This window comes from Schistocerca piceifrons, chromosome 8 (genome assembly GCF_021461385.2).
Source record: "Schistocerca piceifrons isolate TAMUIC-IGC-003096 chromosome 8, iqSchPice1.1, whole genome shotgun sequence".
NCBI lineage: Eukaryota > Metazoa > Arthropoda > Insecta > Orthoptera > Acrididae > Schistocerca > Schistocerca piceifrons.
In genome coordinates, this window is record NC_060145.1 from 294,995,598 (window position 1) to 295,067,686 (window position 72,089).

A 72,089-nucleotide genomic window follows, 5' to 3' on the forward strand; every position below is an offset into this window, starting at 1 on the left:
AAGCACTGAGGAACATGTTTCAGACACCAGTGCATTGTTATTACAGTTAATGCAACAAATGGGACAAAGGCTACAAAAGTTAGACACAATGCTTGAACAAAATCAGAAACAAATGGGACAAAATCTTCAAAAGTTAGACACAATGGAACAAAATCTTCAAAAGTTAGACACAATGGAACAGCACCAGAGACAAACACAGCAACAGTTAGACGCAATTGAAAAAAAGCTTCAAAAGTTACACTCAGTGGAACATACACTTGAACAAGCACGTGAAGATTTAACACCTGAGTTACATAAAATCGAATCGAAATGTCAAAAAGTCTGTAATGACGTAAAAACACAAATTTGTGAGCATTTCCAACCTATTTTTTCGCGGCATGAAAATACATTACAGAATCACGGAGCAGCCATAAAGGAACTGCAAACTATTGTTCATGAAAATCATGAGACCTTGCAAGCTAAAATTGACTCAGTTGCATCTACCAATTAGGTTACGCAACTTGCAAAAACTCAGGAAAACTTAAAGGACACAGTAGATAAGATTTCAACACAAATGGACACTTTGAAACTTGGTTCAGAGAAACACACTGAGGAAATAAGTACACTATCGGAGAAAGTAGCTGAACTTTCGGATCAGTTCACTAACTTATCTGCAAAGGTAGATGATGATCTGAATGACACAAGACCTGTATCCATCACTGACACAGAAGAGTATGAACAAGTTAAGAAATTCAAACAAAATCAGAGTCAAATTAATACGCAACACAAAAGAGAAATCCGGGAAGTACAAGATTAGTTGGCACAAGTAATACAAAAATTGCATATTTCAGAGGACACTCGCTCTCCAACACGGGAAGAGGGACTTAGAAATACGGAAAAGCCACAAAATAATAACACAGGGCATTTCGGATATTATGAAAGAAATTGGGAAGGTGCACCGAATTTTGAGATGGAACGGCCGACACGACGTAACAATGACCGATATGCTACTCGCCGACATGATGATTTTGACTATAAGCTGTTCATTACTACACGTAAATTCAAAACATTTAAGAATTCTGGCAACGACGTTCACCACAAGCGTGGCTCCATCAATTCTCTCATTGTTTTCCTCCCAACTGGTCATTAGAGCACAGATTAGAATTTATGTGTGGCTACTTAGAGAATGAACCAGCTGTAAGAATGCGATCGGTCATTCACGATTGCTACAGTGAAGGAGAATTTTATCATGCCTTCCTCTCAGCATATTGGCCTCAAGCTACACAAGACCGAGTAAAACATAACATCATAATGATGAAACATTTCGAACAATCTGAATTTTCCAGTCTTGTGAAATATTTTGAAGACATGTTGCACAAGAATCAGTACCTGTCAAACCCATACAGCCCCTCAGAACTCATCCGCATCTGCTTAATCAAATTACCTGAATATTTACGACATATTATTTTGGCAGGATGTTGCAAAGATGATATTGAAGCTTTTCAGGGACTCTTCCAACAACTGGAAATTGACACTAACAATCGTGGAACGCGAAAACAGGAGCACAACATTTAGATTAGATTAGATTAGATTAGATTAATACTAGTTCCATGGATCATGAATATGATATTTCGTAATGATGTGGAACGAGTCGAATTTTCCAATACATGACATAATTAGGTTAATTTAACAACATACTTAAGTTAATATGACAACTTTATTTTTTTGTGTTTTTTGTTTTCCTTTATTTTTTATTTTTTTAATTTTTTTAATTTTTGTTCTTAATTTATATCTAAAAATTCCTCTATGGAGTAGAAGGAGTTGTCATTAAGAAATTCTTTTAATTTCTTCTTAAATACTTGTTGGTTATCTGTCAGACTTTTGATACTATTTGGTAAGTGACCAAAGACTTTAGTGCCAGTATAATTCACCCCTTTCTGTGCCAAAGTTAGATTTAATCTTGAATAGTGAAGATCATCCTTTCTCCTAGTATTGTAGTTATGCACACTGCTATTACTTTGAATTGGGTTTGGTTGTTAATAACAAATTTCATAAGAGAGTATATATACTGAGAAGCTACTGTGAATGTCCCTAGATCCTTAAATAAATGTCTGCAGGATGATCTTGGGTGGACTCCAGCTATTATTCTGATTACACGCTTTTGTGCAATAAATACTTTATTCCTCAGTGATGAATTACCCCAAAATATGATGTCATATGAAAGCAATGAGTGAAAATAGGCGTAGTAAGCTAATTTACGAAGATGTTTATCACCAAAATTTGCAATGACCCTTATTGCATAAGTAGCTGAACTCAAACGTTTCAGCAGATCATCAATGTGTTTCTTCCAATTTAATCTCTCATCAATGGACACACCTAAAAATTTGGAATATTCTACCTTAGCTACATGCTTCTGATTAAGGTCTATATTTATTAATGGCGTCATACCATTCACTGTACAGAACTGTATGTACTGTGTCTTATCAAAATTCAGTGAGAGTCCATTTACAAGGAACCACTTAGTAATTTTCTGAAAGACAGTATTGACAATTTCATCAGTTAATTCTTGTTTGTCAGGTGTGATTACTATACTTGTATCATCAGCAAAGAGAACTAACTTTGCCTCTTCATGAATATAGAATGGCAAGTCATTAATATATAATAAGAACAACAAAGGACCCAAGACTGACCCTTGTGGAACCCCATTCTTGATAGTTCCCCAGTTTGAGGAATGTGCTGATCTTTGCATGTTACGAGAACTACTTATTTCAACTTTCTGCACACTTCCAGTTAGGTACGAATTAAACCATTTGTGCACTGTCCCACTCATGCCATAATACTTGAGCTTGTCTAGCAGAATTTCATGATTTACACAATCAAAAGCCTTTGAGAGATCACAAAAAATCCCAATGGGTGGTGTTCATTTATTCAGATCATTCAAAATTTGACTGGTGAAAGCATATACGGCATTTTCTGTTGAAAAACCTTTCTGGAAGCCAAACTGACATTTTGTTAGTACTTCATTTTTACAGATATGTGAAGCTACTCTTGAATACAATACTTTCTAAAAAATTTTGGATAAAGCTGTTAGAAGGGAGATTGGACGGTAATTGTTGACATCAGATCTATCCCCCTTTTTATGCAAAGGTATAACAATAGCATATTTCAGTCTATCAGGGAAAATGCCCTGCCCCAGAGAGCTATTACACAGGTGGCTGAGGATTTTACTTATCTGTTGAGAGCAAGCTTTTAGTATTTTGCTGGAAATGCCATCAATTCCATGTGAGTTTTTGCTTTTAAGCAAGTTTATTATTTTCCTAATTTCAGAGGGAGCAGTGGGTGAGATTTCAATTGTATCAAATTGCATAGGTATGGCCTCTTCCATTAACAGCCTAGCATCTTCTAATGAACACCTGAATCCTACTATATCCACAACATTTAGAAAATGATTATTAAAAATATTTTCAACTTCTGACTTTTTGTTCGTAAAGTTTTCATTCAATTTGATGGTAATACTGTCTTCTTCTGCTCTTGGTTGACCTGTTTCTCTTTTAATAATATTCCAAATTGTTTTAATTTTATTATCAGAGTTGCTGATTTCAGACATGATACACATACTCCTGGATTTTTTAATAACTTTTCTTAATATAACACAGTAGTTTTTATAATTTTTGATAGTTTCTGGGTCACTACTCTTTCTTGCTGTCAGATACATTTCCCTTTTCTGGTTACAAGATATTTTTATACCCTTAGTAAGCCATGGTTTGTTGCAAGGTTTCTTACGAGTATATTTAACTATTTTCTTGGGGAAGCAGTTTTCAAATGCATTTACAAAAATGTCATGAAATAAATTATATTTTAAATTCGCATCAGGTTCACGGTACATCTCCTCCCAGTCTAACTGCTGTAGGCTTTCCCTGAAATTTGCAGTTGTTAAATCGTTGACTGAACGTACTACTTTGGAGGACTGTTTAGTATTGCTGAATGGAGCTATGTCACATATTGTAACTAGCTGTGCACCATGATCAGAAAGACCATTCTCAACAGGCTGAGCATTTATCTGGTTAAACTTATCTTGGTCTATAAAGAAGTTATCTATCAGTGAGCTGCTATCCTTTACCACCCGAGTAGGAAAATCAATAACGGGTGTCAAATTGAAAGAACCGAGTAATACTTCAAGGTCATTTTTACTATTACCCTCTTTCAGAGAATCTACATTGAAGTCCCCACAAATAATAATTTGCTTACCCCTGTCTGACAGATAGCACAACAAGGAGTCCAATTTTTTAAGAAATAGATGAAAATTTCCTGATGGGGACCTATATACAGTTACAATTATAAATGTGCCTTTATTTAATTTAACCTCACAGGCACATGCTTTTATATGTTTCTCTACACAAAACTTTTTTGTTTCTATACTTTTTGCACAATGATAACTTTTGACATATATGGCAACTCCTCCTTTCTCCATATTTTCTCTCATTACATGTACAGAGAGCTTATATCCACTTACATTTACCTTATCCATATCAGTAACAATGTGATGCTCAGACAGGCATAGTATATCCATTTCATTCTCAGCTTCTAAATCTTCTAAACAAACCAGAAGCTCATCTACTTTATTCTTTAAACTCCCAATATTTTGATGAAATATACTTACATTATTTTTAATTATACTTTTATGAGAACCTTTCCTTATTCTAACATTTGCAGTACTCTCCTGTCTGAGTTTCTCATGGTTTCTCATGGTGTTCAGACAGGCAGATTATGTCAACTGGGTTGGGTGACTTTAATTCATCAATGCAATAACCTAGGACTGAGATACAACTTGGTGGAGATAAAATTTCTGGTGATTGGTGAACATTTATAATTGATAGCTGTGATTGGTGATCCAATGTGCTAGAATTGTGCTGTTTAATTTCTTTCCTAAACTGAAGATTTGTTTCAATCCTGACCTCTCGTAGAACTTGACATCTTTCTGTCTTACCTATCCTAAAAAAGGTGCTGCTCCAACACCTGTAACCACTGGTATTTTACCATTCATGACAGTGCCTCCCCCCCTTAAATTTCCTGCTATTACCCCAGCCAGTTTCCCCTTCCCTTTCCTGTTGAGGTGTAGGCCGTGCCTGGTATAGTCCCACCTACTGAGATAAACAACAGGAACCACACCAATATGAGCCCCTGCACCCGACCCAAGCAGCCGTTCCAACTCCAAATTAACTCTCCCAACAGAAGAGTTCAAATGAGGCCGGTCATGGCGTCTCAGGACAGATACAAACTCAACATTGGTGTATCTCAATGCCGACGCAATCTTTAGCAGGTCACACTCTATACTGTACCCAGGATTTCTGTCGATGCTGTTCCCTGGCCCTCCCACAATAACCACGGTGTCTTCCCTGGTAAATCCTTTACAGAGTGAACCTAAATCCTCTGTCACCTGATCCAGACTAACACTTGGTTTGAAAAAATTTGTGACCTGGTATTCTGGTCCTAATTCCTCCTGCAGAAGTTGGCCTACACCTCTGGCATGAGAACTGCCTAACAACAAAACTTTCTTCCTTTTCGATGACTTTCCTACATTCTTTTTCAATTTCCTATTGAAAGGTTGTTGTGTCCTGTCTACACCTACCTCTGCTTGAGGCTCATCAGTTTCTAACTGAAGCAACAGGTCAAACTTATTTTTGACATTCACCACAAAACTGTCAGACTTAGTTCTAGGCCTGTTCCTTCTGCTACCTGTTGCCACTTCCCACCTCTCTTTGCCCTTCTCCCTCCTTAACCTGTCCAGATCTTCCCTAGCCTGATCTAGCTCAGCCTGAAGGGCAGCAATTTTCCCCTCCTGTTCCCTTATCTTCCTATCCCCTATATCCATCACAATTCCGCGATGAAAGAAGTAATAAGTGGACACGACAAGGCTATTCTTACAACACAAATCTTGAACAAAACAAACACCACCCATATGACAACCACTGGCAGAGTTATAGTTACAGAGAACGATCGCATTTCCGTAGTAATGAATATGAAAGTGACAATCATAGAAACAAACAATATGGCAACCAGAACTATTATTATCACGTGAGACAGAATAACTTCAGACGCAACGGTCCACCGTGCAGTGATAATTCTGGGAGAAATTCTCCACCACTTAACCGACAAGAAAGAAACTACAGGAACTACCGACATGTAGACAGACAATATAATCATAACGACAGACCTGAATTTCATCAGAACTAGCGGGATTCAAACAGGGCAGGGCCCTCTCGGCAAGGAGAATTTGTAGAAGTTAGACCTCCAAACCCCAGTAACGACGTGCGCCAACATAGACAGACAATGACAGACAATGGTTCGCACCACAGGCAGCCACGTGCGCCGGCTGGCTCAGAGAAAAATAACATAGACGCTAACCTTGAGAAAAATTTGAGCATTCTTTGCCGATGTACCATATATCACATGATAATTCCGTTGAAGCTGGAGCTCTGCATAGTAGGAAGAGTAAAGGCTTGCACCTCATTTCACATGTAAAATCGTATATTGAAAGATAATCTGCTTTTTAACTTAGTCTTTGCCATAAAATTTTTCACTTCACGCTGCTAGTACAATTTGTCACACTGAGAAACTGTTAACATGCAACAATGTTTTGAAGTTAACTATCCAGTCTAGAACGTAGGGAACATATTTAGACAGTATTTACGAGTGCATTGTTATATTGAACAGACGACACAGCGTTGTTATTTGTACATTCTTGCTTGTTAGTTGCACGATCACGTAACGACTATAAGTCTCACATACTTAGAACATATACCGGCACTGCTAATGAGATTTTCATGCAACATTTTGGTTTACTTGAAAAGACATTCTTTATTTGAAGTACTATCTGTGAGATTAAAGATGATGTAGTATTTGGTTTCTTTGACAGCTACACGATTATATCACGACGCTACTAAAGTGTGACACAATTTACATTGCTGTTTTTGCGGTGTATCTGTTTTATATCTGCACAGTTTTTATGTATTATTCTGGAAAGTAAAATATGTTTTAGTAGTAACTTTTGTGGTATAGCTACAATTAGGCAGCCTTTTCCGTAGCACAACAATATGTTACATTATAGTACTTCCTTGATTATGGTAAGGTACGTAATAACTATGATATCTATACGCAAAGAATTTCACTTTCGTTTATGATGGGGAAGTACATTGACTTCAGCAGAACTTTGCTTACAGAGGACGATAACTACGACACTCCCACAGAATTATCTTACAGCAAGACGCACATTTAGCGCTACAGATAATCTGTAACACCTGAGGGTATAATTGCATTAATCCTCAAGGGGGTACACGCTTACTTTGTGTACCATGTGTTTGGCAAGCACAAGGAGCCCTAGCTAATATGGTATTTGCTTATACAACATTACACATCGGTGCCACATTTCTCTACAACATAAATTACACAGCTATCTGATCATTTAACTGAGAGAGACAAACATTTTTTTTTTACTATGTCAGTGAAAGTTGTTTACGTAATTACACCGTTGGGTAACTTCACACTTGTGAAATTGTATTTTGTTTGTACTTTGTGAACTGTTCATATTTTTTCGGAACCATTGTGATACTATGTGAGCTTTGAATGTCATATTTGGTATGGGATCATGATTTTTAAAGTACGTTTGAGGTAGATGACACTTCTGAAATGAGCAGAGAATTTTTTTTAGGTTTTAAAGTATTCAGAAAGCTACGACGATTTTGAGATGCGATTGATCTGTTATGATGTTATTATTATGATGACGATGTGTATTGTGATGTTGAGGTATGTTTATGATCAATAATCTGATGCTATATGAGGAATTTGGTTATGCTATGTATTTATTATGATGAAATATTGAAGTGTCGCAGCAAGACTGACGTGTCGACGAATATGTATATGTGTAATAAGGTAAGGAATAAGGAGTAGTGGTTAGGGACTCTGACTTGTGAAAAAGTATGATGGAAACCAAGAATCATACTTTAAGAATTATGAAATGTGTGTTCATGCGTGAATGTATTACAATGCTGTCGAAAATTTTTTGGACACTGTTATATTTATAGGACTTTATTTTCTACACATTTGTAACGCAAATTCTCAACCTGTGAAAATATTTTTAAATGAGACTGTCACTGTAGCGGAAACTGCTGTCGTAAATATTGCAGTAAGAAAGGTAAGTGGCCTTGACATAATGTGGTTTGGGCGCCCAGCTGAGAGATAGTCATCTGACAAAAGAAAGGCATTAGGTGGAGAAAAAAAAGAGGCCATTATCCTCGCTATTGACATTTCTTTGTCGAAAGCATCGCAAATACGACACACACAAACTTGAAAACATATGATTACACTGTGGAGCTCTTAATTTATGATATTTACTAAAATGCCTAATGAAATGATGAGAAACATTTTACATCTATTGAATTTGCAGTTGAGACATTGCTCATTTTGTTTAATATCTAGTTTCTAGCTGCACTGCAGCATTGGTTAAAATATCATTTTATAGATGTACTAATATAAATATTTTATGCCTACAGATCCAGTAAACAATAACTTTATAATCTACTTAAAAAAATGAGGGAGCACAAAAAGACATTTCCCTCCCCAGGAATTGCATATATATTTTTTGTCAATGACTGGGTAACTTATTTAGTAGTGTAAGTTAAGGTGATGCGTCACCCTAGTGTTAAGATGTGACATAGGTATTAAAGATGGCCATTTTTACTGTAATATTTTTTCTGCTTGAGCTTTGTCATGTTTAGATATAAGTTATTGCATTTGCTGCTGCTGTTTGCCAGGCATAATGGTACTGAATTTGACTTTGTATTACTCTGTTAAGCCAGTTTTACTAAAGGTTTATTTTTCTTGTTTGCTGCGCATTGCCTTATATTAGTTGTAATATTGCATTTGCTTTGCTAATTTATGCTGCTTGCTTTGCCAATTTGCATTTTTTATCATTGCTGTTTGTGTTAATTGTTTTACGCTGCTGCATTACCTCGTCTCTTAGTTTAGCAACTGAGCTCAGTAGATTGAAGTTAGCTTAAGATGGGGTAGGCTATGTAAGAGAACGAGTTCTGATGAATGGAAAGACATGCATTGAGAAGCTATAAGAAAATGGTTTGGCCAAAAAAGTATTTAAAAGAGGATATGAACAAAAAAAGAGGGTTTAGGGACAACAGGTTTAGGTAGGATTTTCTTGGAAAGAAATGATGAGGTAAGATAATGGAAAATAAATAATGAGGTAAGAAATATGTGAACATATAAATACAGAAAGCATGCTCAGATAGGATTTTTTTGATGGAAACAAATGTTGAAATAAGACGAAAGATCTATGGAATGAAGTTTTGGGTTGGACTGCAGTAACAAATGCTACACTGAAACCAATCTCTGTTCTGTATTTTTGTGTTATTACACTATGTGAATTTGTGTTTTTCCTGTCTGCATGTGTCTAGCTAATAAGATTTATGTTGTAGAATTTTTCTGATAATATGTTTTTTGCCTTGTAAATATGCTTAGACATTATTTATTATGTTTTGTTTTAATGCTCATGCGTAAAGTTGATGTTTCAAAAGCTATTCTGATCTTTCATGTATTTACTTATGTCATAATTCCTGTAACACTGATGTATATGTTCGATTCTTTTGTAAAGCCCATATTACTACAAATGTTATCTGTATTGTTATGTTCTTTAATGATATATTTTGTACCTTTGTTATTGTATTCTTATGTTATAAAATTGTAATTGGCACCAGTTCATCAAAATAAGTAACTTGTAAGTTACATTTCACCGCACACGTTTCTGTTGGTCATAGAATATGCACAATGTTGTTGTTGTTGTGGTCTTCAGTCCTGAGACTGGTTTGATGCAGCTCTCCATGCTACTCTATCCTGTGCAAGCTTTTTCATCTCCCAGTACCTACTGCAACCTACATCCTTCTGAATCTGCTTAGTGTATTCATCTCTTGGTCTCCCGCTACGATTTTTACCCTCCACGCTGCCCTCCAATACTAAATTGGTGATCCCTTGATGCCTCAGAATATGTCCTACCAACCAATCCCTTCTTCTGGTCAATATGTGCCACAAACTTCTCTTCTCCCCAATCCTATTCAATTCTTCCTCATTAGTTATGTGATCTACCCATCTAATCTTCAGCATTCTTCTGTAGCACCACATTTCGAAAGCTTCTATTCTCTTCTTATCCAAACTATTTATCATCCATGTTTCACTTCCATACATGGCTACACTCCATACAAATTCTTTCAGAAACGACTTCCTGACACTTAAATCTATACTCGATGTTAACAAATTTCTCTTCGTCAGAAACGCTTTCCTTGCCATTGCCAGTCTACATTTTATATCTTCTCTACTTCGACCATCATCAGTTATTTTGCTCCCCAAATAGCAAAACTCCTTTACTACTTTAAGTGTCTCATTTCCTAATCTAATTCCCTCAGCATCACCCAACTTAATTAGACTGCATTCCATTATCCTTGTTTTGCTTTTGTTGATGTTCATCTTATATCCTCCATTCAAGACACTGTCCATTCCATTCAACTGCTCTTCCAAGTCCTTTGCTGTCTCTGACAGAATTACAATGTCATCGGCGAACCTCAAAGTTTTTATTTCTTCTCCATGAATTTTAATACCTACTCCGAATTTTTCTTTTGTTTCCTTTACTGCTTGCTCAATATACAGATTGAATAACATCGGGGAGATGCTGCAACCCTGTCTCACTCCTTTCCCATCCACTGCTTCCCTTTCATGCCCCTCGACTCTTATAACGGCCATCTGATTTCTGTACAAATTGTAAATAGCCTTTCGCTCCCTGTATTTTACCCCTGCCACCTTTAGAATTTGAAAGAGAGTATTCCAGTCAACATTGTCAAAAGCTTTCTCTAAGTCTACAAATGCTAGAAACGTAGGTTTGCCTTTCCTTAATCTTTCTTCTAAGATAAGTCATAAGGTCAGTATTGCCTCACGTGTTCCAGTGTTTCTACAGAATCGAAACTGATCTTCCCTGAGGTTGGCTTCTACTAGTTTTTCCATTCGTCTGTAAAGAATTCGTGTTAGTATTTTGCAGCTGTGACTTATTAAACTGATAGTTCGGTAATTTTCACATCTGTCAACACCTGCTTTCTTTGGGATTGGAATTATTATATTCTTCTTGAAGTCTGAGGGTATTTCGCCTGTTTCATACATCTTTCTCACCAGATGGTAGAGTTTTGTCAAGACTGGCTCTCCCAAGACCGTCAGTAGTTCCAATGGAATGTTGTCTAGTCCGGGGGCCATGTTTCGACTCAGGTCTTTCAGTGCTCTGTCAAACTCTTCACGCAGTATCATATCTCCCATTTCATCTTCACCTACATCCTCTTCCATTTCCATAATATTGTCCTCAAGTACATCGCCCTTTTATAGATCCTCTATATACTCCTTCCACCTTCCTGCTTTCCCTTCTTTGCTTAGAACTGGGTTTCCATCTGAGCTCTTGATATTCATACAAGTCATTCTCTTATCTCCAAAGGTCTCTTTAATTTTCCTGTAGGCAGTATCTATCTAACCCCTAGTGAGATAGGCCTCTACATTCTTACATTTGTCCTCTAGCCATCTCTGCTTAGCCATTTTGCACTTCCTGTCGATCTCATTTTTGAGACGTTTGTATTCCTTTTTGCCTGCTTTATTTACTGCATTTTTATATTTTCTTCTTTCATCAATTAAATTCAATATTTTTTCTGTTACCCAAGGATTTCTACTAGCCCTCGTCTTTTTACCTACTTTATTCTCTGCTGCCTTCGCTACTTCATCCCTCAAAGCTACCCATTCTTCTTCTACTGTATTTCTTTCCCCCATTCCTGTCAATTGTTCCCTTATGCTTTCCCTGAAACTCTGTACAACCTCTGGTTCTTTCAGTTTATCCAGGTCCCATCTCCTTAAATTCCCACCTTTTTGCAGTTTCTTCAGTTTTAATCTACAGGTCATAACCAATAGATTGTGGTCAGAGTCCACATCTGCCCCTGGAAATGTCTTACAATTTAAAACCTTTTTTCTAAATCTCTGTCTTACCATTATATAAGCTATCTGATACATTTTAGTATCTCCAGGGTTCTTCCATGTATACAATCTTCTTTCATGATTCTTAAACCAAGTGTTAGCTATGATTATGTTGTGTTCTGTGCAAAATTCTACCAGGCGGCTTCCTCTTTCATTTCTTAGCCCCAATCCATATTTACCTACTATGTTTCCTTCTCTCCCTTTTCCTACACTCGAATTCCAGTCACCCATGACAACTAAATTTTCGTCTCCCTTCACAATCTGAATAATTTCTTTTATTTCATCATACATTTCTTCAATTTCTTCATCATCTGCAGAGCTAGTTGGCATATAAACTTGTACTACTGTAGTAGGTGTGGGCTTCGTATCTATCTTGGCCACAATAATGCGTTCACTATGCTGTTTGTAGTGGCTTACCCGCATTCCTATTTTTCTATTCATTATTAAACCTACTCCTGCATTACCCCTATTTGAATTTGTATTTATAACCCTGTAGTCACCTGACCAGAAGTCTTGTTCCTCCTGCCACCGAACTTCACAAATTCCCACTATATCTAACTTCAACCTATCCACTTCCCTTTTTAAATTTTCTAACCTACCTGCCCGATTAAGGGATCTGACATTCCACGCTCCGATCCGTAGAACGCCAGTTTTCTTTCTCCTGATAACAACATCCTCTTGATGCATATGCACAATATGTCAAAAAAAGAGTACTATTAGTACTCGCACATGTGTTAATAATTCAGCAAGGGAGTGGTTAACAGCATTGCTGGTTCTAAGGACAATTCCAAAAACTTTGTGAGTGCACAAGTGGTGGTTTATGGACTTACTATATTCTCCACAAGACTCTTCGATGGTGATTGTGCACCTGCACAGTCGCAACAGATCGCTGCTAGCCATCTCTACAAGGACTACAGTGGGTCTACACCTTTGATGACTCACCAATACCATTATTTCTACAAGAACTGCAGTGGGTCTGCACCTCTGGTGGCCCACCAATACCTTACTCTTTACCAGGGCTACAGTGGGTCTTCTCTGTGATGACCTACCTACCAATATTCTTCAAAACTTCGACTGACTCTGCTGTGGGTTTGCTCTGTTGTGGCCCATTACCTGTCTGCATGTCAAGAGTCAGCACTGTCTTTCTGTTGGAAGGATAACACTACTTCTTTAAGACTGCATGGAAATCCACTACTTCTGCGTGCATTTTCTTTTACTGTTTAGACTTTGAGAAAAAAATGCAATTTTACTGTGATGAATGATCAGGACTGTCTTTATGGACTGTGAGAAAACTTTAGCTTTTGACCAACATTGTATCAATAAGTGTGTGCATTTGATATCTTTGTTACTGTAATTATGAAAATTTTTTTCAAATCTGTATTGGCCACTGCCCAAAACAATTTGTAAAATTTTTTGTGGGGAGCATGGGGGCTATGTAAGTAGACTGTTTAGGTTTTCTTAGTGGTAACGCCACGTAGCGCTCTGTATGAAAATCACTGGCTGTGCTGTGGGTAGTCTGTGGCTGGGTGGCATTGTTGTAATATTCGCTATTGTAGTGTTGGGCAGTTGGCTGTTAACAGCGCGTAGTGTTGCGCAGTTGGAGGTGAGCCGCCAGCAGTGGTGGATGTGGGGAGTGAGATGGTGGAGTTTTGAGAGCGGATGATCTGGACAGAGACAGTAAATTTGTAAGACTATTAATGTAAATACATTGTTTGTTCTCTATCAAAATTTTTCTTTTGCTAACTATGCCTATAAATAGTTAGTGCCTTCAGTAGTTTGAATCTTTTATTTAGCTGGCAGTAGTGGCGCTAGCTGTATTGCAGTAGTTCGAGTAACGAAGATTTTTGTGAGGTAAGTGATTTGTGAAACATATAGGTTAATTTAGTCAGGATTATTCTCTTGTAGGGATTATTGAAAGTCAGATTGCGTTGCGCTAAAAAGTATTGTGTGTCAGTTTAAGCACAGTCATGTATAAATTTTTCAAAGGGAACGTTTCAAATGCTCTAGAAATATTTTCACTAGTGTATTGTATGATGCGCTATAGTTACCCAGAACGGTTCCTGTCTTCCACCGACACACTACAAGCTCTAATTTTTCTCAAATCTTCTTTCTGCTTCCTCACGTCAGTCCGACTTTGATATTTTCCTGTGGGAAACAGCACTGCCATTGAATAATCTTAGTGTTCGTTCCCATACAGGCAAATATGAAGACGAACACAGCAAAATTCGACATATCACTCTTTGTGATGCAATGAAAATGTATATTGACATTATGTACAGGATATCCAGCTTGCACAGAAAGTCCTTGGAAAAATTCAAAAACTTATTTTCTGGCAGGGAGTTACAAACATTGAATGGACCCTCTGTGCCTCTCCATTCAGGACTTTAAAGATATGAGTAGACTAAAGGAAGTCGTTCAGAGACATATAAGTACTGATTCTTCAGTGAATCAACAGGAATGCCGTCTGAATACATGATACAATAGGAAGTATAAATATATGCCGATGAAATTCTTCTGTGAAAATATTTCAGATGCTGTGGCAATGGGCACACAAATTGTTTGATATTCATTGAAACTTTCCACCATTCCCTGACCTCCTTCTCCTTCTCGTGACTTGAAAAATGACGTGAAATTTTAGCATTATTGACGAAAGAAAGAAAGACAGAAACGTTCAGGAAAAGGAAGGAATAGGGCAAGTCACTTATTAACTACATCAGTTAAAAGCTCAGGGAAGGTAAGGTTACAGGACGAAGGTGAAGAAATCGGAAAGAAAATGTTCGTAGTAAGCCCAGACTCAACATATAAAATAGTGAAAACAATTTTATTATTATTATAATTAAAAGCAGGGGAATATTCCTCTAGGGATGAGGATGGGTTGAGGCTTGGTGGAAGGGGGGGGGGGGGGGTGGAGGTTAATATTCTACCGTCATGATAGAAGAAGAGAATGGTTGTCGATCTGAAAGACGTAGGACACCCAGTATTAAATCTTTGCAACACTTGTGACGAAATATGGTGCAAGGGATACATAAAATTTCTTCGGGATTTTCAACAGTCATTGGCGAAAGTGGCAAATAAACTATTATTCAGGTTAATGTGCAGACTCCATTAAACTGGCAACATACCGTTGGACTTCCGAAGAATATCATCCACACAGCCCTGAAGATGTAGAGGCCAGAAAAACGAGAGAAGTATCACACAATCAGCTTAACAACTCACGCATCTACGTAGGCTGCTAATATATAGAAGAATGGAAACAGATTTGGAGATCTGTTAGAAGACGACAAATTTAATTTCAGGGAACGTAAAGGCACCAAAAGCAATTCTGAAGTAACGTTCAGTAATGGAGAAAAACAACCTATGGAATAGATCAAGAAAAAGCGCTCTAAAATGTAAAATGGTGTAAGGTTTTTAAAACTGTCTGAGAAAATAGGTATAAGCTGTAGCGAATGGTGGGTAATATGCAATCGATGAAAGACTTAGGAGAGGAAAATAATGAAGGGAGACCACGACAGATCAGATTAAAAATCCATATGGAAAGAATAGAGTTATCCTCTTCAGCTGTTCAGTCTTTACACTGAAGAATCAATGACGAAAATGAAAGAAAGATTCAGAGGCGCCGTGCAAAACTGTGTGTGAAAGAATATTGTTGGTGAGACTCTCTTGTGACATTGCCATCTAAAGTCAGCGATAATTGCAAAACGTGTTGAATGAAATTAATAGCCTAATCAGAGTACATTATTGACAGAGATTAAACCAAAGAAAGCTGAAATTAACGTAGACTAGCAGAAATAAATTTAACATCAGCTTTTTGAACCACTTATTAAATGAATTGTTTGTTCTACTTTCAAGTAAAATAACGCTGTGTGGGTATAAGATGTAGACTAGTGCAGATAAAGAGGACGTTCCTCGGTAAAATAAGTGTACTAATGTCAGCGACAGGTCTTAATTTGGGGAGGAAATATCTGAGAAAGTAGGCCTGGAGCAGAGCATTAGTTTCTGGTGAATCGTGGACTGTGGATAAACCGGAAGAGAAGAGAATCGAGTCGTTTGAGATGTGGTTACGCAGAGAGATGAAAATTACGTGGACTTACAATATAAGAAACGACGACGTCCTCTGCTGAATTTGCGAGTCTTGTCTAAATAATTGATGGTATATGGGACAGGGTAGTATGTAATGTCTTAAGGCATAGAAGATTAACTCCCATGGTACCAGGTGACTCGCAGAGAGCAGAAACTGCAGGGGAAGACAAACTGGAATAAAGAGAAAACACTAATCGCTAATGTTAATTGTAGCTGCTGCTCTGAGACGAAGTGATTGACATAGCAGAGGGAGCTGTGACAGCCGTATCATACCAAGGGGAGGACTGACAAAAAAGTGTAGTTAGACAAGCCATTAAAGGGACATCAGCAAGCTGGAGTTACGATGTCAAGTCGAGCGAAACCTTACAACAATAAACACACTCGTAAAAACTGCATCTGGAAGTTCTCTGGAAAATACAATAGGGATCTGCCGGTTGTCCCCCGTCGTGTTCGTAAACTTATGGGATGCTTTCGCGGGGTTGCAGTGCTTTTGCGGAATCTGCTGAGTCTGGCTGCGGCTGACTCATCAAACAGCGGCTTCACAGTACCGGCAGCAATAACGGTCCGCTTCGGAGAACTTCAGAATGGCTCTCTAATGCGCGTCGGCTCCATAAACTGGCCGCCTCTACTGCGGATTATCATCGCTTTGGCTGTCTACCGCTGTTTGCTCCGGTCGTAAAGGGAACTAGCAGTCGCAATCCGCTCACCCCATTATATAACTGCACTAAAGCCGCATTCAGTAAATTTACGGTCCTACCTATTTCAGATAACCATCACCAAATTTAGCTTTTATATTCGCACCTACTTCAGTTTTTAGACAGTCATCACCAATTTTTTTAAAAAAAAAAAAAGTGTGAAAAGAGAGAGGACTTGAAGGCCATTCTTTATTTTATTTATTTCTACGTGGACTTCGGACACTTAAAAAATGTAACAGATCTACTAAGGAGACTGCCTACACTACGCTTGTCCATCCTCTTTTAGAATACTGCTGCGCGGTGTGGGATCTTTACCAGATAGGACTGGCGGAGTACATCGAAAAGTTCAAATAAGGGCAGCACGTTTTGTATTATTGGAGAGAGTGTGACAGCAATGATACTTGATTTGGGCTGGGACATCATTAAAAGAAAGGCAGTTTTCATTGCGACGGAATTTTCTCATTAAATTCCAATCAGGAACTTTTTCCTCCGTATGTGAAAACATTTTGTTGACACCGACCTACATAGGGAGAAACGATCACCACGACAAAATAAGGGAATGATATAGGTGGTTCGTTCTTTCCGCGCGCTATACGAGATTGGAATAATAGAGAATTGTGAAGGTGGTTCGATGAACCCTCTGTCAGGTACTTAAATGTGATTTGCAGAGTATCCAGCTATATGAAAAACTTTCAGGTAGCAGGTAGCAAGTGTAATGTGGAGACTAAATGTCGCATAATCTGAAAACTAACTGCACTTATATTTCCTATCCATTAGCAGAAATGAAAGATATGAACAAACCTACATCATTGGAAACTGTGTCAGCAAATTGTTATCATTTGGAAATAAACTATAAGTTTACGGAGTTAATTCTTTAGGAAAAAACTGTAAAAATTTATTATCTAAACCAAATTTATATTCAGTGGTTTGAAAGTAAAAATAGTAAACAGTAATGTAATTATTTCCAGTATATATGGGTTTACGTGCTATTGAAAAAACAGTTTCGTGATAGTCATACAATGCAAGTTACGAAAAGTACAAAACAAAAATGAAAATATTTCCTAAAGCTGGCGGCTGCGCCTGGATATTATCTTCCTTAATATATTCAGAGCTGCAGCAAAAGCATTCCGACGTCTAGTTCTACACCAGTGCACACGTCTGCTTCCTTAGTGGCACCCACGCTGGACGCCCAAGATCTGACACTAGAACTGACTGCATGACAGCAACATATACTTTGGAATCCAGAGATCTTCCTTTATACAGCAATCACGAAAAGTTTTATATGTGCCCAAAATCACATACAACACTGCCATTTCTCATAATGTAACACCACTGCAACGTTATTAAAGACTGTCAGGCGTGAGTCCTGTCGCAGCCAAGCATAGCTCACGAAGAGGTTGCGTGCGGGGATGGCTGTCAGATGACCCTTCAACAGCTGATATTGACGGAATGTGAAAGCCACGAAGTAAATCGGCTGCCGTTAAGTGCGCAGCAGGCAGGCTGAAGGCTTGCTGTGCGTAGTTTCCCGGCCGCGAGTGCCAGGTGCTGTGGCCAGTGCATGGTTTGAATGTGCCGCCATGGCGCAAATTGAGAGGCCGCAAATTAATTCATCAACAAAAATACAGAATCCACGACGGCAGCACTTGAAACAGAGAAACGTGTGGCGGAAGCACGACTAAACAAACACCGACTCTGTAGACATAATAGCCAGTCTTGTACTTTAGGAATTGACGATAAAGTTAAGAATGCACGTGTTATTTGATAAAATTAATAAGTTCAACAATTTTTAGGAAAAAGCGTCTGCAAGCAGATTTGGACGAGTACTATCTATAAGTTGTTTCAGAATATCTATTGGAGCAACACAATTTCATTTCGGAGTGAAAATGTGGATTCCGACAATTAGAAAACGAATTTTAATACAAAATAAATTGCATAACATGAAGTATAGTGGCAATATTAAATAACATACTACAATAAATATCTGTAGACGATTAATTCCCATTGAGTTTAATACATTATTATTATTTCGTTTGGCATCAAGGATACATTACTTGAATTGAACAGCAATGATGTTACTGGTAACACAATATGCATATACTACAAATAAAATAGATTACATTCATTTACGGTAAGAAAAGTCTTAGATTAGATCGATGAATCAATAATATACATTTGGATAAAAACACTAGGATGAGTTACATGTAAAAGAGAAAAATGTGGTTTTTATAAACAGTAATATTGACAAACAGAGCTTCAAGTTGTAATAAAAACTATAGGTTAATATCTTAAGTATCCAGCCAGGAGATTGCTTCCTCAGAGACCTCATGTATGCTGGTCAGAGTTCCAGCATATTTCCGTAGGGGACACTTTGTGACTATGTGGTGTATTGTTTGTCGTTGGTGTCCGCAGTCACACTTGGCACTTTCAGCGATTCCCCACTTATGCTTCAAGTCCTGGCATCTTCCGTGCTTGGTGCGTATGCGATTTAGGGTGGTCCACGACCTCCTAGGTAAGTGGAATCCAGGAGGGACTCGTGTAGGATCAGCAAACCAGCAAAATCGGGATTGGCTGCGAATCATTCTTCCCGCCATGCTGTTTCTGGTTGGAATCCTTCAGAACTAAGCCTTTTTCCAAGTCTCCAGGAGGGTTTCCTGGGCTTAAGACGTTGCCTTTGAGTGGCATCACAGTCCTGGTGTAGCGGTAACTCGGGATTCTTGGAGCATTTCTCCCATTCCCTTTTCAACGCTGCTTGACATCGTAACTTCGGTGGTGCAATATTAGACAGAACAGGTAGCCATTCTGTGGGTGTGGATTTTATTGTCCCGGATACGCTTCTCATGGCTACATTCAGCTGCGTGTCTACCATGGCTGTATGAGCGCTGTTCAGCCATACTGGGCTGCAATATTCCCCAACAGAGTATACAAGTGAGAGGGCAGTTGTTTTGAGTACTGATGCCTTAGCTCCCCAGCTTGTTCCGGAGAGTTTGTCTAATATATTGTTTCTGGTTCTCATTTTTAAAGCTGTTTCAGTTAGGTGTTTTCTATATGTTAGCGACCGATCCAAGGTCACGCCGAGATATTTTGGGAATGGGTTATATAACAGCAACTGATTTCTAAAGGAAATTTGCGGTTTATAGCGAGCATGCCTATTACTCAGATGGAGGGCGGAGGATTTAGTTTTATTTCTGTTTACTTTGAGTCGCCATCCATTAAAAAATTCATCTAGAATTCGCAGATGCTGAGTGAGAGTCATTTCTGAAGTTGTAAAATCGTTAGTCTGCGTCACAAAGGCTATGTCATCAGCATAGATAAATGTTCTTGCTTTCGTTTCTGGCAAGTCAGCGACATATAAATTGAAAAGTAGGGGGGGGGGGGGGCGCAATACTGATCCTTGTGGTAGTCCGTCACTTAAATTGTATACCTTGCTTACTTGACCTTTTAGGTGAACTTGGAATTTCCTGTTGGACAGCATGTTATTGAGTAGTTGTGCAGTTCTTTTACATGGAATTATTCTTAAGAACTCAAGAAGCATGCCTTTCCGCCACACTGTATCATATGCTGATGTTAGGTCAATAAACACGGCCATTGTTTTCTTCAGGTCTTCGAAGCCCTTCTCTATGTATGTTGCCAACGCACTTGATCGCTACAACTGCGGTCTCGTCTGAAGCCAGCCTGTTCTACAGGAATGTGTTTCAGGATTGTTGGTGCAATTCTATTATAGAGCACTCTCTAGCAGTTTATAGCAGACACTTAGAAGTGCAATGGGTCTATAGTCTTCAGGATTGTTACCAGATTTTGATGGTTTCAGGATGGCAATTATTTTAGTTTTCTTAAAAAGATTTGGCAGTCTTCCTGTTGCGAGAATTTCATTAAACAGTGCAGTTAGCCACTGCACTGCACCTTGGCCAGCATGTTTAAGGAACCAGCCGCTTTACCAGATTTCAGAGTATCTATGGCTGATACAACTTCGGCTGCAGAGATTTTCTGTGCAAATTCTGAAGGCTGTGCTTGAGACATTTTAGACTTTAGCTCATGTTTTATTTCTTTGGCTTTCTGTTTGTTGTTTGGTGTTCTTGTTATATTAACAATCCTGGCTGCTATTTTGTTAGGATTTATTTTGTCTGATAAGATATTAACTTCTGTGGCACTTCCAAGCTTTCTTAATAAATTCCAAGCTCTCTTACTCGAGTGTTGGAAAGACATGTTTTCAGTTACTTCCATCCATTTCTTTTTCCTAGCTGATTCTAGGGCCGAAATCAATTCATCTGCTACCTTGGTGTCTCGAGTCGTTTTAAATTCGTCATACAATTCTTCACATCTAGGGCTCCACCCAGGAATGTAGTTCTCTCTGTAGCCTCTTGGAATATGTTTTCTGGCAATGGAATGAATTCGTCTAACAAATCGGTCGTAGTGCCTAACTTTAGGTGGAATAAACTGAATAATATGATCAATCTCTTCAGAGAATTTTTCCTATTTGGCTTTGGTATAGACTTCACAACTGGGATTTCGAGTCCAATTTTCACCAGTACAGGTCGGTGTTGGCTTCTAGGGAAATCACTGAGCACCTTCCTGCTGCTCTGCAAGGATAATCCTTTGTTGTTAGTGGTAACGAAACAGAGATCGGGAGTGTAGTCCTGAGCCCATCTAGCTGAGTGGAATGTCCCTTTGTCCTTCCCGTCAAACAGTAAGAAAAGGCGTTCCATTTCAGCCCATTCTGATACTTTCTCACCATCTTCATTCGTGGTTCTGTAGCCCCATTGTGTGTTATGGCTGTTGAAGTCGCCAATTACTATCCCTGGCTGTGGAATATTTTTAGCAGCTTCATTTACCCATGGTTGTGCTGGGGGCTTATAGATGTTCACAATCTCTGTGTTGGCGACTTTCAGCCTGATGGTATGGATGTTATTCTCCGTTTTTGTTTGGACATCTGTTACCTCTTCAACATCATTCGTGATATATATTGCAGATCCGTAACTTGCATGGTATGTCGCAGCAGATAACGTGTAGCCATGGAGCTTACACCTGGAATGAAGTTGGGTTTCGTCTGAGCAGTGGGTTTCCTGTAGTAGAACAACGTTCACCTTGTTTTCAATCAATATTTGAGTGAGATACTCACTTCTTGCTCTGCTTGTTCCCTCTATGTTTAGCCGTAAGAGCCGGAGGGTATTCCCTAAGTCCTTTGTCAGGTAGTTCTTGGCAGAACTGTTTGGCTTCATTGCTATGTATCCTCTAACAGCTGGGATATCCTAAGGTAATTTGCAACCACCAGAAGTCCAGCAGCCTACATCTGTAGACTATTTAGCCCTAACTTAGTTACGTTGCCCGGGGTACACCACTTGGAGGCTAGTCTACTTTGTACCCCAGTTTAATACATAGAACAGTAAATAATGCTAATGTTGACTTTCTCACTGAAAAACATGTAAGTAACTAAAAGACCAAGAACCTAGCAAAAAACAAACTTCGCCACAGAAAAGCAGCTGAAATTCTAGACCTAATTCGTGCATAGTATGTTCGATAGCGATAAGTTTAGCACATCTTTTATTCATTACAGATTTCATTTAGAGAAGTCAAAGAAATTATACTGCATTTTTGGCGTGTCGATCGCAGTTTAGAAACTTGTGACTTTGAAAAGCTATCCACAACCGAGTTTCGAATTTTAATTCATGGCAGCATCATGGTGTGGTGGATGTAGTGCATTATTGATTCAGCTACTGAATCACTCTGTCGTGGACCTGTCACGGTGTTAAGCAAATGTTGAATTAACATTTTCATTGCTTATCGGTACTCACCTTGTATTAAGGGCATTTAGTCATTTAATCTACCTTGATGCCGCCTGTAATTTAGTCATGTTATTGGAAGTTAACACAGTAGTAACAGGATAATGCGACAGGTCTGTGGCTTTGACACAAACGAAGCCAAAGTACTTTCCAAATCGGTCACATACTTAGTTAACACCTTTGCACTCAGAAAAAGTGTGAAGAAAAACACGTTGCCGTTACGGTGCGTAAGAAACACAAAAGCTACATTACAGAACACTAAGAATTAAATATTGGCGTTGAATACGGTGTAGTATGAGAGAAGAATATCAGAGGTCGAAGTGTAATGATTATAATTAAATGCTACAGAGCGTGTTTCATGACGTGCTTCACGTACTCGTAGAAATAAAATGTTACTGTTTGGAAGTTCCTCTAAATAACGAGTGTGGATAAAGTGCGGCTAATTCCTTGTGGTCGATGAACTGCCACCAGTTTGCTTGAATATAAACTAAGTGTGCAATATTATATGAATCACACCGCGTTTGTGAGCATTTAGGGCGTTACCTGCAATGAGTCAGAACATCTCACGACAAAGAGTTCCATATATACATTACTACCGGCCCACCCGGGCTTTGAGCGGGTAACACCAGGTATCTAGGTCGGACGATGGGTAATAAGTTATAAACACAAAACTTTCTTGTGAATCAGTGTAGTAGTGAAAACCACATTAAAAGCCCCACAGTAGATCCTGAGAAACGGTAAGCCATCACACACAGAGAGAAAAAAGCTACTGTAGAAGATAATTTATAATACCTCTATATTTCAAGAGACTTCTATATTACAGTGACCTATCAGTTCATCAATAATTATAGCGACATATTACGCAATATTCAAGAAAGAGTATCGCCTCAGTTGTGCGACTGCATTCGTGGTTTCCTGTCAGAAAGATCACAGTTCGTAGTAATAGACGGAAAGTCATCGAGAAAAGCAGAAGCAATATCCGGCGTTCCCCAAGGAAGTGTTATAGGCCCTCTATTGTTCCTGGTCTATATTAACGACATAGGAGACAATCTGAGTAGCCGTCTAAGATTGTTTGCAGATGATGCTGTCATTTACCGTCTTGTAAAGTCAACAGATGATCAATAGGACTTGCAAAATGATTTAGATAAGATATATGTATGGTGCGAAAAGTGGCAATTGATTCTGAATAAAGAAAATTGGGAAATTATTCTAATGGGTAATAAAAGAAATCAGCTAAATTTCGATTACGCAGTAATACTTAGGGATTACAATTACAAATAACCTAAACTGGAACGATCACATAGATAATCTGTGGGTAGAGCAAATCAAAGACTACGATTCATTGGCAGAACACTTAGAAGGTGCAACAGGTCTACCAAAGAGACTGCTTACACTACGCTTGTCCGCCCTGTTCTACAGTACTGCTGTGCGGTGTGAGATCCGCATCATGTGGGACTGACGGATGACATCGAAAAAGTACAAAGAGGGGCAGCTTGTATTATTGCGAAATAAGGAAGATAGTGTCACAGACGTGATACGTGAATTGGAATGGCAATCACTAAAACAAAGGCGTTTTTCGTTGCGACGGGATCTTCTCATGAAATTTCAATCACCAGTTTTCTCCTCTGATTGCGAAAACATTCTGTTGGCAACCACCTACATAGGGAGAAATGATCATCACGATAAAATAAGAGAAATCAGGGCTCGCACGGAGAAATTTAAGTGCTCGTTTTTCCTGCGTGCCGTTCGAGAGTGGAACGGTAGAGAGACAGCATGAAGGTGGTTCATTGAACCCTCTGCCAGGAACTTTATTGTGAATAGCGGAGTAATCACATAGATGTAGATGTAGACACTTCTTCACGCATAACAGCATCACCCACCATCTTTATACGCCTCGATGGAAGCGTAACGTTCTTGCAAATACCTTTGGGCATCCAAGAGCATTGGTGGAAAAGTGAAAAAAAAGGTGTTACTTGCATATAGCAAAAACTACCACACCGCTTAAAGAATCCCCTTACATAGGAAAAAATAAATAATAAAATAATCATCGCAGACAGAATTATCTGGACACTTGATACACTTTCTGGTAGGCAGTCTAAGTGCTGTAACACAAGGACACAACGCATCACAGTGACGTAAATGAAACATTTTAACAGTACGCCGATGTTATGCCGGTTAGGAACTCTCGCATCAGGCCAACAGCCACCCGAACAAATAAAGAAGGGAAATAAATCCGTAGTTGCATCCATAAATTCAAACCATTATTCATTTCGGTTTCGTGGTTGGGCGCTTCCTATGGGCGTCAGCTGCGGAATCCAGTTTGGTAAAGGAACGTGTCCCTTAGCCGATATACTTTTGATAAGATCAAGAAGTATTGCTCATAGTGGAACATGAATGCTCTGTCTTACAACAGGAAAAAATGTAACAAGTTTTCTACAATTAAACCCAACGCCAATAAAAGTGCCTCACTCCCTGGCTTGATAATTTGTGGATGACCGGCGGGAAAAATCTCAACGTGGCATGTAGGATACTGGACTTACTGTCAGAGGCTCACCACCGCTAATACGACGCGCAGTTTTGGGTGATTGCAAGGTGCTGAATCTTCTATGGTGAGTGATACCTATCCTATTAGGAAGGAAGTAGAATTGCACAGGAGATTTTGGTTATATTTGTGAACAGTGAACGCAAAGTAAGGGTTAACGGAAAGAAAATACTATTTGAAAACAAAGACCTGCTAACGTCACTGGCGAAGTAAGAGTTTTGGAAAGCAGAATGATCGGTGACGTAGGTAATGTCGACACACCTTCTTATTTTCCGATAGAACATGGAAGTTTTAAATACACTTGTTGAAACGTCCCCTTTCAACAATTTTACATGACTGTGCTTAACCTGACACACAATACTTTGTTAGCGCAACGCAATCTGACTTTCAAAATTCCCTACAAAAGAATGGCCCTGACTAACATTAAACTATACCTTTCACAAATCACTTACCTCACAAAAATCTTCGCTGCTCAAGCTACTGCAATACAGCAAGCGCCACTACTGCCAGCTAAATAAAAGATTCAAACTACTAAAGGCACTAACTACTGATAGGGATGGTTAGCAAATGAAAGATATTAATAGAGAACAAACAATGTATTTACCTTGATATCATCATATATAAATATAGCAGTTCATGACAAATTACAAATCTCCGCCATCTCTCTCCCCACATCCACCACTGCTGGCGGCTCACCTCCAACTGCTCAACGCTACGCGCTGTTCACAGCCAGCTGCCGCTGCCCAACACTACAATGGCAGACAACAATGCAAACTAGCCACAGACTGCACACAGCACAGCCAGTGATTTTCATATTGAGCGCTACGTAACGTTGCCAATAAGAAAACATAAACAGCCTACTTACATAGCCCCCATGCTCCTCACAAAAAATTTTACAAAATTTTTTTTGGGCGGTGGCCAATAATGATTTGATAAAATTTTTCATAATTACAATAACAAAGAAATCAAATGCACACACTTATTGATACAATGTTGGTCAAAAGCTCAAATTTTCTCACAGTCCATAAAGACAGTCCAGATTGTTCATCACAATAGTAATTACAGTTTTTTTTCACAAAGTCTCATTAGTAAAAAAAAATGCACACAGAAGTAGTGGATTTCCATTCAGTCTTGAAGAAGTAGTGTTGTCCTTCCAACGGAAAGACAGTGTTGACTCTTGACATGCTGACAGGTAATGGGCCACAACAGAGTAAACCCACAGCAGAGTCAGTCGACGTTTTGAAGAATATTGGTAGTTAGGTCATCACAGAGCAGACCCACTGTAGTCCTGGTAGAGATTACGGTATTGGTGGGCCACCAGAGGTGCAGACCCACTGCAGTCCTTGTAGAAATAATGACATGGTGGGTCATAATAGATGCAGACCCACTGTAGTCCTTGTAGAGATAATGTTACTGGTGGGTCATCAAAGATGCAGACCCACTGTAGTCCTTGTAGAAATAATGGCGTTGGTGGGTCATCATAGATGCAGACCCACTGTAGTCCTTGTAGAGATAGCCAGCAGCCATCTGTTGTGACTGTGCAGGTGCACAATCACCACTGAAGAGTCTTGCGGAGAATATAGCAAGTCCATAAACCACCACTTGTGCACTCACAAAGTTTTTGGAATTGTCCTTAGAACCAGCAATGCTGTTATCCAGTCCCTTGCTGAATTATTAACACACTTGCAAACACTAACAGTCCCTACTTCTCACATATTGTCCATATACTATGACCAACAGAAACGTGTGCAGTGAAATGTAACTTACAAGTTAATAATGTCATGAACTGGTGACAATTACAATTTTATAACATAAGAATACAATAACAAAGGTACAAAATACATCATTAAAAACATAATAATACAGATAACATTTGTAGTACAGGCTTTACAAAAGAATAGAAATAAACATATACATCAGTGTTACAAAAATAGTGACATAAGTACATACATAAAATAATGAGAATAGTTTTCGAAACATTAATTTCACACATGAACATTGAAACAGAACAGAATTGTAAACAACTTTACAAAGAAAATAACATATTATTAATGCAACTTATATTTGAGGATAACAGTATTCCTCCTCATAGTGAATATAGCTTAGTATTAGAAGAGAAAAAAATTCTATGAAACAGTACACAGAGACAGGAAGAAAACAAATACTCAAGGGTACACAAACACATAGTGGGATAACACCAATAGGAAAGGACAGGGTTCGTTTTCAGTGTAACATTTGGTACTGCAGTCCAACCCAAAACTTCATATATCTTTCCTCTTATTTCATCCTTTGTTTCCACCAAAAAAAATTCTATCTAAGCATGCTTTCTGTATTTATATGTTCACACATTTCTTACCTCAACATTTATTTCCAAGAAAATCCTACCTAAACCTGTTTTCTCAATGCATTTCTTCCAATTCATCGCAACTCATTCTCTTAGAGGCTACCCCCTCTTAAGCTAACTTAAATCTACTGAGCTCAGATGCTAAACTAAGGGACGAGGCAATGCAGCATCACATAACAAATCAACACAAGCAGCAATGCAAAAAATGCAAATTGGCAAAGCTAGCAGCATAAATGAGCAAAAGTCAAATTCAATAACACTATGCCTGGCAAACAGCAGCAACTTATACCTAAACATGACATAGCGCAAGCAGAAAAAATATTACACTAAACAACAATGCAGATAAGGGAAATGTATATTCACATCTTAATGTCTATGTAATTAAAGTGGTGCACCACAAGAAGTTATTCTACCAAAAAGTTACCAATTACTTGAAAAGAAAATTATGAATGCAGTTACTAGTTCCTTCTTATTGTTCTTTCCTGTCCAAGTGCTCCTTTTTTAAAGAATGTGGATCATAAAATAATTATTTAATAGATCTGTTGACAGAAAGTGTTCACATTAGCAAATGCATTTCATTTTATAAAAGCAATGCTGCAACACAGCTGGAAACCAGGTATCAAATGAAATAAGCAATTACGCAAACCAAAGCATAAAAATATCATTCAATAGTCATGTGACATTTCATAAGTTAGTAGCTCTCAACTCTCATAGAAAGACGCTTGTCATAATCAGGTGTGCAGATGTAAAAATATTTCCAAGGATAATGGCCTCCCCTTTTTTTTTTTGTTCTATCTTCCTGTGCTCTGAAAGGCACGCGCTAATGACTTTTTCTCCAGGCGTCTGACACAGCTGGGTGCCCGCGACGCATTACGTGCAGGTGGTCACCTAACTTTCGTACGGAAATATTTACGACAGCAATTTTCGCTAAAGTGACAGTCTCACATAAAAATACTTCACAGGTCAAGAATTAGCGTTGCAAATCTGTAGAAACAAAATCCTATGAATATAACAGTGTCCAAAAAATGTTCAGTGGCATTGTGATACATTCACACATGATTCACACATGTCATAACTCTTAAAGTACGATTCTTGGTTTCCAACATCCTGTTTCACAAGTCAAGAGTCCCTACCCACTATTCATTACTCCTTACCTTATTACACATATACGTATCCATCGACACTCGTCAATATTTCGTCATTATAAATATGAAGCATAATCAAATAACTCATGTAGCCTCAGCCTATTAATCATAAACATACCTCAGCAGCATGATACACATCGTCGTCGTAAAAATAACATCATAACACCTCAGTCAAATCTCAAAATCGTCGTAGCTTCCTCCAATAATTAAAAAATTCTCTGCTCATGTCAAAAGTGTCATCTGCCTCAAACGTACTTTAAAAATCATAATTCCTTTACCAAATACATCATTCAAAGCTCTCATAGTATCACAATGGTTCCGAAAAAATATGAACAGTTTACAATGCACAGACAAAATACAGTTTCATAAGTGTGAAGTTATCCAGCTGTGTAATTACGTAAACATCTGTCACTGACGTAGTAAAAAAATGTTTATCTCTCAGTTAAATGATCAGATAGCTGTGTAATTTGTGTGTTAGAGAAATATGGTACCGATGTGTAAAGTTGTATAAGCAAATACCATATTAGCTAGGGTTCCTTGTGGTTGCCACACACATGGTACACAAAGTAAGCGTGTACCCCCCTGAGGATTAATGTAATTATACCCTCAGGTGTTACAGATTACACCAATGGAATGAAATATATCACGGAAAACTTTTTTTGTAATTCAAAAATCTTTAAAAATAAATGTTTTAAGTATAAAATTGATCACTGAAATGCGTGTCCTGTAGCGCTAAATGTGCATCTTGTTGTAAGATAATCTCTGTGGAAGTGTCGTAGTTATTTTCCTCCGAAAGCTAAGTTCCGCAGAAGCCAATGTACTTACCTCATGATAAACCAAAGTGAAATGCTTTGCGTATAGATATCGTAGTTATTACGCTTATTGTTGTGATGAAGAAAGTACTGTGCTGTAACGTATTGTTGTGCTACGGAAAAGCTGTCTCCTTGTAGCTATACCACAAAAGTTACTACTAAAATATGTTTTACTTTCCAGAAGAATTCAGAAAACTGTGCAGATATAAAACAGATACACTGCAAAAGCAACATTGTAACTTGTCACTCATTAGTAGCGTCGTGATAAAAATCGTGTAGCTGTCACATAAACTAACCTCTGTGTCATCTGGTATCTCTCAGAAAGCACTTTAAATACAGAATGTATTTTCAGGTAACCAAAATGTTGCATTAAAATCTCATTAGCAGTACTGGTAAATGTTCTAAGTATGTGAGCCTTATAGTCGTTACGTAATCGTACAACTAACAAGCAAGAATGTACACACACAATAACACTGTGACGTCTGTTCACTATAACAATGCATTCGTCATTTCTGTTTAAATAAGTTCTCTTGGTTCTTGATTGGATATTTAACTTCAAACATTGTTGTATGTTAACAGATTCTAAGTCTGACAAAGCATATTAGTAATGTGAAGCGAAAAATTTTATGACAAAGACTAAGTTAAAAAGCAGATTATCTTTCAATAAACGGTTTTACATGTGAAATGTGGTGTAAACCTTTACTCTTCCTAGTACGCAGAGTTTCAACTTCAACGCAATTATCATGTGGTATACGTCGGATTCTGTAAGGTCCATTGTAAACTAGAAAGAATTTGTGACTCAAGTGTTTCTTCTTATGTGACAATGAATGAGCTTTAATGAGAACTTTCTGACCAATATACAACTTCTTTGCATTTGCTTTACCGTGTAGTTTTCTCCTTTTGTCTGCTGCAGATTTTGTATTTTTAAGAGCCAAATCAATTATGTCTTTGTGTCGAAGTTTACGTGTATTCGGGAAAGGTACAAGCTCTCTGATTCTGTTCGGTGGTTCTTCATTCTTCAGTACAAGAGTAGGTGGTAAAGCAGTGGAGTCGTGAGGCATTTCATTCAGCACGTTTTGAAATAAGTGTAAATATCTGTCCCAATACTGATGCTTTCTGTGACAATAAAGTCTACAAAGCTTATTGATTTCTTTCATAATCCGTTCGGAGGGGTTACAATGTGGTGAGTACAATGAAATAAAAACAGGTTTCATTTTATGGTTGCGAAGCATGCGTGACCAAACAGCAGATCTGAATTGCGGTCCGTTATCTGAAATGACTTTACTAATGTGTCCAACTTCACGTAAGAAATTTTTAACAAAGGCGTTGGATACAGACCGTCCAGTGGCTTTACGTAACGGTGTGAAAGAAACAAATTTTGAAGTAAGTTCAACAGCGACTAGAACGTACGAAAATCCATTAGATGTTCTGACAAGCGGTCCCAAGAGATCAACAGCCGCAAATTCTTTTAATTTAGAAGGAATAATAGGAAACAACGGAGCACGATGTGAGACAGTGGATGGTTTCGCCTTTTGACAAAGTTTACAAATAGACAAGACTCTTCGAATTCGCTTTTCCATATTGTTAAAATAACAAGTCGTTCGAAGAATATGATAACATTTTCGTGGGCCAAAATGTGCGTAGCTGAAATGAATGTACCAAATGAGCTTATTAACAAAATCGTCAGGAATGCAAAGTACCCATAGCTTGTCATCAACAGTGCAGCGTTTGAAGAGTATGTTGTTTCTAACCAGATAATAATGCCGAATCTGTGTGTGTATCTTTTCATGCCATTTGCTCTTGATGTCTTTCCAAATCGGATCTTTATCTTGTTCATGAGCAATGTCCTTTAAAGATGTGGTGATGAAGTTTTCAAAGGCGACTTTCTGAATGTAAAGAATACTGAAATTTTTCTCGAGGTTGCCTTCTGTGGTACTTTTCTCAAGACCAGCCGGTGCGCGTGACAGTGCGTCCGCAACAATGTTCTCCTTGCCGGGAATGTAGACTATTGTGAAGCGGAATTCTTGCAGAAACAATGCCCAACGTTTTAACCTGTCATGATTTAATTTTGAAGACATAAGAAATTGTAATTCACGATGATCACTGTATACTTTTACGTGCTTACCAGAAAGAAAGAAACGGAATTTGTTAAATGCCCAAACGATAGCTAAAGCTTCTAATTCAGTAACGGAATAATTTTTTTCAGATTTTGTTAGCACTCGGCTAGCAAAAGCAATGGTTTTCTGAATGGTAGTGTCATTTTCTATGGCTTCTTGAAATAAATGGGCACCAAGACCGACTTTAGAAGAATCCGTGCTAAGGCAGAAATCTTGTGACAGATCTGGATGAGCTAAGATTGGCGCGTGAAGTAACGCTTCTTTCAAAGAATTGAATTCCAACTGTGCTTGTTCGTCTCAGTTCCAAATAGTATTTTTTCCAGTGAGAGAACAAAGTTTTGGTGTAACAAGAATTTGCATATTCAGAAAACAACGGTAAAAATTTACGAGACCTAGAAAACTGCGGACTTGTCTTTTTGTGGATGGAACTGGAATGGCTCTGATTGCTTCTAACTTTTCAGGATCCGGCTGAATGCCTTCAGAAGAAATAATATGTCCCAAAAACTTCACCTTTGTCCTACCGAATTCAGACTTTTCCAAGTTAACTGTAATTCCAGATTCTACAAAAATACGTAACAAACTGTTGAGGATGCGATTATGTAGTTCCCATGAAGCTTCTGCTATTAGAATATCGTCCACATATAAGGTGATGTGACGTTTTAAGAACTCAGGTAATATGGAATTTAGCCCGCGAATGAATGCTGCTGAAGAAATGTTCAAACCAAAGGGAAGTTTCCGAAACTGATAACAAACGCCGAAACAAAGGAAAGCTGTGTATTTTCTACATTCTGGATGAACTTCGATCTGATAAAAGCTGGATCGGAGATCAATGGAAGACAACACTTTTACACCATTAAAATTTTGAAGAAGTTCTTCCAACGTTTGCGGCCTGTCTGTTTCAGGAATAATGATCGTATTGATTTGTCTCGAATCTAAGACAAGCCTGATCGATCCATTTTTCTTCTCAACAACATGTAATGGATTGTTGTATGAGCTTACTGCAGGCTCAATAATGCCCTCGTCGAGCATAGATTGTATTTCTGTTCTAACACGGTCCCTATAATGTGCTGGAATTACATATGGTCTAACACAAAATTTAGTATGCTCACGAACACGAAATTGGTATTGAAATCCCTTGATTGTTCCTGTTTTATGAGTAAAAACTGTGGAATGTGCTTGTAAAATCTCAAAAAGGTCCTGCCTATCAGTGTCATTACAATTCTCAATTGTTTGAATTTTATTCTGAATTAACTCATTAATTTCAAATATGCCATCGATGTCATCCCTGTCAGTTCTTGCAGAGTGATTGTTAGTGTCTAGTTCCGTAGAAAATTCCGAACTGTTGTCTAACAGAACGTAAAGCCGATTAATTTCCTCATCATGGTTTGAGAGCCAGTCTTCAAATTTCAAAGCTATTGACTTACCTTCTTTCTCTAAACTTATTTCAGCATCGTGAAAGTTTAAGATTGCTTTGAATTCATTCAGAAAGTCTACTCCCAATATAATTTCCGTCGACAATAATGGAACAATAAGAAAGTTCGTAGAGAAGCTGTGGCTTTGACAAAAGAATTCTAAGTTGGTTTGTTGGCGTACATCTACACTTTTTCCAAAGATTGCACCTTGTAATTTAATCTTACGTAACGGAAGTGTGGGGCAATCGTTCGATTTGTTGCATTTGCTAAAGGCTGTTTCACTAATTACTGAGATGGGACTGCCAGAGTCAAGTACTGCCGTAAATTTTACGTCATTTACAGTAATGTGAATCACAGGATATGCAATGTTGTTAAGTTTTACGTCGTGTTCCTGGAGTAAGATATCCCTAATATCTTCCATTTTTACGTAATTACTAGCTACGGCAGCTGCGTCATCAGTTTCATAAGTACGTTTTGTTGCTGCCAGCGGTGTGAGTCATTGCCTATTGTCTCTTTGTTGGCGCGCGTCGTTATTGGGATTTGGAGACCTAACTTCTACAAATTCACCGTGACGAGAGGGCCCTGCTCTGTTTGAATCCCGCCAGTTCTGATGCAATTCAGGTCTGTCGTTACGATCATATCGTCTGTCGTCATGTCGGTAGATCCCATAGTTTCTTTCTTGTCGGTCACATGGTGGAGAATTTCTCCCTGAATCGTAACTGCGCGCTGGTCCGTTGCGTCTAAAGTTATTCTGTCTCCCTTGATAGTATTTATTTTGGTTCCCATATTGTCTGTTTCTCTTATTGTCTCTGTGATAGTCATTACCATGGAGAGGTGATCTTTCCCTGTAGTTATTACTACTCTGCCAACGGTTGTCATACGGGTGGTGTCTGTTTTGGTCACGATTTGTGTTGTGAGAATAGCCTTGTCGTGTAAAGTTATTACTTCTTTCATCGCGGAATTGCGACGGATGTGACCTGTAATTGCTGTGTTCCTGGTTTCGCGTTCCGCGATTGTCAGTGTCAATTTCTAATTCTTGTAAGAGTCCCTGAAATGCTTCAATGTCGTCTTTGCAACGTCCTGCCAAAATAATATGTCGTAAATGTTCAGGCAGTTTGATTAAGCAAATGCGGATGAGTTCTGAGGGGCTGTATGGGTTTGAAAGATACTGATTCTTATGCAACATGTCTTCAAAATATTTCATAAGACTGGAAAATTCAGATTGTTCGAAGTGTTTCATCATTATGATGTTATGTTTTACACGGTCTTGTGTAGCTTGAGACCAATACGCTGAGAGGAAGGCATGATAAAAATCTCCTTCACTGTGACAATCGTGAATGACCGATCGCATTCTTACACCTGGTTCATTCTCTAAGTAGCCACACATAAATTCTAACCTGTGCTCCAATGACCAGTTGGGAGGGAAACAATGAGAGAATTGATGGAGCCACGCTTGTGGATGAATGTCGTTGGCAGAATTCTTAAACGTTTTGAATTTACGTGTAGTAATGAACAGCTTATAGTCAAAATCATCATGTCGGCAAGTCGCATGTCGGTCATTGTTACTTCGTTTCGGCGGTTCCATCTCGAAATTCGGTGCACATTGCCAGTTTCTTTCATAACTTCCGAAATGCCCTGTGTTATTATTTTGCGTCTTTTCCGTATTTCTAAGTCCCTCTTCCCGTGTTGGGGCGCGAGTGTCCTCTGAAATACGTAATTCTTGTATTACCTGTGTCAGCTGATCTTGTACTTCCCGGATTTCTCTTTGGTGTTGCGTATTAATTTGATTCTGATTTTGTTTGAATTTCTTGATTTGTTCATACACTTCTGTGTCAATGAAGGCTACAGGTGTTGTGTCATTCAGATCATCATCTACCTTTGTAGATAAATTAGTGAACTGATCTGAAAGTTCGGCTACTTTATCCGATAGTGTACTTATTTCCTCAGTGTGTTTTTCTGAACCAAGTTTCAGAGTATCTACTGTGTCCTTTAAGTTTTCCTGAGTTTTTGCAAGTTGCGTAACCGAATTGGTAGATGCAACTGAGTCAAATTTAGCTTGCAAGGTCTCATGATTTTCATGAACAATAGTTTGCAGTTCTTTTATGGCTGCTTCGTGCTTCTGTAATACATTTTCATGACGCGAAAAAATAGGTTGGAAATGCTCACAAATTTGTGTTTTTACGTCATTACAGACTTTTTGACATTTCGATTCAATGTGATGTAACTCAGTAGTTAAATCTTCACGCGTTTGTTCAAGAGTTTGTTCCAATGAGTCTAACTTTTGAAGCTGTTGCTGTGTTTGTCTCTGATTTTGTTCCATTGTGTCTAACTTTTCAAGCTTTTGCTGTGTTTGTCTCTGATTTTGTTCCATTGTGTCTAACTTTTCAAGCTTTTGCTGTGTTTGTCTCTGATTTTGTTCCATTTGTTGCATTAATTGCAATAATAATGTATTAGTGTCTGGAATCTGTTTCTCTACGCTTTTCGGCAGTGCATTTGCACCGGCAACATTCACATTTTGACAAGCAGAAAATGTGTCTTGACTTATTTGAGAAAACAGTGATGACCCAAAACCTGAATCTACAGTATTTGCGAAATTGTGTCCTGTCATTTCGGATTCCTGAGGCGAGCTGTTGCCGACCGATCGATCGATAATGCTTCCCTCTTCACTAATTGTTTCACTGTCCATGCCATTGTTTGCCGCCCGCTCCATTTCCCTATTCACAATTACCAAATTACTACTTTGAACATCAGTTAATTCACTACTCGGTGGCGCTAACACACTGCTTTCGTCTTCACTGTCATTTCTCAGTTTACTTTGGAGCCTAGTATTACGTTTTTCACACGCCATTATTGTCACAATATTTCACACGACAACACAGAAAAACACAATTTGAAGATCAAAAATAAGAGAACACATTAACATAGCACTGAAAATAATATCTAGTTACTTGCAAGCGCAGCTGCGAAATACTTGGTGCAAATCTACATGCATGCCACAACTGTTTTACTATACAACAATGAAAGGCTGCAACTACAAAGGAGATTCTCTCTACAATTACGCGCTAGCAATAAACAAAAGCTACACTAATTACACAAAGTACAAGGAAAAATCAGAAGATTCCAGTGAGGTATCCTAGGCTAAGGGTCGACATATGAAACGTCCCCTTTCAACAATTTTACATGACTGTGCTTAACCTGACACACAATACTTTGTTAGCGCAACGCAATCTGACTTTCAAAATTCCCTACAAAAGAATGGCCCTGACTAACGTTAAACTATACCTTTCACAAATCACTTACCTCACAAAAATCTTCGCTGCTCAAGCTACTGCAATACAGCAAGCGCCACTACTGCCAGCTAAATAAAAGATTCAAACTACTAAAGGCACTAACTACTGATAGGGATGGTTAGCAAATGAAAGATATTAATAGAGAACAAACAATGTATTTACCTTGATATCATCATATATAAATATAGCAGTTCATGACAAATTACAAATCTCCGCCATCTCTCTCCCCACATCCACCACTGCTGGCGGCTCACCTCCAACTGCTCAACGCTACGCGCTGTTCACAGCCAGCTGCCGCTGCCCAACAGTACAATGGCAGACAACAATGCAAACTAGCCACAGACTGCACACAGCACAGCCAGTGATTTTCATATTGAGCGCTACGTAACGTTGCCAATAAGAAAACATAAACAGCCTACTTACATTGTGTACAAAATTAAAGAAACAAAGGGAAGTTTTGCAAGGTTGCGATCAGTCTGTCCCAAAACAGTATAGACAGGTAATAGCAAAGTAGAAACAATGTAAAGAATACTGAAAATGAACGACTGAAACATGCCTAATAAACTGTTCTCGTTTTTCCCAACTTAACAGATATGCCTACATATTGCGACAACCGGTTAATGGTATCACTATGGGATGTGACCACCTCTGGCATCAATAAAGGCCTGACAGCGACGGAGCATTCTTTGAATAACGTCACCAATGTCATGTTGAAGCAATAAGGCCCATCCTTCCTGTTTAGCTGCTCACAAGTCTTGGACAGTGGTTGTTGGATGTTGACGTGACGCAACCCTTCTGCCCAGTGATTCCCGGGTATGCTCTATGGGATTCAGATCGGGAGAGCTATCGGGTCACGCCATGTGTGCAGTATATTCCATTTCCAAGAAAACATCAACCACTCATTCTCTACGATATCAAGCACTATCGTCCATCAATAAGAAGCCTGGACGCTCTGGACCTCGTAACAGCCGTACATCAGGTCCCAAGACCTCGTCACAGCATCTGATTGTAGTCAAACCTTTCCGATTCTCCCGTATAATTTCATAAAGAGGTTTTCGAGTGGTCGACATAATCCCTGCTAACACCATTAGTGATCCTCCTCGATATCGGTACCTTTCCACAATGTTCTGGTCTCGAAATCGTGTTCAGTCTGGAACCGCGCGACTGCTACGGTCGCAGGTTCGAGTCCTGCCTCGGGCATGGCTGTGTGTGATGTCCTTAGGTTAGCTGGGTGTAACTAGTTCTAAGTTCTAGGGGACTGATGACCTCAGCTGTTGAGTCCCATAGTGCTCAGAGCCATTTGAACCATTTCTCGAAATCGTATTCCACATTCCCTTTGGATGCGAATCCGCCTAGAAACACTTTCCAGACCAAATCGTGACTCATCTGTGAAGAACATTGGTATACTTTTCTATTATCCAAGTGGCATGTTGACAACTCCACTCTAGCCGTCCCCTTCTGTGAAGACACGTCAGAGGCACACATATAGAAGGTCTCCGACAATATAGGCCACTTTGTCGAAGCCTTATCTACACCGTTTTCCTCGGTACACCTGGTCCAGTGGATGCTACGAGGTCTGATTCCAGTTGCTGCTGTGATGCACCTTCTGCATTTCTTGCTTTTATCTTTTCGTTTTCTTCAAAGGCAAGGGAAAAGGTGAAGCGGTACCCCCAGCGTAGAGCCTGCGCCTATCGTCATGTATTTTTGATTTTCAACTGTTAAAAAATATATTTTCCTATTCCTCGGTAAGACAGATGTAGACGCACGTTTTTTTTAGAACGTAATCAGCGGTAGACATTTTGGTTGCGAGAATGAATAACAAGTCTGTATTTTTCATAGAATATAGCATTATTTGGCCAGTGAAGTTGTATGAGTCATTATTCCAAGTAGTACTGTAATATATAAAATTCTAAGAAACTCATCTGTGTACTTCGGAGTTATCCGATTATAATGTCATGGATACGGTCAAGATTTTGTAGATGGATACGGCGATCGGACATAGTGTTATTAATTGGTAAGCATAAATAAACAACAATATAAAGACAATTTCGTCTTTGTAGAACTAATATGGAACGTTTCCTTACCAATTTATAGGCATAGCCCGTATTATTGTGCTTGTCCGACACGCCGAAAAACTAATCTCATCGCTTACATACATCTAAACATTTATTTTATACTATTTATTATACTATAAAGTGGCGATAAGTGACAGGCACGATATGTAGTTGGCAAAACTGTGAGTACTAGTATTGTTAAGACAATGAATATGCATGTGTGGTAATAATTTCTTTATGTTCCATGTACTCTGATGACATGACGTAGACGATGATGTAACTCTGGAAAAAATACTAACTGAAATAAAAAGAAATAAATTAGATGGAAGAACACAACAATACCAAGAGTGGACAACTAAAAATACAACAGAGAGAAGTACCAGTTACAAGACAACAATAAGGTAGGACCACGCGCGTTCCTAGTAGATCTATTGGAAAATCCAAGCACGTATTTCGTAAAATCAGGACCTTACGCTTCAGAGATTAACGCAATTGCAACCAAATAGAGAGAATAACATTTCTTTATCAGTACGAAAAGTATACTGAGTGAACAGCAATTGAGATTACAATTACATATAGCTGTATATGCATTCTGTCGTGAATAAAATAGCGCGGACGTAAACTCCAAACCGACAAAATATTAATTTTGATAACTGCAGACGCGTATAGATTTTTATAATTGATGGACAAAAGAATAAAGAAATGTCATGTCAAAATCAAAATGCGAATGTAGTAGGCTAGCATATGCAAAACGTAACAATGAGTGGTTTAGAACTGTCAAGCGGTGATTATTTGGATTCTGGGCGCGACGTGCCATTGTTGCACTCGACGCCCGTGAATACGGAACACTTCATTACAAATAATACATTGATTGCAGTAGACTAAATTAATAACACCTCAATGTAAAGAAATATTTAAAATCAAAGTAGTACGCGTAGCACAGACGCAGACGCTGACAGGCGTAGGCCAGAAGTGACTAGGGAAGATGTGCAAGCCTTATTTCGAGCCTTAACAGGAATACAAAGAGACGTAAACGCAATGAAAACAGACATAACTTCAAAAATGTCGGGTGTAGAGACCAATTTAAACACAGTAAATTCAAAAAATGTCGAGTTTCGAAACAATACAAGCGGAAATGACTGATATGAAAACAGACATGATCACAGTAAAGTCCGAGATCGGGAAGGTAAACACAAACACGACATACATATCAGGCGAAGTCAAAAATTTGCCCAAAGAACTCAATAATCTGGATGCGTAGTTCACACAGCAGATTCCGCAAATTTCCACGGAAGTGCATAGGAAAATTAACGAAGAAGTACAAAGTTCAGCCGGCCAGTGTGGCCACGCGGTTAAAGGCGCTTCAGTCTGGATCCGCGCGACCGCTAAGGTCGCAGGTTCGAATCCTGCCTCGGGCATGGATGTGTGTGATGTCCTTAGGTTAGTTAGGTTTAAGTAGTTCTAAGTTCTAGGGGACTGATAACCACAGCAGTTGAGTCCCATTGTGCTCAGAGCCATTTGAGCCATTTTTGATCAACTCAGACATTGTGCAACTTTACGAAACAATAAAGGATAATACAAACGACGAAAACACAACGTTCGAGGAAATATGCATATGCGAACAGCGTACTTATGTGGATGCGGTAAAGGAGGTAATGGGGGACAAGGAAGAAAAAATTGTAAGACGCTTAGAACATGATATCAAACAGGTAGAACAAAGATCAATGGACGAAATAGTTAGCAAACAAAGTACGATCGTATTATCGCCGGGGGCGGTAAGCGGAGCTATAAACAGCCGTCCGCCGGTGAGAGAAGTCAGTGGCGCGGACAACAATGCAAATCCACGCCGCTCGACCACAAGCCGACGCGCGACGCGAGCAACGGGCTAAACTTTTGTGAAACAGATATGTCATCACAGCATGTAAACGCTGTTCCGTTCTGCTGGACAGCGTTGTTAATGGACGAGAGTGTAATAAAACACCAACAGTTTCCTGTATTTTCAGAAGAAACAAGGCGAAAGCACCCGGAAGTGTTTGTCCGAGCCTTTAGGAATGTACTGCCTAGGACTTGGACAGAAGATCAGATCAAATATGTGGTAGGACACACAGACGGCGACGCCCTTTTGTGGGCTTTAGAGATGTCGGAACTCTGTGAGACATATTATCAATTTGAGAATGCATTTTTAGATAAATACTGGTCAACAGCTATCCAGTAGAAATTAAGAAGGGAGGTAACCAACCCATTATCATATCATGCAAAATTCGGAGGGCTAATAAACTATTCTGAAACGTATCTGAACAAGACCCACTAATAGAATAATGCGGTATCTCATGTCGATGTATCGAAAATCTTAAAGAGCAAGTTGCCTGCAAACGTTAGGGAAAAATTAGTAAACATTCCCGAATATGATCTCGTGTATTTTCTCTCAGTGATATGATTCATGAGGATGGGCAAGCCATGGCTAGTTATCGTAACGGTAATGAACACAACCCAAATGGGAGGAACAACTACGGTAACGGCAATGGCTTTGGAAACTATAATGGTCGTGTGCGTATGAATGGATGGCATACAGAAGCACCGCCGCGTCACAGCGGAAATCTGTACAATCAGTCACAAGGTAACCGAAGGTACGAAAATAAATATCAGGCATGACATCATCGTTGGCGTGGTTGTCCATTGACCGAAATGCAACATTCCGTTCAGAACACTTTTTTTTGGGGGGGGGGGGGTCATCAGTCTTCCAACTGGTTTGATGCGGCCCGCCACGAATTCCTCTCCTCTGCTAACCTCTTCACCTCACAGTAGCACTTGCAACCTACGTCCTCAACTATTTGCTGGATATATTCCAATCTCTGTCTTCCTCTACAGTTTTTCCCTCTACAGCTCCCTCTAGTACCGTGGAAGTCATTCCCTCATGTTCTAGAAAGTATTGGCGCCCACAACCAATTATACATCGAGCTGTCAAACTACACACCATGCTGGACAGCAACAACACGATGAGGAAAATACACTGCCTGAATCTACGTCAACGCCCAGGGCAAGTAATCGGAACGTTAATGGCCACAAGGCAGAAGATTCCGGAGGGTGGCTAAAATTTGCGAACTTGAAAACACACTTTGTTGCTAGCGGGAATTTTCCAACAGCCGACAACGAAATCCAAACGACACCATGTGAACAGACGTGACTTGCTGGTAGATTAAGTCAAAACTCAACTTTCGTGTCCAGGATCGGTGAGCCACGGACCTCGTAGCAATGGGAACAGCCAAACACACTACGACACCGCCAGCGGCCCCGGCCAAACTACGTGCCGCGGAGATTTCCTCGCTGCTCCACGCCAACCGACCAACAGCCCAGGCCCGGAAACGGTGAAAGGACCAAGTATACGTCGGCGGATGAGACGACCAACCGAACGACCAACCAACGGTTGTCCCGCTCCAATCTCCCTCCGTCGGACAGTTCAGGTGTATCGCCAACGGTCGGCGAGCGCAGGCTGTCGGCGCCTACCCAACGCTCTGTCCCCGACTTCACTGCTGCTGCGTCCCGACTGCACTGCTGGTCCGTTTCTGACTGACTGCCAGACACACGGCAACCCAGAAATACTATCGGTTGCTTGCTCCAGAGATGGTACGACAGTATACTTATCGATACGAGTTGCTGCTGCTGCTCATGGGCTAGTAAGGCAGGAAGTTAGCGATGCCAGTAAATGGAATAAAAAAACGAGGCGGCAGTTTCGTAATAGAAGATGACAAACAATAAATGGCATGAACACGAGCTGTGCACGGCTCACCTGTCTTAAACCCTTTTTTATCAGAGCACTTCGTTCTTTGTCGTCCACTTTTATTATTCCCAGTTGGCTCCAGTACATATTGTATATTACCCATCTGAGAAAATTTCACACATGTGAATACACCTAACTGTTACTCTTGCCAGAGAGATTAATGCAACATTTAGAAACTTTATTGAAGTATCTGTACACTAGTTCTATTCTCATACCATACACTATTTTTTGAATGTTTTAGTTTGTGTCTTTTAGATATGTATGCAAAATGCGAAACCATTTCTTAATGCTTAGAACAACTGTAATCGTCGCAAATGTCTGTTCCGTGAGACATACATGCATCTTTGAAGAACATTGTACTGTCAAGATACAGACACTGTGTAAGTGCAGAGGTTGTGACTATCATTAATGCATCCAGGCCTCGACAGGCTAAAATGACGATAAAATACACTGGTGTCAAAAATTAAAGTAAAAAACGGAAATTTAGCAAGGTTGCATTTATTTTGCCACAAAACAGTATAAACAGGTGATAGTAAAGTAGAAACAATGTAAAGAATACAGAACGTTATCAACTGCAATATGCGTTACGGTAGAAAGAAATTTTCTTCGTTTTCTTCCAACTTAACGGATTTACACACACGTTCTGACAAATGGTTAATGTGCTCAATATGGAATGCGACCACCTCTGGCACCAATACAGGCCTGATAACGACGGGACATGCTGTGAATGATGTCATCCATGTCATGTTGGGGCAATAACAGCATTCTTCCTGCAGAGATGCTCCAAAGTCCTGGAGAGTTGTTGGTGGATGCTGACGTGATGCAACCCGTCTCCCTTGTGCATCCCAGACATACTCTATGAGATTCAAATTGTGAGAGAGAGCAGACCACGCTATGTACGTAATATTTTCCGTTCAAAAAAAAAAAAAAAACAAAAAAACAAAAAAACACGTCAGCCATGAATTTGCCAATCTCTTCATTCCCGTCGTCCCCTACAGTTTTTGCCCTCCACAGCTCCCTCTAGTACAATGGAAGTCATTCCTTGGTGTCTTGACACATGTCCTATCATCCCTTTACTTCTCTTTGTCAGTGTTTTCAACATACACCTTTCCTCTCCGATTCGGCATAGAATCTCCTTATTCCTTACCTCATCAATCCACCAGATTTTCAACATTCGTCTGTTGCACTACATCTCAAATGCTTCGGTTCTCTTCTATTCCGGTTTTTCCACAGTCCATGTTTCACTACCATACAATTCTGTACTCCAAACGTACATTCTCAGGAATTTTTTAGTGAAATAAGATCTATGTTAGATACTAGTAGACTTCTCTCGGCCAGGTATGCCCTTTTGCCCACTGCTAGTCTGCTTTTATGTCCTTCTTACTCCGTCCGTCATTAGTTGTTGTTTGCTGCTTAGCTAGTAGAAATCCTTAACTTCATCTATTTCGCGACCATCAATCCTGATGTTAAGTTTCTCGCTGTTCTCGTTTCTGCTACTTCTCATTAATTTCGTCTTTTTTATGTAACTTCAATCCATATTCTGTACTCATTGTTAGATTGTTCGTTCCATTCAGCATATCATGTAAATCTTCTTCACTTTCACACCTGATAACAATCTCATCAGCAACTCTTATCATTAATATCTTTTCATCATTAATTTTAATTCCACTCCTGAACACTTCTCCTATTTCCATCATCGTTTCTTCAGTGCTCAGATTGAACAGTAGGGGCTAAAGTCTACATTCCTATCTTACGCTCTTTTAATCCGAGTAATTCATTCTTGTTCGTCCATTCTTATTATTCCCAGTTGGCTCTTGTACGTATTGTATATTACGTGTATCTCCCCAAAGCTTTTTTCTCCGGATTTAAAACATCTTGCATCATTTTATACTGTCGAACGCTATTCCAAGGTCGAAGAGCCTATGTACGTGTTTTGATTTTTCTTTAGTCTTACTTCCATTATCAACCGAAAAGTCAGAATTGCCTCTCTGGCGCTTGCTTTACCTTTCGTGAAGCCAAACTGGTCGTTATATAACAGATCATCAATTTTCTTATCCATTATTCTGTATATTATTCTTGTCAGAAATTTGAATACAAGAGCTGTTAAGCTGATTGTCCGATGAAACTTCCTGACAAATCAAAACTGTGTGCCGCACAGAGACTCGAACTCGGGACGGGTAGAGCACTTGCCCGTGAAAGCCAATAGGTCCCGAGTTCGAGTCTCGGTCCGGCACACAGTTTTGAATTGCCAGGAAGTTTCGTATCAGCGCACACTCCACTGCAGAGTCAAAATCTCATTCTTGATTGTGCGATGATTGTCGCACTTGTCAGCTCTTGCAGTCTTCGGAATTGTGTGGATGATATTTTTCCAGAAGTCAGACGGTATGTCGCGAGACACACTAACGTGAATAATCGTTTTGTTGCCACTTTCTCCAATGATTTTAGAAATTCTGATGGAATGCTGTCTATCCCTTCTGTCTCATTTGATCTCGAGTCCTCCAAAGCTCTCTTAAATTCTGATTCCAATACTGGATCCACTATCTATTGTAAATTCACTCCAATTTCCTCTTCTATCACATCATATAAATGTTCTTCCTCATAGAGCCTTCAGTATACTCTTTCCACCTATCCGCTCACCCCTCTGGATGTAAGAGTGGAGTTCCCGTTGCACTCTTACTGTTACCACCCTTGCTTTCAATTTCACCGAAGGTCGTTTTGATTTTCCTACATTCTGAGTCAGTCCTTCCCACAATCATATTTTTTTGGTTTTATTTCTTCCCATTTTTCATGCAGCCATTTCGCTTTAACTTCCCTGCGCTTCCTATTTATTTCATTTTCAGCAACTTATATTTCTGTGTTCCTAAATTTGTCTAAACACTTTCGTACTTCCTTCTTTCATCGATCAACTAATCTCTTTTGTCACCCAATGGTTTTTTCGCAGTTACCTTGTTTGTACCAATGTTTTTCTTTCCAACTTATGTGCTTACCTGTTTTAGAGATGTCCATTCTTCTTCAAATGTACAACCTACTAAGTTATTCCTCATTGCGGTACCTACAATCCTACAGAACTGCAGGTGGGGCTCGTCATTACTAAGTGCTTGCGTGTTCCACTTCTTTGCATACTGATTCTACCTGACTAATCTCTTAAACTTCCACCTACTCTCACTACAAAATTGTGTCTATATCTGCTCCTGGGTAAGCCTTGCAATCCAGTATCTGATTACGGAATCTTTGCCTGGCCATGCTATAATCTAACTGAAATCTTTCCCTATGACTCGAGTTTTCATGTATACCTCCTCCTCTTGTGATTGAACAATATTACTAGGTGAAATTTATTTCAGAACTCAGTTAATCTTTGTCGTCTCTCATTCCTAGCCCCAAGCGCATATTCTCTTGTAAACTTTTCTTCTGCTACTTCCCTTACAACTGTATTCCATTTCCGCATGACTATTAGATTTTCACCTCCTTTTACACACTGTATTACCTTTTCAGTGTCCTTGTATACTTTCTTTATCCCTCCATCTTGAGCTTGCGACGTCGGCTTCTGCCTGTACTATTGTTGTTGGTTTTAGTTAGCTGTCAATCTGATAAGAACGACCTTATCACTTGACTATTTACCATAATTCTCTCTCTGCCCTACCTTCCTATTCATAAAGAATCCTACTCCCGATATACCATTTTGTGCTGCTGCTGATATTAACCAATATTGATACAACCTGAAATCCTTGTCTTCTTTCCATTTCACTTGATTACTATATCTAGATTGAGCCTTTGCATTTCCCTTTTCAGATTTTCTAGTTTCCCTACCACTTTCAAGCTTATGACATCCCACGCCCCGACTCGTAGAACGTTATCCTCTCGTTGATTATTCAATCTCTTTCTCATGGTCACCTCTCCCTCGGCAGTCCGCACCCGGAGTTCCGAATGGGGGACTACTCCAGAAACTTTCCCCAATCTTGGAGAGATCATTACGTCTTTTTTTAATTACAGGCCACATATCCTGTGGATACAAGTTATGTGTCTTTAATGCAGTGGTTTCCATTGCCTTCTGCATCCTGATGCCGTTCAGCATTACCAGTTCTTCCGCCTTTAGGAGCAGTCTCCCGCACCAAAGACACAAGAGAGTGTCCTGAACCTTTGTCTGTTGCTCCGCCATCTTTAACAAGGTCGTTGACAGAATGAAGGTGACTTCATATGCCGGAAGTCTTCGACAACCAATGCTGATAATTAGTCAAAACGTGCTTATCCGCCCCAGAGAATCACATCTACAGCAGCCAGTAACACGAGGAGCAAAATGCACAGCACCGTCGGTTAAAACCACAGAAAGAAGTGTTCGCACAGAAAACTTTCTTGCATCAGAACCATAGCGTTCGAACGTTGGCGTTAACTACTGGGAAAGTTCCAAAACGTGCTCACCCGTATTAAACTCCGGCAAGTTGTCGTCTGCTTGAGAGCCACCTTCCCCCAGTGGTAGGACTCCTCTCTGCTATTCGACGTCCACAAAAACGCAACTACAGCGATAAACGCCAGCAGACTTACTCCTTGTAGCAGGTCCCATTCTGATCCACCCAAGTCGCCACCGCCTGAACCCCTCGCGAATAACAGAACGGATTGCGGAGACGAACAAAGGATCCAGAGTATGAGGCCACTACAGCCAAAAACCAAGTGAAATTGCGACCTCTTTCGCGCACTGCTCCTCGACACAGTCGCAGGCAGATCATGCTTCACTTCGCCTACATGATAACGCGCTCGCAGAATACATCTATATACGCAACCTATGAGACAGACTGGACGAAATACTGTTGTGCCCTTGTCAAAAGAGGCACAATCTATGATGTTCGCTAGGGTGAACAATACTCCTCTGCCACTGCAGCACCAAAGATCAATACCCCATTTGCATGTATATATGTGACTGCGAGTCACGTAGATTGCGTTTATGTCTCCCCTGATCTAGGGGAAGTGAATATGGAAGCAGAAAGATGGTCGTTAGCCTTTACTGATCACAGTGCATACATCTACACTGTCTCCCTACGTCTTTAGAAGGTATGGAGGAGCCGTTGGAAGCTGGAAAATCAATGTAGTGCACCTTCTAGAGCCTGAATGTCGTCGTCTCATAGTAGACACGTGGACGTCCTACAGAGATCGACTCCTGAGATATCCCTCCACTGAAATAGCAGCTCGAATGCGCCAACCTGACACTACGGCGCTATGGTGCAATATGAAAGAAAGCAGTCCCTTTGGTCTCGACACATGACGGAATATTATTTTACATTGCTCCAAGAACTCATGGAAAGCCCACACTTTCATATCCAACAGGCAAAGATTCGTCACATCAGGGCCAAGATAATCTCACATATACGGCTTCGTCTCGAAGGTGTCGTGGTGCGAGCATGGTGTCAAGATTGCGTTGGCGGTGAACCTCCGTCTATGCAACATATTCTTCGTGAACATCAACAACAACGACACACGATGATCCACGTTCATCAGATGCCAGATGGTCGACGTTCGACTGCACAGGCAAACATTGGAATGAATTCCTTGACCACTATCGACGATTTTGCCATGAGGAGCATTATGATAGTCCAGCTTTTTCTGGAGTGTCTCATTCCATATCGGGTACCTGCGACAGCCTGGCGACGTATCATTTATGCTGCCAATTACCAGCGTAGACATCGAGGAAGTCATAGTGAAGAGTGCAAGCAACCAGCCCCTCGTTTCTTTAAGCATTATTGCCTGTTGACCTTGCTCAACAGCGACTTAAAAATTATCACAAGGCTTTTGGTGGCGCGCCTCAAGAGTGTCTTGCAGCAAGTACTTTCTACAGAACAAAGGTCCATGGGAGGAGCTAATAATATGCAGATGGTGCTTAGTGACTTCTGGGATGCGACAGCCCTCGCAGTACTTTGTCGAATTCGTGGTTCTCTGATCACAGTGGACGTTGACCATGCTTTTAACAGGGTGGATCATGATTTTCTTGCGGCGGTGAAGGCCAGCATGGCTTGCCTCCTGTCTTTGTCAGCGTCATCCTGTGACTTCTCCATCGTGGATAATCCGAAGTGTTATTCAATGGACGTGTGGCAGAAACTGGCAATTTCGTGATCGGGCCGTAAGGTTTGGATGTTCTCAGTGATCTTATTTGCAGTTGTTCTTGGACCACTTAACTGTGGAATGAAACATTGTCTGTCAGGGGTAACGCTGCGAGAAACACATTTCATTCCATGCCATATGCAGATCATCTGGTCTTTCTGGCCCGATCGGGCCCTTAGATAATGTCAGCACTGAATGGATCACGCGATGTGGGATGTTGGAGGGCTATAAACGTTGGTCGAGGCCTCCAAGAAGGCAGTGTAGAGACACCACAATCGTTTCACACGATTAATTGCCTGAACGTTCTCTTCACTCGCCAAGTCAGCCGCACGGCGACGCTTGATTATAGACGCCTTCTACACCCTGTTTCAATGGGCGTCAGGAGGCAGCTGTTACGAGCATTGAATGTGGTCTAATGAGTCAGCTTCATCAACACCTAGATGGCATCCAGAACATCGCACCTGGATCATATTTTCCCAAAGACGGTCGTGACAGCACAACGAGTACTAGCGGCATTCTTTTATTTCGTCCCTGCTGAACGTATCAAAAAGATACGGTAAGACACCCTCAGTCTGCACACGCGCGACGCTTGGTTGGATCAGTGGCTGTGCATTCATTGCTACCATTTTGACACTGGTCCCCTGATTGAAGTACTGATACCTGCATCCCGCTTTCCGCCCAGTGCCGTTTCACATATCGCGCCCTCTCTCTCACATATCAAGACGTTTTCCCTTCAATACAGCTACCAGTTTGCTGACTTTCCCAGCACCAGGGAACCAAGAGCGACTGACACACATCATCTAATGATGAAGGTTACGCTAAGTATGTGATTGAGAGTCGCCGTCCCATGGCTCTATGGACCACAGTGGGGAGTGCCAGCCACCGTGGACTATCACCGTACGGCAGGGGTGAGCCTCCTGGTACCTTATCGTTAATGAGAAACACGAGACGCTGATTCGACTGCACGCAGTGTTGCTTGATAGACAGAGACGAAAACAGCCTAGTGTGTGTACTCTCAGCAGGCGTGTGACTGCTGGTATGCATCATCATCACCGTTTATCTTCGAACTACGCCACATGCGATCAAGCCACGGATACTTATTCTGCCTAGAAGACACGTATTTTACATCTACGAAGTCCCAAGCTCAGACGTGGATCAAATGGCTATCAGTTTACTAACTTTTCCGAAACTGTACAAAAGATGTGCTGGACTATTGAGTATTCTTACAGGAACGACATGACTCTTCGAAGAAACTTCCAAGATAACGTCAGCTCTTTGTCGGTTATTTGGGTAACTAATTGACGCCCCCCACCCTTGCCCTCCTCCCACGCAGTTGGGGCGTACCGGCAGGAGGAGACGACATGATGCTGCTGTTGTTTTGGACTCTGACATGGAAGACGGAGCTACTAACATATTTACCAAGAAGACGTGCCCATCCACAAGTCAGCCGTACTCCGAGTATATACCACTCGCTTATCCTTTTCCTTATACTATGGGCGCCGAAAATGGTTCGCTTTTGCTTGAGGGGCTCTTCCATTTTTTTTTCTTTTGATTGTACAGACCGTAAAAAGATTTAAAAAGTGTTTAAGGTGACCGCTAGCAATAAGCAGTAAATACTGGTCCGAGTTCTGGTCAGGCACAAATTTTCATACGTCGCTAACAGATGACGTCAATCCAGATTCGGAAAACGCAAATCCATTTCCTTATATTTACCACAGCTGTAATGGTCAAAACAGTGTTTGTTTCTTCAGAAATGCATGCATGTCTGAAGGACACTGTAAAGTGAAGATATAGACGTCGGACAAATATCGACACTGTAATCATGCACACAAAATTTGTTTTATGTTGACATATCAAATGTTGACTTTGGACATACATAGATCGTATAAAACCATTACGTTAAGGCAACACCACATACTGAATTGCACCAGTACTGCACTACGGATCCGTATTGTACAACATTTACTGTCTTGAAACATCATCGCTGTTGCCTTGTAGAACACATATTAATTTTCATCACAGACACGTTAAGAGTCTGGTGAGCGTGTAGGCCGTTTTGCTTTCCCAGACGACCGTTCCAACGATCTCCAAATTTTTCGTTGACAAGGTCTGTAATTATCTGTGCGTAATGGTCTGGACACCCTTCTCGCTAGAGCCACATGGATCGCTTTACATGCTGTGGGATGTCTTCCAGTAAATGTGGCTGCTTATCTGTTAGGGACCATAGACCAACCATTTTGAAAGACTTGTGGGCCAGTACGCCAATGCAACTTTATGCCCCCCCCCCCCCCCCTACACACACACACACTACAACAACTGGAAAATAAAACCTATCACGCTCGACAGTGTTCCTGGTTGCATTACGACTTCCCAACTATCGCCATTTTAGATTCTGAATACATGTCCTTAAGACGTAGCTCACTGTGTGGAAGGATCTGGCGGAATTTACCGTTGTCCAGAGGACGCCCGACTGTACATGTACAGTCTCTTGGAAGGCTGCTTCCCTGTCCCCCAGTTTATCTTGGAGTCACGTTAGATCGAACATTGTCTTACAAGAAACATGTAGAAAAAACTAGAGCGTAAGTCAACACACGGAAAGGTATAATCTGGAGCAAATCCTGAAATTCTACGTGCACCATCCCTGGCAGTGTGCTTTGCTCCAGCTGAATATGCGTGCCCCGTATGGAGAAGATCGACACGTGCCCAGAAGCTAGATGCAGCACTGAAATACTTATGTCGACTAATTATGGGGTGCCTGAAGCCTACAAACCGTGATCTCCTTTATGTGTTGTAGAATAGACCCCTCCCCCCCCCCCCTCCCCGCAGATCAGACGGCAAACGTTAGAGATGGCCGAACGAAGCAGTCAGTGCGAAGATAGAAGACATCCCCTGTACGCACACATCAGCCAGCGGTGGCAAGCCTTAAATCTAGGAAATATTTCATAAAAGTTGAACGACCACTAAACTAAACTCAATCCACACCCAGAGAATCAAAGTGGAAATAGAAATTGGATAATGGCAGCCTGAAATGTTGCAACTTTAAAGAAAAACTTCCTGCTGGATTACAGTTGGAATGGAGAGTCTCGAAGAGCCTAAATAGACTTAGGTGTCAAATGGGAAGATCAAAGGATAACCTGTTCAAGTGGGTATACGTCGAAGAAGAACCCTGCCAATGTGGAGGAAAACAAACGATGATATACACCTGTTGACCTGTCCATCCTTGCTCGTCCCATGCACTTTCCAAGATCTGTGGTTGGCCAACGACGCTGCAGTGAAGTGTGGCGAGCACTGGAGAGAGATATGAGCCTTACCATAGCCAATAATGATGACTTACGATATGTGAAGAACATGAATGCATATATAAATGTATTACTATTATTTAGTTGTCACCCGCCAGTGTAGCTGAGAGCAATAAGGCACTGCTTCCTCGACCCAGACCCCTATTCGAAATCGTCCGGCGGACTAACGACGAGCGCCAGTGTACCAGCCGGCCTGGATGTGGCTTTTAGGCGGTTTTCCACATCCTGCTAGGTGAATACTGGGCTAGTCCCCAAGTTCGGGCTCAGTTCCACGGCTCGCAGACATTTGAAACTCGGTAGCACTATTCCATGGATTACACTAGATGCAGACAGTTGGGGTACACACATTCCATCCCAGAGGGGTATGGGATGGCGACAGGAAGGGCATCCGGCCACTCCTTAAAATTAACACGCCAAATACGGTCAACCATAACAGCAAACCCCGCAAGTCGGGATTAATGCTTGGAAAGGGAGAGAACTACTATTTGGTTGAATTTATAACCTAGTATACATAGCCTATTAATTAATTACAAATGTACAGGCTCGATTAAATAAATAAATAAAACCCATCGCCATACGAAGATACGTCCAGTAGTGTCGAACATGGTCGTTTTGATGACCTTAGTATTATGGTGTGGGAAGGCTTCATGTTGCGTGGGCGCGCTGACCTCCAAACCTTTGTAAACAATCTTTGAATACAATACACGCACTTGTCAATATCGCAGCAACACTCTACTCATTTCCCATGTGTGTATTTTTAGGGTTGTATTCTGCCGCAATTTTATTTTTATGGAAGAAAATGAACGACCGTATTCGGCGCTTGGATTGGTTTGCTTCTCCTCCGACTTAACATACCACGAAGCAGGTGTGGGATGTGTTATGGAGACCCATTGCATCACGCCCAAGTGCACCAACGATCATCCTGCAGTTGTGGACCACGCTGGTGGAGGAATGGAACTCCGTTCTACAAGAACTGGGCACCAACCTTATGATCAGCATGAGAACGCGTTGCAGAATATGCATTGCTGTCGGCTGTGATCGAACATCCTAATCAGAAGAACGTCCCGCAGTTTATCGTATCCTGACGAATGTCATGTATCGCGGTACTTCACTGTAATTATTGTCTTTGAATAAAAATGTCATACCTGTTCGTCTCATTGCGTATTTATTCCAGTTATCTTCCATACTATATAGTAGCAGTCCTTTATAAATGTCTGTCCAAGCTCCAACGAGCTTTTTTACTTGGCAGTGACACGTCCAGAAAAAGTTTCTATCGTCCTTCAGTTTTGTATGCCTGTAAATTGGAACTTCATGTTGCCAATACCTTCTTGTTGTGTTCAAGGGAGAACTGTGCAACATTTGCTTCGGTCGATATCTGAGATTTCATTGTTTCCTTCGGCAACTAATTCCGGCATGAATTTCAGCGATAAGCTGTTTCCAATATGATACGATTTTCCGATACCGTAATCGTCGTCAGGCTGTTGTAGGACCTACACCGTAGTGCAAACACTAAGTATCTCAGAAGTGTCTCCTTCACCACAGTATATTGTGATCTCGCCAAATTCACATCGCGCGTTTATTATGTATGCCTCTACTCTGACTTCTAGTTTCCGCTAGCAATTAATAACAGTGTCTTCTATTCCCAGGGACAGATACTGTATCATTCCCTGGACTGTCTGTTAGCCGATAGTGCTATATCTACGCGTATCTCTACCGTGTAACCAGAATAGCAATTTCATTTCACAAATAATTTCAATATTCACATAATTCCCTTTTTCTTGCGTAATCCAATAGAATCAGGGGTACGCGGATGTATTACTAATGTCTGTTATCGGATGTTATCTACTTTTATGACACCCACCAGGTACATCAACTATGTGATAAGATGCTGACCGGATGATATCTCCACAAAACTCAACAAAAAAGAAATAACATTAAATGTAGGTTTAGTTCATTGCAGTAAAAACTTCCAGAGACTGTTAGGAGTCGTCATTTTGTCCAATCCATAATATCTACACTATGTGATAAAAAAATCCGAAAACACAAGCGAGAGCCATATTGAGTGTCGCAGGAGTCGGACTTTTACATTCTCTGTACTTTGTCGGAGAGTAGTTTGTTAGAGTCTTACGCAGACAAACAGAGTTTCGCGGTCGAGCATGGAGCCCTCTATCTCGGACGCCATCAGCCTGAACGCAGCGCACCTGACCATGAATCGCAGCGGTCGTCCACACGCCGAAATTTGGTGTTTGAGGTGATTATATACTGCTGCGGCTAACGGGGTTTCGGTCAACTGATTTCGCGCCCCAGCACAGAAGCCTTGTCCGTACAGCGGACGCACTTCGCACCACTTTCCTCTCATTATCACTATGGTTACAAAGTGTTCGGTCACTGACACATTCGCTGCGATTACAATGAATTTGAAACTCATTGTGGCCTCAGCCACATATATAGGTACTCCCAAAAGTTTGCTCAAATAAGTCCCCTAATCAGTTTTGCCAGTGCCTCTATCTACATTTGTTCGGAAATTTGTCAGTAACTCATGGCGCTTATGATTCTCATACTTCTCATATTTGAGTTTCATGTTCTTGTTTGAGTCAATAAATCTCATTGTAATACTATACATCAGAATTTTCTCCGGTCAGAATTTCACAGTTCCCTTGCATTCCTATGCGTCATTATTTTGGAGGGCAAATAATAATAAACCTCTTAATTAAATTTGTGTGAAATGTACACGGATTGCAAAGGGCCAAATTAATTCAGCAACTTTTCTTGCATATAAGTGGCGTGCACCATCATGAGTGTGGCACGCATCAGAGCTCCATTCTCGTCCCAGTTTGCGTGTCAGTTAGGGACACCCACACTCAACCACAGGCTAACCTCCAAACTGACCAGAGTTTGGTGACCCACAGTCGCGGCGTGCTCAGTGACACGGAAGTTGTAGGTTCTACACTACTACTTCAAGTTTTATATGCGACTGCCTCTGCTTCTTTCTTTTCGTAGGGTGTGGCGAAACAATACGCTTAATAAATTGTGGGCATGCCTGAGTCCTCATACAACGCCAGTGATAATAATAGTTTGTCGCAATATGTTCGTCTCGCTTCTGTTTTTTTAATACACATTTCGTGTTTCATGCTCATTCTATGCACTGTCGCGAGACCGCATTGCTACAGACGGCTTGATAACTACTATGGCCACGGACTCTTCTGCGGATATGTATGTCTGGGCAACGAGTTAACAAAGGTGGCATTTAATCGAATGTGTTACCTCCAGCACCTTCTAGTTTTTGTACTGATTCAAACGACGAGCTTACCACTCCAGGGATGTTTCGGTACCCTCAGGACACACAGGTCTTGCTGACTGAAGCAATTTAACAACAAGATAAATCTGTTATAAAACAATTGAAAACCAAGCCTATTGCAATTACACCGTATAATATCGTACTTTTACAACTTAACGTATTCCGAGGGCCAGAGGTGCTGTTACACTTTTTTTATCTGATGTTAGCTGGAGCTGATAATTATTTGTCCGTGGTACTCGAAACTGTTTGATATTAAATTGAAACACTAAGTTAAGCACAGGTTTATGTAGGTATCAATAAACCCCAGTGCTGTAAAGAATCGATCTCCCATGTGTAAACCAGTTTCAGACTTCTGATTACTTTAAAAGTAAGGTTAGGAACTAAATATTTGACTTAAACGACGTTAGAGGAGAATTTTATAAAAGGTTTGAAATTATGTTCAAAGCTTGTTGGAAGTGATTGGATGCTCTCATTATGAAACACTGGATGGGTATCATCTTCGTAATTTGCGATCCGTTTCAAGAAAAGCTAGCTTTTTACGCATCTCAATACTTACGACGTCATATCTCCTGAACTATGTTCCGTGCAGTTATAGAATTTTGTGGGTACATTGAGTAGTATATATGTCTTCCGAATGGCGTTGGTAGTCTTGCCTGATGCGGCTGTCTTAGCGCATGAATAAGGAAAAATGTAGTGAGGCATAACCTTTTTTCCTTTCTTCGTTTTGTGCAAGGTGTCAGCTGGAAAAACTTTCATAAAGGTTTGAAATTATGTATAAAGATTGTTGCTAGTTACTAAGTGCTCTCATTCTTCAATACTGGATAAATACATTCGGGTATTTGCGTGCTGTGACTTACTCTGCCTCATGACATATCTACAGTTTCTAACTGTAATACTTGTCTTATTAATTTAAACATACAACGTAAGATTTTATCCCGTAATGAGTTCATTATGGCAGCATTTTAAATTTTTAAATTTCGTCCGCACTTACATAAAAGATTAAAAATCAAATTTTTGTTGACCCTGGAGACCGTCAGATAGGCAACCGGCAACTGGGATCACGCACCATGAGCCATGAATCAATTTAATCGTTTAGTAGTATAGATCCCAACTTCATGAGGTTCACAGACAATAAACAACATCGGGAGGCGTTCAAAAGCAACCTGTCGCCTTTTCAGTTTGGTACAGTTTACTGTACCATTAACTAGTTCCCAAGGCGCTGCAGGCTTGTTATCAGATGGAGGCGTCACAGGAACACTATTTTCTACACTAGTTGCAGCTAGAAGTTAGTGGTTCAAATGGCTCTAAGCACTATGAGACTCAACATCTGAGGTCATCAGTCCCCTACACTTAGAACTACTTAAACGTAACTAACCTAAGGACATCACACACATCCATGCCCGAGGCAGGATTCTAATCTGCGACCGTAGCAGTAGCGCTGTTCCGGACTGAAGCCCCTAGAACCGCTCGGTTACAGCGGCCGGCGGAAGTTAGTGTCGTGGTGACTGTACTGCCTCGTGGAATCAATGACACATTCGCTCCTATAATGTATAATGCAGCCGGCTTACACATCCACACGTGCAGTATTTAGATGCACTCGTTTACTGTGAAAGTAAATGTGTCTAAATACAGCGTGTTTACATGTGTATAAACTGACTAAAATGTCCATTATCAGAATGAATATGCCATGCATACTACGAGGCAGTCCACCTGCAGGTGGTCCGTAATACATCTTTTGGAACATGCTTAATGTATTCATCTCTCTTTTACTCCACACACTTCCCTCCAATACCATATTGGTGATTGCTTGATGTCTCAGAACGAGTCCTGTCAACTGATCTCTTCTTTTGGTCAAGTTGTACCACAAATATCTTTTCTGCAAAGTTCTGTTCTGTAACTCCTCCTTAGTTAAATGTTGTACACATTTAAACTTTGACATCTTTCTGTAGCACCACATTTCCAAAGCTCACACTTTCTTCTTCTTTGAACTGTTTATGGTCCACGTTTCACTTACATGCAACGTTACAATCCAGACAAATACCTTCAGAAAAGAGTTCCTAACACTTAAACCTACATTTGATGTTAACAAATTAACCGTCTTCTGAAATGCTTTACTTGCCATTCGCTGTTTACATTTTGTATCCTCTCTTATTGCTGCCGTGATCTCCTGTGTTATTTTACTGCCGAAAAACATAACTCCTCTACGAATTACAGTGTGTCATTTAATATCCAATACCTTCAGCATCACCTGATTAAATTCGACTGCATAACATTACCCTTATTTTGTTTCTATTGGTGTCCATCTTATATCCTCATTTCAAGACACTGCCCAGTCTAGTCAATTGCTCTTTCAAGTTTTACTACGGTATATTGATAATTTTTACTTTTGGACCGTCTAAAAATGGTTCAAATGGCTCTAAGTACTATGGAACTTAACATCTGAGGGCATCAGTCCCCTAGTCCGCCCGTGGTAGCTGTGTGGTCAGCCTAATACCTAACGGCTCGGGTTCGATTCTCGGCTGGGTCGGAGATTTTCTCCGCTCAGGGACTGGGTGTTGTGTTGTCCTTATCATCATCATTTCATCCCCATTGACACGCAAGTCGCCGAAGTGGCGTCAGCTCGAAAGACTTGTACCATGCGAACGGTCTACTCGACTGGATGCCCCAGTCACACGGCATTTTCTATCAGTCCCCTAGACTTAGAACAACGTAAACCTGCCTAACCTAAGGACATCACACACATCCATGCCCGAGGCAGGATTAGAACCTGCCACCGTAGCAGCCGCGTGGTTCTGTGGACCGTCTAACTGCAACGGAATGAAACACAATTTGGGGGCTGCACGCGTTTCGCCGTTATTCTCTGTAACCATCTCCAGTGGCCTGGAATATGTGCGTATTGTTACTATTTACTTCACATTTTGGGAAATATATATGAAGGTTACAAATAGATCTGTTGGTTGGCTTTTCTATAGTGTAGTAATATTTTAAATTCTACTTACAGGTTTCGTTGATGATTTTCTACATGTTGTGTTTTTGTTCAAATTTTCTTGCTGTTCTTCTTATAATTGCCATTTGAATTTTTGTTTTCCACACTTCACAGCACTACTGACTGAACACTTGTTTTGATACTATGTTTTTGTTTGTCTCACTGACTGTCGGATGTTATTTCCAAAGATCGTATGTTATTGCCAACTTTCAAGTCCTTTGCTATCTCTGATAGAATTACTATATAATGGCATATCTCGGAGTTTTTTAATTCTTCTCCCTGAACTTTAATTATTTCTCCAAATTTGTATTTCGTATTCATTAGTGCTTTCTCATTGTACAGACTGTCTCACATGCTTCTCAAACAATGCACCTCATTTCCTAGAACCGTCGTCTGGTTTCTCTCCAATTTGTATACAATACTTTGCTCCCTGCTACCTTTAGAATTTCAAAGAATGTATTACAGTCGACGTTGTTAAAAGCTTTCTCCAAAGCTACAAAAACTATAAACGTAGGTTTGCCCTTGCTTAACATACCTTATAAGATAGATTGTAGAATCATCATTGCTTGCGTGTTCTTAGATTTCTCCGGAATCCAAACTCCCCGAAGTTGGCTTGTATCAGTTTTCCATTCTTCTGTGGTTTGCAACCATCACTTACTAAACTGATAGTCCGGTAGTATTCACACCTGCCAACACCTGTTTTCTTTGGAATTGGAATCACTACATTCTCTTTGAAGTCTGTGGGTATTTCGCCACACCAGGTGGAACAGTTTTTTGTGACTGGCTCCCCCGAGGATATCAGTAGTTCTAACCCAGTGGCGTCTATTCCAGAGGCCTTTCTTCGACTTAGGTCTTCCAGTGCTCAATAGAACTCTTATCATAGTGTCGTATCTCCCATCTCATCTCCTATTACGTCCTCGTTCCTTCCTACAATATTGCTTTCAAGTTCATTGCCCTCGTATAGTCTCTTTGTATACTCCTTCCAGTTTTCGGCTTTCCCTTCCTTACTTAGCAATGGTTTGCAATCTGAGTTTTTGTATTCATCCAGTTGCCTTTTATACCTACATAAATCAAGTACTTAATCAAAGTTCTTATTAGTCATTCACAGTGGGTATACTGAACGAACTAAGTTAGGTATTTACTTGGGTTCAAAGAACAGAAGTTTCTGATGGCGTCCTGTCACATTATCAGCCGAGTTAATGAGTCGTTCAGTGGCAATGTTTTGACATGTTTCCTACTCATCATCATCAGGCGAAGTGAGTGGTTCATGTCCAATTCATATCTTTGTGGACGCTAGACCCCAGGTTCCTCTGCCTCGTCCGAAAGGCTGGGCCAATCGATAGGAACTGGACATGAAGATGACACATCGCCTGAAGATGACGAGTAGGAAATTTGTCGAAACGTTGCTGCAGAGCGACGCCTTGACTCACCTGATAAGCGTGCGATTGGCCCGACTGTTGCAGATACTGCAGAGGAGCCTGCGGGCCAACGTCTATAAAGATATGTAACACACGTGAACTCGTCACTTTACCGAGTATGGCGAGTACGAAACTTGTCGAGACGTTACCGAAGAATGATGTCTTTGACTCGGCTGATAGGCGCGCAGTTGGTCCAGCTGTTTTAGATGACGTGAAGGAGCCTGTACTCCGGATACGAACTAGATATGAATCCGACACATCGCCTGAATATGAAAAGTAGGAAATTTGGCTAAACGTCGCTGTAGAATGGCGCCTTGGCTCACAGGCACGCGAGTGGCCTAGTTGTTGCAGACGAAGCAGAGCAGTCCGCAGTCCGGTATTTATAAAAATACGAACTGCACACGAACACGACGTTGCTAGAAAACGACACCTTCAGTCGGCAGATAACCCGAGAAAGCTTCATCATCGAAATTTGCCGAACAAGCTTTCAGTCCCATATACAAGTTGTTCGGTACTTACTACATCTTACCGAACCCACGTGTGCCCGCCGATAGTGAATACACAGGGCGGGACCAGCTCTCGGCGGTACGTAGCGCCGTTTACGCCCGCGCGGCAGCCTCCTGCCTAATAAACGAGCGCCTATTCAGGCAGCGGGGCGGCGTCGCGCCGCCGGCAGTCCGTCATGCGTAACGGCGCTGCCATTGGGTCGGCCTTTTATCTGCAGCGGCGGGGACACGGCGCATAGAGGCGCGCTGCCGGGGATTGATGCCGCCATCCGCGGGATGGGGCCCATCGCTCCCGCAGGCCAGGCTGCGACCAGAGAAATACGATCGGTAATATCTGGCGCCCCCGGCCGCTGTCTTCAGAGCGGTGGTGGGGCCACGCCTACGGATGGGGCGGGCTACGCAGTGCGACGTCGGACATAACCCAGCGTGAAAACCTGCTTTACTGAGCCGTGATCTGTCAGTCTGGCTCGTACTTGCAGTTTTCGCGCCCCAGAAGTAAATCTTCGGGGACGGACTCGCTACACTTTCCACAGTGAATTTAAGTAAATATTCAAATATACCGCTCTCTTTGCTTTAGTCTTTTTGAGGGTATGTTCGCATCTTTGAAGCAGACTAGCCTTGCAATGACTTTATTTATCTTGTGGAGCTTCTAAATGTGCTATCACGAATCCAAATAACAGTGTCTGTACTTTGAACATTGTGATTTAGGAAATCACGATTAGCATGGAAGGTCAAGGCCCCTATAATGTCACTCCGTAAACACAACTAGCACATCAACAAATTAACAATTTACTCAAGACCACATTTATCAAACAGCAAACATACAATCAACACGTGGCCGTCTTAAAAACAATATCCAAAATGACAAATAGCTTCCTTCTCATGCAAGCAGCAAATTAGAATTACTTAATCAACAATAAATTACAATCTGAAGTAATTTAAAAGGTGGCGCAGATAAAATTTTTTTTAGCAATAGCACAGCCAGCACAATACGTTACACTTAATATAATTCATTTGCAAGCAAATTTAATTTATTTAAATATACATGAGAGATGTTAAATGTTTACCAACAGCGCAGTGACGCCAAGCTGCCCTGGGCAAAAGGTGACTTAAAATGCCGGAAGCAGCAGATCACCCGTCCAAAACAACACCCAAACTCCGGGACCCCACTGGAAGTCACTTCCCATTAGACGACACGTCACAGCTTCTGTGCACCGGAGCTCCCACACACCCCAACTCGCAGAAAACTGGAACACAAACAGACCGCAGAAAACACGGCAAACACCAAGCAAACATCAATTAATACAAGTTAAGAGATCAATAAACAATATAAGTTAAAAAACCGGTAAGTGTTTTCAATAGAAACGACTTAAACTTTGCAGCTATATCAATGCTGTAAAACATTTAAACTAAGACTTGTGCGCAAATGCAATGCTGTAAAATAGTATCAGACTTTTACACTTTCATAGTTTGCCCAACAATACAGGGTTATTACAAATGATTGAAGCGATTTCACAGCTCTGCAATAACTTTATTATTTGAGATATTTTCACAATGCTTTGCACACACATACAAAAACTCAAAAAGTTTTTTTAGGCATTCACAAATGTTCGATATGTACCCCTTTAGTGGTTCGGCAGACATCAAGCCGATAATCAAGTTCCTCCCACACTCGGCGCAGCACGTCCCCATCAATGAGTTCGAAAGCATCGTTGATGCGAGCTCGCAGTTCTGGCACGTTTCTTGGTAGATGAGGTTTAAACACTGAATCTTTCACATAACCCCACAGAAAGAAATGGCATGGGGTTAAGTCGGGAGAGCGTGGAGGCCATGACATGAATTGCTGGTCATGATCTCCACCACGACCAATCCATCTGTTTTCCAATCCCATGTTTAAGAAATGGCGAACATCATGATGGAAGTGCGGTGGAGCACCATCCTGTTGAAAGATGAAGTCGGCGCTATCGGTCTCCAGTTGTGGCATGAGCCAATTTTCCAGCATGTCCAGATACACGTGTCCTGTAACGTTTTTTTTCGCAGAAGAAAAAGGGGCCGTAAACTTTAAACCATGAGATTGCACAAAACACGTTAACTTTTGGTGAATTGCGAATTTGCTGCACGAATGCGTGAGGATTCTCTACCGCCCAGATTCGCACATTGTGTCTGTTCACTTCACCATTAAGAAAAAATGTTGCTTCATCACCGAAAACAAGTTTCGCACTGAACGCATCCTCTTCCATGAGCTGTTGCAACCGCGCGGAAAATTCAAAGCGTTTGACTTTGTCATCGGGTGTCAAGGTTTGTAGCAATTGTAAACGGTAAGGCTTCTGCTTTAGCCTTTTCCGTAAGATTTTCCAAACCGTCGGCTGTGGTACGTTTAGCTCCCTCCTTGCTTTATTCGTCGACTTCCGCGGGCTACGTGTGTAACTTGCCCGCACGCGTTCGACCGTTTCTTCGCTCACTGCAGGCCGACCCGTTGATTTCACCTTACAGATGCATCCAGAAGCTTTAAACAGCGCATACCATCGCCGAATGGAGTTAGCAATTGGTGGATCTTTGTTGAACTTCGTCTTGAAGTGTCGTTGCACTGTTATGACTGACTGATGTGAGTGCATTTCAAGCACGACATACGCCTTCTCAGCTCCTGTCGCCATTTTGTCTCACTGCGCTCTCGAGCGCTCTGGCGGCAGAAACCTGAAGTTCGGCTTCAGCCGAACAAAACTTTATGAGATTTTCTACGTATCTGGTGTGTGTAGTGACCATATGTCAATGAATGGAGCTACAGTGAATTTATGAAATCGCTTCATTCATTTGTAATAGCCCCGTATTTGCAAATATGATTAAGGCCGACAATGAGTACAAAGATAACATGGAAATAATTTCAAGATAATATCACGTTATTCAAATGCACAACTTCACAACAAAATTAGATTTTGTGCTCTTTAATTTGTTGCATAGGTCTGCAATGTAACTGCCAATTGTGTAAGATTGGCATGCAGAATATTACAACTAGACTATGACCTATTTTGGGGACTCTGATTTACTTATTGGAAGTAGTGACTGCTGGCCTCCATGCGATCACACACCTTGCCGGCTGCTCTTACTCCAACAAAACATACATTAGGGCAACCAACCAAGTTGGTGACAGTCGCTACAACGCAAATAGTTCCACGAAACGAAGGCACCAAAACAACTTACACCTTCGATGGAGACCGTTGTTCGAGATGGTCTCGAGGAATGGGTGTGTCCGAGAAAACAAGCACCAAAGCAATGCGACGAGCAGCGCCCGGAGTTGACATCAGGCAGATGCACCACAAACTCACGACCGTCCTGCAAGGTAGACCGGCAGCGCCGCTGCTGGCCGAGCACGCGTGTTTTGCTCCTTCGTCCCCTCAAGCACGTCCTAGCGCCCCGTAGCGAGTCCCACGATCAACTCGCCGATCGCAAGTACCCGCCGCCAGATCACAACAGGGCAAAGATCGTAGTACAGGCGGGTAATCGATAGTCGTGCCAAAGGGCTCGTGTGCCAGAAAAGGCGCACCACGGCTCAAACACTATATTAAACTATAATTCTCTGTTTGACTAATCTCGACCGCTTATTTACCTGGCTGAAATTTAATTTGGTTGTCGAGCTTCTTCTGAAGTGTTTAGTAGGCAAGCCACTGGGTCGTTCTATTTCAGAAGAAAACATTCGAAGCACTCCACTGCTTACTTGATTTCTATTTTCCACTATACATAGTGACTGCATCCACCGCTAGAACAGGAACTGTGACTAAAGACAACATGGAAAATTCTTCGCGAACTGTAAAGCTACAGTTCGCCACATGCGGCTGCCTCGTTCTGACGAAACGAATTTTGAAAGCTAAATTTGTTTATTCAACTTGGAACAGTTACTCAAGTTAGTTTTTGATCAAGTTAAAACGTGATTTTGAGAACCACAATGAAACTGACTAGATATTTATCAACTTCTCTTCGGTATTTAAAGTCTCTCCTAAACTCGCTTAAGTTGACATTTGCCATTAGAATAAATATAGTACTCGTATACTCTTGCAACTTTAAGAAAATGACGTTACGCAAGTGAGTTTTACTTAAGTGATATAGCAAAGCGCCCCTTCAAAAATACTTAATATTCCAACAAAAACATTTCAGCATTAAGAGAGCATTGCCGCCACTGTTGCTTCTGTTCCAGCCAACACCGTTACATTTGAACCCAAGATTTGCGAACAATGAAATGGATACTGTAACCAAATACCAGCACTCTGTGCGCATAAACGACAATATATTGATCACAGAACAATAGGAAGTAAGTGTGGCTTTCCTCTACAATACTGATAGTTAAACAGTTAGCAGCTTTCTTTCTTATGAGCACTGCAGTCGACGATGTGGCGCCAAAACCACTTCTCCCAATTCTTCAAGTTTGCTGTTGACACGATATGACAAATGCATCGCCAAGACTGCTGAAATTCAGTGAGCTTGAAGTAAAGTTGTGCAACCGCTAATAGTTCGTAATTGAGCATTGCGCGTTTTGCAGCCATGGCTAACAAGTACCAGACACGAGTTTTTAATAAATAAGTATTAATAAGCGCCTTCCTCCAAAACGTTCTGCAGATGGTATCTGCGGAGCGCACTAATTACATAACCTTTCACTGTCATAGCCGTATAGTTACTTCTGCACTTCTTATTATGCCTGCGGTAAATATTTTTCCATGTAAATGGTGTTCCTAAAACGGTACGCGACACGTCAGCCTTTACCCGTATCTTAACACTGTGCGCCAGGTCTGCTTACTTTGCCTTTTCCATTGTAGAAAAGGCATTCATCAAAGGGAAACGCCAAGGGCAAAATCTGGGCCTGATTCTAGTCCAATGCCCCCCTACTTCCTTGTGTATGTTTTTACACTTCTTATGATAATAATTAATATCAAGTTAACCATAAACCCAAAACGCGTGTAGATGATTTGTTTTATATCGTAATTCTAAAACAATAATTCAATCGTGCATTTATTAAAACAAGGGTTCAAGTTGCTCTAAGCACTGTTGGACTTAACGTCTAAAGTCATCAGTCCCCTAGACTTAGGACTACTTTAATCTAACTATCCTAAGCACATCGCACACATCCACGCCCGAGGCAGGATTCGAACCTGCGACCGTAGCAGCCGCGTGGTTTCTGACTAAAGCGCCTAGAACCGCTCGACCACCGTTGCCGGCGTGCATTTATCATTCGAATTAAACCTTTACAGAAATTACTATAAACACATCAGACCTAGCCCACACATTTCACACGTGTACAATAACCCTATTCTCTTACAAGGAGCTTGTCGAATTTTTTACAGCTATGAGCCAAAACATTGTGACGATTCCCCACCGCGCGATTGGACGCTACCTGATGGCACTGCGTTCACGTGTCGCGGAAAGGAAAGTATGCTAGTGGAGCTGAAACGAATGGGGAAACATTCCAGCGCCGACAGAGGCTGCAAATAGTGAAATACACTAACACAAGCGAATATGAAAAAGGGCAGATTGCTATAGGTAGATCCCTGAGAATGAGCAACTCGAAAACTGCGACGCTGGCTTCTGTGCGAAATTTAAAAAGTGGTTGAGGCGTTGGGAAACCACGAATAGGCGACAAGGTGTCAGGCATCCACGTGGCATCACCGAACGTGGAGGCTGAAAGCTTGCCCTCTCTGTACAGCAGGAGAAGCGGAGATGTGTGGCGGATGCCACGACAAGGTACAATGATGGGGTAGGCACAAGAGTTCTGGAGCACACAATTCAGTGTACACTGACGAAAATCTGGCTCCGCACGACCCTTACATAGTATCATGTTGACCTTTCGACATAGTCAGATACGGCTGCTGTGGGCACAGGACCATAGAGATCGGACCGTGGATCAGTGGAAACGTCTCGCTTGATCGGATGAATCACGTTTCTTGTTACACCATATTCACTGTCATTTCGGATACGCCGTCTCCAGGCGCGTGCCTGCTCGAAAGATGCACCGCGCCACAGACTCAGGCCGGTTGGGGAAACACTACGGGAGGCATTTACCTGGACTTCCATCGGGTTTATGGTAGTAATCGAAGACGCCATTACGGCTGTGAGTTAAGTGCACGTTAATACAGACAACGTCTACTCCTTCGTGCTTGATGTCCTCTCTGACGACGATGTTGCTTCCAGCAGGATAACTGTCCATGTCCCAAGCCCAGAATCGTGCAGAGATAGTCTAAAGAGCGTCGTAGCGAACACACACTGATGTCTTCGCCACCAGATTTGCCTGATCTGAAACCGATGAAACACATCCGAGACTCCTTCAGATGCCAGTTCCCAGCATGCACACCACTGGTTCGTAACTTCCACGAAATGCGTAACCTGTGGATAGACATCTATTGCCATAGCCTTCGGAGCCTTTCTAATACTTGTCTTATTCTTGAAACCGGAGAACCACAGCTGTATTGCCTTTCAAAGGTAGACCAAGACGCCATTAAAGAAGTGATCATAATCTTTTAGCCCATCACTCTACGTCTCACATGATATGGACATCCTAGCACATTGTGGTTTGAGATGATGAAAGAATCAGAAATACGATGAGCAATAAACTTTAAAATAAGTTGTGGACCCTGTAGTAGGCAAAAGAAGCGAATCCTAAGCCTTGAAAGCGAAGCAACGTGTGATGGAGGAAACAAGGAGGATATAACAAAGAGACAAACGCAAGCAGTGGTAGGATTCTTCAGTAGAAGTCTCCAGTATCAAACGTAAGTCTTAAATAGGCAAAGATGTTTCTGGGAATATACATCCGTAGCGCAGCGTTGCATGAAGTTCAGCTGTCGGCTGTCCGAAAACTGTAATGAAAGAGAATCGACGCGTTCGATATTTGGTGTTACTGAAGCATGCAGTGGACTGATAAAACAAAAGTATTCGCAGAACAAGCGATGTAAGGAATACGTGGTAACCACTAACTACACTACTGGCCATTAAAATTGCTACACCAACAAGAAATGCAGATGATAAACGGGTATTCATTGAACAAATACATTATACTAGAAATGACATGTGATTACATTTTCACGCGATTTGGGTGCATAGATCCTGAGAAATCAGTACCCAGAACAACCACCTCTGGCCGCAATAACGGCCTTGATACGGCTGGGCATTGAGTCAAACAGAGCTTGGATAACGTGTACAGATACAGCTGTCCATGCAGCTTCAACACGATACCACAGGTCATCAAGAGTAGTGACTGGCTTATTGTGACGACCCAGTTGCTCGGCCACCATTGACCAGACGTTTTCAGTTGGTGAGAGATCTGGAGAATGTGCTGGCCAGGACACCAGCAGAACGTTTTCTGTATCCAGAAAGGCCCGTACAGGACCTGCAATATGCGGTCGTGCATTATCCTGCTGAAATGCAGGGTTTCGCAGGGATCGAATGAAGGGTAGAGCCACGGGTCGTAACACATCTGAAATGTAACGTCCACTGTTCAAAGTGCCGTCAATGCGAACAAAACGTGACCGAGACGCGTCGGGTGGTACGCCAGTATGGCGATGACGAATACACGCTTCCAATGTGCGTTCACCGCGATGTCGCCAATCACGGATGCGACCATCATTATGCTGTAAACAGAACCTGGATTCATCCGAAAAAATTACGTTTTTCCATACGTGCACCCAGGTTCGTCATTGAGTACACCATCGCTGACGCTCCTGTCTGTGATGCAGCGTCAAGGGTAACCGCAGTCATGGTCTCCGAGCTGATAGTCCATGCTGCTGCAAACGTCGTCGATCTGTTCGTGCAGATGATTGTTGTCTTGCAAACGTCCCCATCTGTTGACTTAGGGACCGAGACGTGGCTGCACGATCCGTTACAGCCATGCGGATAAGATGCCTGTCATTTCGAGTGCTGGTGATACGAAGCCGTATTACCCTCCCGAACCCACCGATTCCATATTCTGCTAACAGTCATTGGATCTCGACCAACGCGAGCAGAAATGTCGCGATACTATAAACCGCAATCGCGATAGGCGACGATTCGACCTTTATCAGAGTCGGAAACGTGATGGTACACATTTCTCCTCCTCACACGAGGCATCTCGTAGACAATTCGTAGTAACATGCTGCACTGCATGTGTGCTTTAAACCTTTCTGCGAAGCTAGATTGTATGTATGGTGTATCAGTTGTTTGAGCTCATGGTATAATACGTTTGATACGATACAGTGAGACAAGCGGCAATGGAAGCGACCATCTTCTAACCTATGAACACGTGTTTCCTGAAACGAGAAGGCTTGTCTCGTCCCGCTTGGTGGCTAATCTGAAATTTTAGAGCAGTACACTTGGAGGATGCCGTGACGGAGAGCTTTTAGCAATGCACTTCAAGGAACACCCATTCTGTGGCCCATGTTATGGGCCGGAGACGTTGTAGGAGTACGACCTGAGGTACACCATCTTTATTGGGTGGGCCACTTCAAAAAAAAGGAAACAACACACACACACGCACACACACAATACCCACTTACCTGGTTGGTAATCGTCGTCAATTGCCTAGTCTTCCATTATAAATTATATCACGAAATTAAGGTGGGTTGTGTAACCTACATTGCAGGCGACACAACCTCACATTAACGAACCCTACTCCTGAAAGAGGCAGTCTAACTTAAGTTTCTTCACAACACACAGAACAGTGTAACATAATAATGTCGGCTTTCTAGAGCAACCACTGTTTCCAACACAAAGTAGCCACATCCAATTCAGCGTTGATGGACGAGGAAAAGCTTATGAAATATGTGCACTGAGATGACAAAAGTTATGGAATACCTCATAAAATCTTGTCGGAATTCCTTTACGCAGCGTAGTTCAGCAACTCGACATGGTATGGATTCAGCAAGTCATTGGAAGCCCCTGCAGAAATAATGGGGCGTGTTGCCTCCATAGCCATTCACAATTGCGGAAGTCTTGCCGGTGCAGGATTTTGTGCACGAACTAACATCTTGATTATGTCCCCTATAAATATTCGATAGGATTCATGGTGGGCGATATGGATGACTAGCTCATTCGCTCGAACTGTCCGAAATGTTCTTCAAACCAATAGAAAAGAATTGTGGCCCAGTGACATGGAGCACTACCATCCATAACAATTCCGCCGTTGTCTGGGAAGAGGAATCCCATGAGTGGCTGCACTTCGTCTTCCAGTAGCTCAACATAAGCAGTTCCAGTCAGTGATTTGGTCAGTTGTACCAGACGACCCAATCCATTCCATGTAAATACAGCACACACCATTATGGAGCCACCACTGGGCTGCACAGTGCCTTGTTGACAACTTGGGTCTATGCCTTTGTGACGTCTGCGCCACACTCGAACCCTACCATCAGCTCTTACCAACTGAAACGAGGACTCATCTGTCCAGGCCACGGTTTTCCAGCCTTCTAGGGTCCAATGGATACGGTCTCGAGAGCCCAGCAGAGGCACTGTAGGCTATATCGTGCTGTTAGCAAACGAAGTCGCGTCGGTCGTCTGCTGCCATCGCCCATTAACACCAAATTTCACGTTACTGTCCAAACGAATACGTTCGTCGTACGTCCAGTATTGATTCCTGCGATTGTTTTACGAGGTATTGCTCGTCCGTTAGCATTGACAACTCTACTCAAACGCCGCTGCTCTCAGTCGTTAAGTGATGGCCGTCGGTCACTGCATTGTTCGTGCTGAGAGGTTATACCTGAAATTGGGTAGTCTTGGCACGCTCTTGACACCGTGGGTCTTGGAATATTGAACTCCCCAACGGTTTTCGAAATGGAATTCCCCATGCGTTTAGCTCCAACTACCATACCTCGTTCATAGCCTGTTAATTTGCATCTTACGGTCATAATTATGTCGGAAACTTCTCATATCAATCTCCTGAGTACAAATGGAAGCTCTGCCAATGCACTGCCCTTTTGTACCTAGTGTACGTGATGCTGCTGCCGTCTGTATACTTGCATGTCGTTATCCTATAACTTTTGTAACCTCAGTACATACATCCACCAGGATGTTGAGACAGTGCACTCAATTGTCTGTTTTACGTCCTTGTAATTTTTCCTCTGGAGACATTTTCTGGTGTCGTAGGTAACCCTCCCACCCCCAACCCAGACTACAAGCGCTTTAACGACGGCATGACTACCTGATGGTGACGCCCTTCAATACATTCGCGAGAGCCGATGTTCAGCTACAGCTATACAACGTCACAACCATGTGTCCGAGAAGTATCAATAAAAGGTCGACCTCTGTTGACAATCGGTGTTGTCTTATTACTTTCTTCGTGAAACGATTGTCGTTTACGATCTGAAAATGTATTCCAGGCTTCTCAGTTATTAACACAAATGCCGTGAACGTATGTTATTCAGGTCGGTCGATCCACTGCAATTTCTCTCACTGAGTAACTGCAGCGGCCAGCCAGCGCTATTTGTTAAATATTCTGTAACTATGGTTTTTAAAAAGTGTGTACATTTCTCTACATAATTACAACCCATAGTATTTGTTCTGTACTACGTCTTGCTAAAAAAAATGCTATTGCTCATGGCAGTTCACGGTATGTCGAGTTTCGGAAGCTCACGAGACATGAATAGTTGTACAGCATTTGTCTTTCGTTTACTTTTTATTTTAAGTTCGCAACGCTATCATCCACCGGGCGCTTTTCACTTGTTCTCAAATAAAAAATGAAAAGATAGAAAAAAGTCTCCGCTGATGGGTGATCATAAGGACTGCGCTTCTGCATTCGTCGTCTCGTAGAACTGAAGATGATATTCGTTTCATCATGGTCAGTTTATGCCTCTTCGTCGCCCTCAACATCAACTTCTCATACCTTGGACAATTCTGGTGCAAGGGAGATCTTGTAACGTACCTGTGTTCAAAGGAAGAGGGTGCCAATTTAAATGACTGCAGTAAAAGCGTGCAGCAGCTGAGAGCCGAGGAGAACGTTTCTTTCTGCGGAACCTTGGTGAAAACGTTGTGGAATGCCCAGTTCCTCGGTCTCATTGTGCAGACACGTTGGATGGCGCCGGTTGGTCGGCGGCCACGTCCAGGTAGGGCGACTAGCGCCGTGGAGTCACCGCTGCTATGGGCAGAACATTGTAGACCGGCAATAAAGCAGTGAATGGGCCCTTGATAGGCAGTAAGCCGATGAGAAGACTGTGTGTTTCTGTGTATTTCCGTGGGACAGGTCAGTGGCTCCCAGTCGTCCAGACTCTGGTACAAAACATGTTTCTGAAGGCACGAGGCTTTTATGTAGTTTATGGCCATTCTTTGGAAAGTTCGAAATGGACGCAACAGGCGAGATAACGATAGTTTTTCATGGAGGGCAGTGGTACCATCCAGTTCATGCTATTAGCACGAGACATGGCGTAAACGTGTGGGAAAGAGGCTGCAAAGCTCAGTGTTTTTTCCTTTTCTCCCAATTAATTTTTAAAGTCGCTTATTGGTCAACTCTGTGTATACAGAGCATGCGTCTCCCAGCTTGGAGTGCCGCGCTCCAGCTTGTGATTGGCCTGAGATAAAGTGGGAGTAGTCTAAAATGTAACTGTGCTAGGCTACCGAACTGGCGAGGAAAGTGGAGAGAAGGAGAAGGGGTCACTCTTGTATTGGCGCTTCGCTAGTAAAGAACTGCAGCTCTATACCTAAACGGTGAGACTTAAGCCCTTTGCTAGTCTGCCACTTAGAGCCTGTGTCAGTCACCATCTGAACCATCAGAGGTACTGCTTCTAGCATCAAGCACACAACGAGTGATGCGTGGTTGTACTTATTTGTTTTGAGTCCGCTGTCTAAACATTTTACATATTCCGTCACGCATAGTCATGTCACGGAGTCAAATTGATTTTGAAGACCAGCATACGGTTCCACCTGCACACTGGAATCCACTCGGGTTTCAGAGGCTCATTGGGAAGTACCTGCATTCCGAATTAGCCGAATGCGAGGTCACGTACTTGCATATTTCGGGCGCGCGCCGTTACTAACAGATTGCTGCCGTGCATGACTCTAGTCGCCGAGCGCATCATGGTGTGCTGCAATGATCTGCACAAGGATAAAGTATTCGCTGCTATGGCGTAGTGCTCCAATATATGCTTTTCAGCACGCTGTTTTTTGGGGCCCTATGGCATAGTAGAGTATAAATGATAGTAGTGTAGGTTTTGGGCCATACCACTGAGTCACGTGTATGAAGTCAGGTAAAGCGATTAGTTCTGGTTAGTGTCGTGTATTGATCCCCAGCCGATCACTTTGTTCACCATCGACCCCAATCATTGAAAAGCTGTTGTCCAATGAAAAAAATGTTTGTGTGCCCTTTCTTTAGCCGTTTTTTAATCCTGTGATATTAAGAACGAATAAATCTATTGTTATTTAGATCACAACTCCTCCCAGTGTTCCGATTAACATTTCCCTTCTCATTTTTATTG